This window comes from Oryzias latipes, chromosome 21 (genome assembly GCF_053564925.1).
Source record: "Oryzias latipes strain Hd-rR chromosome 21, Olatipes_Hd-rR_3.1".
In the NCBI taxonomy this organism is placed as follows: domain Eukaryota; kingdom Metazoa; phylum Chordata; class Actinopteri; order Beloniformes; family Adrianichthyidae; genus Oryzias; species Oryzias latipes.
This window is the reverse complement of record NC_136257.1, coordinates 24992297-25053244: the sequence shown is the minus strand read 5'-3', so window position 1 is coordinate 25053244 and position 60948 is coordinate 24992297. Positions and strand designations below refer to the sequence as shown.

Below are 60948 nucleotides of genomic sequence, written 5' to 3'. Positions count from 1 at the left end.
TGTCCTTTCATGTGGCCCGCGAGAGCATAAGAGCTTTTAAGTAATAATAAAAATTGGTGTGTATTTATTTATATCTAGGGGTAATCAGACTGGAAATATGGGAAATATACAGTAGAACTTAAACACTATCCATATGACCTAACCTGACAGAATCAAGTGTAAAAGGATTTATGCTATAGTTACAAGCAAACTTATGTTTTCTGTGCAACTGTAATTGTCACTTTAAAAAGTTATAATAAATAGACAAATGAGTAATTTAACATTAAGGAGTAGTTACATTTATTTTCATTACATTTAGTTACATGTATAAGTTATATCTGGCCCTTTGAGGACAGACACTATGTTGATGTGGCCCTCGGTGAAGATGAGTTTGACACCCCTGCACTAGACAGTGCTCTGAACCTTTTTGTGATCTTCACTGGTGTCCATGAATAACATGAAATCTTTCCACCTTTATCCACCTTTGTCATGGTAGGAATAACACATCAAAGTAAGGGTGGGGTCATCTTAGAAGTTCACCAACAGACATTTCTGGATTCAATACTGTTTGATAAAAACACAGATTTTCACTTGGAAGTAACCCCACATTAAGGATTCAATTCAAGTTTACATTTTTCACACAAAAATACTGCCAAAAGATTTGTTTTATTTTTCAAAAAGACTTTGATATTTATGTGCTTGTTTTTTTATTAGATCGTTTTGAACACTCCAATACAGGGGTTTGCAAGCATCAACATTTTAAGTCTCACTCCGATCATCTTTTAACCTATTTAAAAGCATTCCCAGTGTTTTTTTATGGCAAAATTATGATAAGCAAAATCTAAAAACTTGTAGTTTTTCAGAACATAGTTTCCGCAGAGCAGCAGCAGTTCATCAAAAACTTTTCTCTGAGTTGAGTGCAAAACTGTTGGCATGGACTCCCTTTATTTACACTCTCTCTAGCTTACAGCACACAACCACAACCTAGTATTACAGGTGCAACATAAATAGTGAACTATAGTACCCATACAGCTGCACAGTTTTAAGCCAGATCCTAGCTCAGATGCAGAAAAACAAAGGCACACATGGATCTGGTCATCTACACGTAGATGCATCAGAATGGAGCAGCGCTCAGGGAGCTTGTGGCTTGCCATTGTAGGTTCCAAGTCACAACTACAAACTTTTTCCATTGCATTATTTTGTCTGCTCTAATTAAAAACGATTTAAATAAAATAAAATTCTCAGAAATGCCATTTTAAGCTTATTTTTTATATGCTAGAACATTTTAAAACAAAAACATGATTTTTTTATTGGAGTGGGTTTTTAAAATTTTAAATAATTTTCAGGATTGTGTTACCATTGCAGCCTGCCTTCTTTCACAATTGTTTTTCTAAATGTATTTTGTTCCGCCAGAGTGATACTGATCAGTGGGCGCAGCAATCAACACATGAAGGCTTTTTTAAAGTTATGTCCATTGTGCAGTGAAAAAAAAAAAAAAACTAAAACATATGAATACAAATAAAAGCCCCACGTGATCTGGTTTAAAGAAGTGCAGCAATCAGTAGACATTCTCGGTGTGTTAACCTTTTTTGCCCACAAAAAATATTTTTCATTTAAGACTGATTTTTAAAACTATAATTTTATTCAGTTCATTCAGAAAGAAATCCAGACAAATAATTCAATTTATATTTATGTTCAGATTCTGAGCTCAAAAAAATGCCAAAAGTTTAGTTTTATTTTTTGCATAGATTGGATTTTTATGTGGTTGCTATTTAAGTGATAATTTAGGTCCATATAATTAAAATAGTTCTGCTAATTAATGTAAATGCATCCGTTTGTGTTCATTTGAAACTGTTATTTATCACTATAGTATTTAGTTATTTGTGTTGTTTGCATGTTGTCTATCGTTTATGCTGCGTGAGTTCAGTGTATTTTTTTAACCTATAGACAACGTGATGACAGCTGTCCGAGGACACGCCCCCTTTTCGGCTGCGTGTAAATCCTGCTCCCGACGGGGACGAGCTGTCTGTCCCAGGCTGCAGCAACAGGACACTTCGCCCTACAGCCGAGGTAAAGTCAGCTCTTGCTGTGTGAGTTAGTTCCCGTTTCATTCTTTCTCAGAGATTTCATTTATTCCATGGAGTCTTTTAAAAGTTGTTGTTTCGATGAACGAACGAACGAGCGAAAAACAGCGAGACTAGCTAGCGGCAACAAAAACTAAAGTTAGCTGCTAGTGTTACGACACTGCTGCAGGCTTCTCCTCTGAGGGTACATTTACATTTGAGGAACTTGTTTTGAAGGTATTCATTGTTTTAAGATTTTCAAAAACAATTGCAGTGATGAAAACATCCAGTTTTGTCGCTCAAAAGCACAGTTTGTTAGTGTTTGCTAAACTAAGTAAGTTAGCCAACTGCAAAGTTAAGTAAGTGGACATTCCTGCATTTTCTCTCTGTTTTGCAGCCGTCAAATGATTTTCTTCTTTAACTTGCTATGTCCTTTTTTTAGTTCTTTTTTTTAAATTCGAATACAAATTACTTTACATAAATAACACTGCTCTGTTTGCGTTAATTAATTAAAAGCCAGCTGCAGCACACAGTTCTGTACTCCAACAATCTCCCAAAAGGCAGGAATTTGTTGTCTGGAACTGGATGCAGAATCTGACCCTGTCAGGTGTAGATCAGATTGCTTAACATGGATGGAACTGAATGATGCGTTTACAGCTAATGTTTTTGTCAACAGGTGGAGAAGAGAACAGTGGAGTGAGCAGGAGAGGATCCCTGTTAGTGTTGCATTACAACTTGCTCTCCCTCATCAAAATGGGAGCTGTGGTCTCACGATGGAGGGTTTGTACTCGTACCATGACTTTTGCTTAGGGACAGCGATAAAGCACATGGTTTACAAAACAACTGTTGCTTTCAAGTTGGAAAATCTTGACCTGTAACTGCAATACCTTGGCTAAACTACAGATAAACAGCCTGATATTGACTAAATGCTTGAACAGATTTGTTTAAAGTCCCACTCCAATTTAAAAAAAAAAAATCAAGTTTTTGGTGTTTTTAACATGTGATAGCGGCATTTTCCTTGTTATGGAGGACACATATTAAAAAAGTTAAGCTTAAAATTGCATTTTTTGAGTATTTCTTTATTCTAATTATTGTGAACCAGTAGTAGACCTAGACCGTTGGAAAAAGCTTGTAGGTGTGACGTGAAGCTACTCCGGCAAGCCATAAACTGCCTGCTCTGCTCCATTCTGATGCATCCACTTATATACAAATTCGATCCATGTATGTCTTAGTTTTCCTCATCTGACTCCAAACTGTACGGCTGGATATCTCGCCATTTTTGTTGCACCAGTAATGCTAGTAAGGGGTGTGATGGTCTGTAAACTGTCGCAAGAGTGTGTAAACAGACGGATGATGGGGAAGGGGGCCAGCTTACTCCACGTCAATAATCCTGCACGCAACTCGGAGGCAAATTTCTAATGATCTATTGCCGCTGTGCAGAAAATGTCCAAAGAAATGCCACAGCTTTTTTTGTTGTTGTTTTTAAATTTTTTTGTCTGAAAATGACAATCATAAAACAAAAACAAAAAAAAAAAAACACTGGGAATGCTCTTACAATGGATCAAAAGATGATTGGAATGGGACTTTGTTTGCTGTTTTTTTTTTTCATTTTTATTTAAAGAAAAAAAAAGACCAACAGATTTAAGGGTATTTGGAAAAGAATCCTATGATAAGATGAACGATTAAAAATTTGGTCTCTTTGAATGTTTGTTTTACAGGCAAAACCATCAACCGTGGAGATTTTGGAAGGACTTGAAAAGGTATATTTATCCTATAAGACATATGGTTTAAAGGTGAAAGCCTAATACATATTATGTTTAGAAAGTGTTTTTTTTTTTAATGACAGTACAGTTAATATTGAACCTTTTTGCTTCAAATGCAATTGAATAGGTCACGCACAGCTAAATTGGCTCCCCTCTTGCTGAGTGTTCAGGGCTTTACTGCTCTTCTACAGTTAAGCTAGTGTTTGTCTATTTTCAGCATGTGTCCTTTCAGCAGCAACAGCAAGAGCTCTTCACATCCGGTCAAAGTGGCACTAAAATAATCAAATGATGCTTTCTATCTTTCATACCTATTCTGATATAATTTGGTATAAATGCATTTTATAGAAGGCATCAAACGTGTGAGAAACCGGTTTCATACAAGCCTGAGTTCATGCAGCGCTTAGATTGACACAGGCATATGTTACAGTGGCACCATAGTGACCAAAAGTTGGTTCAGTCTGTCCACAGTCTATTTTTAGATTGACAACTAAGCACTTTGAAGCAAGTGGTATTACATTTCCATTTTGTCAAGTCATCAAAGTGAACAGAGACTTTTAATGTTTAAAGGAAAACATTAATAAGTCGTCTTTGTCTGAGTGGAATAAGACTCATTAGTTTGTTCTAATTGATTCTTAAATTAGCGTAGAGTTATCTTTATTCCAGTGATCTCTACATTTTGTGTGAAAGCCGTAGGATGAGGTCATAGCCACAAAAAGAGGATTTGCATTATAAAATGAACAACCGTAATATTTTAGAAATCAGGAATGAATGCCTTTATTGTCACTGTTTGAAAAACAACAATTGTGATACTGTCCAGCTGTTTAAATAATAAAGGTCAGGGTTAAAATGAAACAAAATGTAAATATAAAATGTAAAAAAGAACTATAACATGTAAAGTCAAAATGTATACATGTTTTGCACTTTTCTTTTTTAATACCCCAAAGTCATAGTGGAACAGTCCATTAGGACTTTTAAAATCGGATTCTGACCTAAAGGGAACATGGTATGTTGCTATTTTTTAAACTTTGTCATGCATTCATTGTTTTTGCCTATAAAGTTATATCTATTTATATATTATGCATCTTATCACCTATTTCGCGGTGTACATTTTCGATGAAAGTGGTTCAAAATATGATTTATGTTTTGTTTAATGTACATTTTTTAAATTATATTTCTTCCCAGGACATACAGACTCTTGAAGAATACAGCGTGAAATATCAAAGACAGTTGAAGATATGGGCTGGCAGACTGCTCCTTTACTCATCTATACTCTACTTGATCACTTGCATGGTTGTGTATTTCTGGTACTTGCCGGAACAGCTGATGGGACGGCTCATCTTATCTCTTCCTTTTGTTATATTTCCATTTTTGTAAGTGTATAAAACGACTGCATTATTTTTCTAAACTGTAGCTGCAAAAAGGACTGTTGCATTTAACTTTTCTTTTTTTTAGGGTGTGGCTGCTTCGCAAGATGCTTGTATTTATATTTTCACGAAGAACTGAAAAAAATAGTAAGACCTTGTAGTCTTTTTTTCGCACATCGAAACGTAATATTTTTATGATCAATTCACCCTTATTTGTTCTTTTCTAGATGAAAAGCTAGAAGATGTAAAAGCACAGAAAAGGAAAATAGTAAGTAGGTCAACTTTAATTATACTTGCAGCATTGTCTTAATATATAATACTCTTCATCAACTTTTTTTTTTAACCGAAGAATATTCTATAGGTAAAAATATTACTTCTAAGTTCCATAAGAAACTCATTAATCACTCCAGGTTACTGAAAATACTCTATATATTAAGTGCTTTAAAACACGTTTTGCACTAAAGCACCTGTTACTGAGGATCTCTGCAAGCAGGATTTAATTGGTGCGGACGGTTTGCCCTACAAAAACTTTGCTAATGTCACTTTGTACATAAAACAAATAAATCATTAAATTATCTGTCATCATTTTTCAGGTTTTGATAACTTTTGATAATTAGGGCTGATGGATTTTCACACTTGCCATTATCATCGTAGAGAATAGTTATTATGTAAAAAATCTAGCCATGATTCTCTTCTAATGATGTATTTTTTTCAATTTTGACAATCTTGTCTCACTTAAGCATTTGACTTTGTCTTTTTTTAATTGATAATCTGGTATAACTTAATAAAAACAGGAGCAATTTTCTTGTATGATGAGTTGAAAACTCCTAAACATCTTTCAGCTTGAAGAAGTTATGGAGACTGAGACATACAAAAATGCCAAAATGATTCTGGAGAGATTTGATCCTGATTCAAAGAAAAAGATGGTGAGTTACTTGGTTTATTCATAACTCATCTTGTCTTGCGTCTGTCATATTATTAAATGCTTTCTTTTTTACGTTTTCTATTTAGGAACTTGAATGCTCTCCAGTTGGACCTCAGTTGACCCCGAAACCAGGTCAAGGTAGAAAACAAAGGCTTATTGTTCACAAAAAAAGTGACTATTTACAGTGGCGTGTTTTCCTTTGTTGCCGACCAATGTGCTTCTTTTTCTTTGTTAGAGCTCCGCCAGCGCAACGTAATCCCCAAACTCCCCCCAGTGGTTGTGAATTCTGCCAGTGGTGCTGCTGCCCGCCCTCCTCTTGCCTCTGGGCCCAACTATCCTGGACGATCTTCCCATTCTGCTCCAGGTGGACCCCCAGAGAGGAACCTGTCAGCTGTAGCTGCTCAGCAGAGTTTGATGAGGAAGCCTGTGACCCCAGGAACACCTGTTCCAGGAGTTGGTGGGTTACCTGCACACAGGGGGACCAGATCATAATGTGGTCGATTAAGGTGTGATTTACTCTTCCCTGGCTCTGTGTCCCTTGTTGCTCAAAGCTCCATGGTTTGTGTTGTCAGCAAGGTTGTAGGCTGTGGTACGTAACATGCAATTTGTAATAAACTAATTAGAGAATTAAAACATCTCTAAATTGTTCAGCCATTCCCAAACAAAGACATAATTATAGGAAAAATGTGGTTATGCTAGAAATTATGCCCTCATTTTCAACATTAAAAGCTAAATCTGTGATTCTTTGTATTGCAAAATAACGTTCAGCAGCTCTAACATAATTTAGACATTTCCAAGGTTATAATTTTATACTAAACCACCAGAACGCTTATTTTCTTAGTCTTACTTATCTCAGTTAGACCTGGGTTGAAAAATCCCCAAAATTTATTAAATTAATCTCCCCTTGGAAAACACAGAATTATCAAATCCACATTTTTTAAAGCAATTTTTAAAAAATTTTAGAGGGAAAACAGCTTTTTTGTTGTGCTATTCATGAAATTCATTGAATTTACAAAATCTTAATTGTGAACATGTGAATCAAACATGGAATCGGTTTAGTAGTTTGGTTTCTTTGAATGATTTGGGGTATTTACTAGAGAGAACATTGGTTTGAACTTTAGATAAAATAGCAAAAATAGTAAATGGCTTGTATAGCTCTTTTCTACCACAAACCCATTAACACACTCATGGCGGCTTCGCTGCCGAACACTGGTGCCAACCTTCCACCAGAGGCAAGATGGGATTCCTTGTCTTGCCCAAGGACACTTCGGCTCATGGGCAGGGTATCGAACCTGCAATATTTCGATCACAGGTAGACCACTGCACTACGGCCAATGTTGCCTGACCACAACTCCATCACCCCCACTGACCTCAATAAACAAATACATGTTAGAATTAATTTCTCACTTAGAAACTACAGGAGATTTTAGGAAAAAGAACTGCCATACTAAATTAGTTTATATAAACAGTTACCCCAAGCCAGGTGAAACAGTTTTACATCTGGTTGCTTGACAATGTGGGAAAGGTATGAAAACATCTGTTTAGTGTAAACTTTGGAAATAAAAAAAAATATATATATATATATATATATATATATAATATATATATATATATATATATATATATATATATATATATATATATATATATATATTATATATTTATTTTATTGTGTTGCTATGAAAGCTCAAGAATGCAAACGGTGAAGGAGATTCTTTTAGAGTGCAGCTGTTTTCTTGTAATTGCCTTGTGGGAGTACAACTTTGAACTATGCACAAAGAAAAATTACTTTTAAGTATGATTAATTACTCAGACCTGTGGGTAGGAGCAGCCGAATCTCGCTAAATGTCTTATATTGCTTAATGAAATCGACTTTGGCATCGGGAAGGCCTCACAAATGGCTTACATGACTTGATGTTATCACCTGCTTCTGTTGAAAATTGAAAGTGAAAAGCAATTTGATACAAAGAGTCACCACAGAGTTTCCATATGTTGGTAAATTATTAACCAGCAGGATACTGAAACTCTGCCAAGTCTCACAGAAATGACCAGTCATCTTCCTATGATTGCTCTTGATGTTAGATTATATTAATTACTGCTCCCCAACACAGCAGGGATTGAACATGGGCTTTCACAAGTAAGACCTCCTGTTAAGTCATTAAGAAAATGGCTCTTGATTATGTGAAACCAGTCATATTTAGGGCAACCATTTGACAGAGCGGCGCTGGCCTACAATGATGGCTGCCTGAATTTAACACGCCTCTTTTTGTCTTTAAAGGCAGGCACCCTCCAGGCCCACCCCTGGCCAGACCCGTGCTCCCCAGGGACAGAGGTTTGATGGACAGAGTCATTGAGTGTCTTGTTGGAGATGGGCCTCAGAACAGGTACACCAAAAAGAGCCCTTTTGTTTTCAGCTCTATCTTTATTTGTACAGTGGCCCTGAAGTGCAAATCACTCAACACAAAAACATATTAAAGATCACAATGACAATAAAAAAACAAATGATGAATTAAGAACCCAGAACATTTTAGGAATCTAAAAAAGTATATATCCAGAAACCGCAAATTAATAAAGAAAATTTTCAGAAATGAAAATGTAGGTACTATAGGACATTGCTGATTGGATTGTGGCGTTTGAGTTTTAAAGGGCCAATTGCATGCTATTCTTAAGCATTTTACAGTAAACAATCAGACGTTACTTGCCACACAAAAGAACAATTTTTTTTAAAATTTATTTTCACGAGCTATTTTCCTACCAGAAAGAAAGACGACCTAATCTCTGAGGCACCGCCTTTTGCTTCATGTGGGTGTCGCCCCTTTCATGACCTCAACCTAGAGCCTGCCTCTGCGGCGTGTCTCCATCCAGCCCACGAAAACAAATGTCCGAACTTTTGCAAGGATGGTGTGCATGTTGTGCATATGAAAGGAAAGCATTTTGCTAATCACCGCTGGCTCCGTGGAAAAAGTGAGGGTGTTAGCCTGGGGGCGGTGCTGGCAGCACAGACTCTTCCTGAAAGGGGCGGTTCCTCACATGTCTACATTACAATATGAGAAATCGCTTGTTTTCAGGGATTGGGAGGGGCTGGTGCTCAGAGCGCAGGTTTTTAGAGGAATACTCAGAAGTTTGTGAACAGATCAAAAATACTGCTTTGGAATTTTTTTCCGTAAAGAATGAACATTATAGTCCACACAAAGGCTCAAAAAACTGATTTTGCATGGTATAGGCCCTTTAAAGAAGAAGGAAAGCAGAAGGATGTATTGGATTAACTGTTAAGAGTTAATTGAGCAATCACCCAACTGTAGCAGTGACTGTGGTCAGAAGCTTAAAGAAAGCATTTCGCCATGCCAGATAACTTCTGGTTGAAAAGATGTACAAACATCATCTTATCATGGATGTCCCTTTATGCTGACCTTTTCCAGGTTTCTTATTTTGTTAAATTTTTTTAAATGACATTTTGATTTCTGGAATTCTGTTTTGAAAATGTAATGTTTTATTCTTGAATTCTTTTTAAATTATTGTGATCTTTTGTTTTTGCGTTGAGCGATTTGTTTATATGATTTGCACTTAAGTGCCACCATAATTTTGAGAGGCTTAATGCACGAATATTGCAGAAATGAAAATTTGAATTGTTAGGCAACCAACAACCTCCTAAAAGTCTGACCATTTTAATTGTGCATGCCATCATATCGGCTTTCAATAACCTTTTTTTTTTTCTTCATGTAATCCATCCAACAGTCATCTTCACTTTATTGTTTTTTTCCCTCTCAGATATGCTCTCATATGTCAGCAGTGTCGGTCACATAACGGGATGGCATTAAAAGAGGAATTTGAATACATCGGTAAGCCTTTAGGAATCCTGGCATTAATTGTCAGTCTCCATCAAACACACTGCTTTATTTGCCCTCTAGCAGTTGGCAGCATACTATATCATATGGCTGTTAAATGTCTGCCACGACCAAGTCCCGTAAGCAAAAACCAAGCAAGATTGAATATGCTAAGTGTTGCTACAGATCAGTCTGAAATGTTTATGCATCTAAGGCAGTTTTTTTTTCTTTGTTTATATTCATGTTTATTAATCCATGACTGTTTGTAAATGTGTTGGTAAGATTAAATAAATCAGGCGGCTGTCTTTATTTATTTTTTACTGTATCATTTCAGCTTTCCGATGTGCCTATTGTTTTTTCTTCAACCCTGCAAGGAAGATCCGTCCTCAAGGTCCCAGATTCCCCGAAGTCACGGAAGAGTCCAAGATTTCTTCGGAGGGACCAATCCCATCATCGACTGCTAATGTTGATGATCAATGTGTTTCAAGTAATACTTTTTCTAAAAATAAGTAATTTGCAATAATGTACTGCAGTTGAGATGCATATAATTTTACCTAATTCTAATGGTATGTAATCATGAATGTGTTTAAGAAAATAGTCTAATTTACAGGGAAACCCAAGCTCGATGATGTCCCAGGAACGGATAAAGAACCGACCACAGAGCTCAGCTCTATGTCAGACAGCCTGGATGCTCCAGAATCACTTGACCTTCCATCTGAGAAATCTGATGGAGAGCAGGATGTTTCCGCCATGGAAGTGGAATAAAGTTACAGAATGCAGATTTTTGAAGTTTTTTTTTGAACAGTTGCAATGATTAGTTTACTACTAAAAAGCTAACATGGCTTTTCGCCAAAAGATGGTCTTTTTTTTTTTGTAAAGTTGCTTTTAAAACCTTTAGCAATAGCTTGCAGCATCTTAGAAGCAACTCTGATAAACACTTACTCTAAATGCATTATTTAATATTTGTTTTATGTTTTTCTTTCTTTAACTGTTATTTCTGGGAATGATGGAAAATCTTTATTTATGTGATGTTATTTATAGCTATTTTTGTTAAGTGCTCTCATGACCGACTTTCTGCAGCAGCTCTAACGCGTTTACACAATCATGTTACAATAAAGGAACGCACAATACACTTTATTACTGAAAGAGGAAAGCATGTTTGTGAGCAAGGGTGACTCCAAGTGCCTTTTTACATTTTGACTGTTTCAAAGTGCTTATGAATTAAGTATTTGTATGAGTGGCATGATGTCTACCTGTTTCTCGTCCTAAATGATATTACAAATGCTTGAATAGCTTTTATGAAGAAATTCTATTAAAATTGAAAAATTTGTACAAACTCTGGAGATGACTCTTCTTTTTGTTCCAATGTATAAATGGATTAGCACATTTCTGAAGAAACATTCATGGCTCCCCAGAATCGTGTTTTTTTTTTTTTTTTTTTTTTTTTTCTAGCTCTGTTTTAAATTGTTGCCCATTCTCGCTCCAGCTGCTCTCACAGCCCCATATTTAAACAGCCTATTTTCATTAGCAAGCCAATTTTACCTTGTGATCATTTTATTTTAGCTCATTGATCATTTCAGACAGTGCAAGATAATGGTGCTGACACAGAGTCTCAGCAGTCTTGATTGCTTGACCCTCTTCATTTGCAGCAAGAAAGTCATTGTGTCTACAAAGTTGCTCTCTGCCAACACGCGACCCTTTTCCCCCCTTGAAGATGCTCAGCAAAGTATCGGTGAGGTCAACACCCCACATTTTCTTTGGGTTTTGATAATGTATGTTTACAGAGATGTGACCTCCTGGGCCTTGTAATGCATCAATGTGACACCAACAGTAACGCCTGATTCCACCGAGTGCCCTTTGAGGTTGACCTCTGACAAGAACCAAACGGGGAAAAAAATGGGACATCAATAGGACGATGTTTGGATGTCTTCGCACCACTGGGAGGTTCTTCGGTATACATGGATTCCACATACATGCATGATCGTAAGTAATACATCACGTAAGATCCAATTGTCAGAGTTCTTATTTTGTACACATCAGGTTTACAGAAATACTTGTAATCCTCAAAATCTCTGAATTGTATATAATGTGTTTTGAAAATGTAAAATGATTGTGTTATAAAGAGCTTGAATATTGTGTTAAATCACAGTAAATTTTGTTTATTCAACACTGTACACGAGTATCTCACCAAAAGGCCTCTTTATTGAAAAAAACAATTCAGGGTATCTGTAAAGTAAAACCCTTCCCAGGATATTTTTTGTTTTAATGTGGCAGATTAAATACTTCAAATGTATGAAATTTATGTGTTCCTTTTTCTTTTAAGTCAGCAAAAAACAATGTTAGACTTTGAAAAACCTTTAAACCATAAGAACCCAGATCCATTTTTTCTTACTTAATCATTTTGGTATTCGTTTCTGTGTGCATTCACTGTTGCAAACTCAGTTTTGAACAAAACTCCTGTTTGTAATCATTTCTGTTTACATTCTGATCAATCCATTAATGGCACTCTAATCCTCAAACAAAAATTTAGCAAAATCAGGATAACTACTATCATAAGTCCTGGAAATTGGTAAGGTGGCATAGTTGTTTTAATTTGTTCTAATGTTTGTTTTAAAAACTATAATCTGCATCTGAACTTTAGTCAAGTAAGTATTTTTTTTCCACCTATTTTAAGGACCATTTAAAGATTGGAATTGAACTATCATCATGTTAAAGACTAATTGATTTTGAGGATGAAAAATCTCACCCCAAGTCCCAGTGCCAGGGTAATTTTGAGCAGCCGATGAAACTGCCGTGGCGTTGTCCCAGGGTTCATAGTTCTCTTCACACTCATCTTTCACATGTGCATTGGAGGCAACTTGACTTAAATTTATACTGATCTTTTATTTATACCCAGAAAAAAATGGCAGATAAGAAACATAAGTGGTCTTGATATTGTGTTTTGTCATATCTAGCAGCCAAAAGATTGAAATCCTGCGAAACAATTTTCTGAAGAAATGAAAGAGCGTGCCCTCCTGAACCCTGGAGGAAAATAACCCCATGGTGCGAGGCGGAATATGAAACAGAGGCACAGAATAAGTAAAATAGACAAGTGCACCAGCCTTGTCACTTTTCCATTTGCTGCCCCCGAGTGAGAGCACTTCAAAATTCTCCTCATCTCACATAAGACCTTCATCGTTGTGCTCTATCTACTGTACTGAATACAAAAAAAGTACCATATCAGACAAAGATAACAAGGAGAGGAGCTGCAAAGATGTACTATGTTTCTGTCAGTCATTAGGTAAAATGCAACAGGGAGACCAGCACAACCATAAACATCCCGCACAAGCCACTAAGACTATGGTGAAATGAGTGTCACAGAAATGGTTTGCATGGTTGTGATATTGGACATCACTACAGACTCTTTGCAGCAGTATCATTACACAGTAATAAGAGCACAATCTCCTTTAGAAAAGCATTAAAATCAAATTAGATTATACAAGTACTTGGCTTGATGAGCAGTGAGGGCTGATGGTTCCCTCAATAGTTATCACTGTAAAACTCTTTAAATGCTTGGGCTTTTGTTGCCACTCGATAGAACTTCCCACAAAAGGCCATGAGCTGGTGAAAAAATGCGATTCTGTTAAATTGAACTTGGTGAAAATGTAGGCACCCCCCCTTTTAGGTCTCTTCTGTCTGCCATTCATTGCAAGTATGCTGAATACATAATGGTATCTATAAAACACTGTTGTGGTTTGAACCAGTGTGACATTCAGGGATCAGAGAGCATTGCCATTCTCTGTCCTGTCTGGAACTAATCAAACCACTGAGTGATGACATTTGCTCCAGCAACTCTGCTGGTGTTAGTCAAAGTATTTTGTGAAGTTCAGCTTACGGTATGAGGGAAAGAAATTAGATTCTTTCAGCTAACAGTTTATGTATCTAAACAAACAATAAAACCTGATTAACCTTAAATAAACAACAGATTTATAAAAGTATTTTTAAGAAATCAAACAACATCGTGAAAGGTGGCTAAAAGCAGCAAAGTACATCTGTTTCAATGAGTAGGTTTTTTAATAGTTTCTTAGTTTACTTGTTACCTGAAACCTTTGTCAACTTTCCCCCCAGACTATCAGAAGAGATTTTCTTCAGTATAAATAATTTGAAAATGTATGCATTTTCTTAAAGTCAAGAACAATAAACATCTGTATATTTGCTACAGTAACATTACCATCCTTTGATGCATAGACCCATTATTCCTAACATCCAACTTAAAATGAATTGCAGATTTGGGTAAAGCAGCACCTTTCACCATAGGTTACTTCATCCATCCATCCATCCTGCAAAGGCAGGACACAAACATTTTGTACTTTCAAGTTTTCCATTATTATTTTTTCATGTTTTTATTCATTCATTTATTATGTTTGTTTTTGTTAACCTTAGCATTTCATTTACAGTGCTTTGTACATTTTTTTATTGTGTGCATAATTGTGTTAAATTGTGTAAAAGCACTTTATAAATATATAAAATGACGATGAATGGTTAGTCAAAAAAAATTTAGTTTTTTGTTCATGTTTCAAACAAAATAGTTGTTCATTCTATAGCTAATGTCATGATTTGCTATGCGAGACAGACCCAGACGTTGGACCCCAGAAGGAAACAGAGGAGATTGAGATGGTGAGTAATGAGTTTATTTTCCTGGACGAAGATCCGAAGGTGAGTTTGTTGAAGAAGCTCTGGCGATGTGCTGATATTGGTTTGGTTAGCGGGAGCTATGGCTTGAAGGCGTGGCGTGGTTGGATGTCTTGGCGTGGCTGGGAATAATGGCTTGGCTGGAGCATGGCGTGGATCAGGCAGCTCTTGGGAAACTGAGACTCAGGTGAACACTCGTGGTCTGTGGTCCTGTGGGCGAGGCGGAGAAACAAGATTAGTGAGGAGCAAGAGCATAGAGACCTCACTAGTAGACCAGGCTAAGCACCATAAGGGGCAAAGAACTGGTGATGAATGCTGGAGCTGGATCTCCTTAAGAAAGCTTGTGGTAGATGAGGTGAGTGTCCACAGCTGGTCTCAATCAGAAGGCAGAGCAGAGAGGGGAAGGGGAGGAGAGACTGCCAGAGGCACCATGACAGTTCATGCATTGAAGTTAGATATCTTTGGTTTCACTTCAAAAAAGCCTGTTGACACTGCTTTTCTGGACCAATATTTAGTGACAAACAGTAACTTCTGAAAGTAATTTAAACCATTAATGTCTAAATTTGTTTTCAGTGGCAAGAAAAAATTGTAACTTTTGTTATTGCTTTCAAGCATGTGTAAAGTACGTTTGGAGCAGAAGTGGTTTGATACCTATTTGCATCAATAGCCGCCAGGGGTTTAATGGTATCTGTTTTTGTCAATGATTTTATTTTTTATTTATTTTTTGCTAAGTACTCCTACAATTACTTACAAACCATAAATATTTTGGGAAAACAGCTCTTTTTGTGTTTAATATCAGAAATTTCTCTCAAACTTTGGACAGAAATGACCAGAAGTGTAACTAGAAAGTCAGAGAATTGCTTCTAACCCATCAATCAAGATGACTGTCAAATTAATTAGTAGGAACATGTTACTTTTAAAGGAATTTAGGCTGTTTTTCTTATCACTGGTTTAAAGTCAGTTTTGCTACTGTTGGTAAGATTATTAGAGCATATTTCATTCCAACATTTGTGCCTACTTTGGTTTAAATTGGCAGATATTTGTAAAGGCAGCTCAATCAATGTACCCATTTATCACAGCTGTTTTATGGTTTAATTGGCTGTGAAACATAAATCATATTGTAACCGATACTTTTTATTTTAACATAAAAATACTGTATTACTTTGTTTAATGTCATGGACATTTGTGTTATATCATGTTTTAAAAATGAAAAATAAAACTTAAGTTAAAAAAAATATATACATATATGCTTTATTCAGTCATTTACTGGTGAGTCTTGCTAGCATAGATCAAGCCCCTTAACCCAGTAAACAACCTATTAATTTATTGTTGTGACTTCTTAGGCACAACAAGAAATAAAAAAAAAGTATAAATACATTTTCTTTTAAGAATCCTAAATACTGGGTGGCAGCAAAAATATCTACCCCCCCCCCCCCCCCCACTCATGCAGGACCTGGGTCACAAGAAATATGTCTTTCTGTGAGGATTTTGCATGTTTTCCCTATGAGAACCCCTGTGGGTAGTTTTTCTGGTTTCACTCTAAAATCATGCTTATGTCAATGGCAATTCTGAATTACCCTTTGTGAGTGTGCACGGGTGGTTGTCTATCTCTGTGTGGCCACGTGATGGACTTCCTCTTAACCTTGTGCTACCACATGGTAGTTTGCCATATTGCAGTTTTGTTATTTTTCTTAAATTTCTTTATCTATGCAGGATGTTCTTAAATCCATCAACTAGTAGCAAAAAACCCATCAATCTAAAACAGTTCTGACCTATGCTGAAAGCCAATTTAAACAAGAGGTACAATCAAAAATACCCAAGTATTTCAACTGCCGTGCACACTTTGAAAATCTCTTCTTTACATTCTGCGTGTTTGAGGACAGAAAGATTAGAAACTGCCAAAAAAGAGTACGGATAAGAGATGGAGTGGGACTCTATAAAAGCAAACTACTTCCACCACCTCATGTGAAAATCATACAAAGCATCCTGCAGGCAGCAGGTTCCTTTTATAGCTTCATCTATTACCACACTGTCATTGTTAATTGTCTTCTTTTTACCTCTGCAGGATTCTCCAAATTGGTCCTATCGAATGTGACAGGAGGAAGAGCATTAAGCATCTGACAAGATGATATCTAAGTTCAATTTCCTACCCCTCACCTGATTTATATCTGCAGCAGATCATTTTCCTTTCTGTCATAAAGACCTCTATAAATCAGTGGTGCTTATGGAAGCACTACAGAACAAGGTCTCTGGATTTGTATCCCCTGTGTTTGCTATTAGGAAGCTATTACAGCTACATTTTCTTCCTTCAAACAAAAATGATCAAATCTAATATGGGCAAGATTAGAGCGATAAAGAGAGGAAGTGCTGGAGGAGGTGTTCAGCACATTCCCCTATCTAAACAATATTCTCTAAACTCAATAAAAACAGGGCTTTTTGCTGGTGACACCATTATCCATCTGTTTGGACAAAATTGCTGCATCATAGTATAAATCTGCGATACAAGTGACATATCCTCTAAAATAAAAGGGAACATTAACTGCTCTATCTTCTAGAGGCCATGGGACTAGCTGGCTATATGCTCAGTCAAGTGTGATGGCAGTTATACTGTGTTTTACTAGACTGCAGACAATTATACTTTGCACCTCTCCTCTAAGAAGACAAACTGCCATGGCTTCAACTGAAATGATTTCAAATAGATTTTCCAAAATGTCTGTCGCCAGATTGCTTCCATACATTATTTTACTTAAATGGAAAGAAAAAAAAGAGGGAGCAAATCCACAAATCAATCACAACAGCCCACTTTAGCAGATGGAAAGACAAGAGCTTTGAGTGTGTGTGGGTGTGAGTGTAGTTGATGTGCAGAAAGGGACAGTTATAGGGCGTTCAGTCTCCTTTTTGCGTCTTGCTCATGCTGAAGGATGATACATTGTATGTTTTTAGCAGTGAACTGGGAGTCTTGTGGCTGCAGAATAAAGTATATATGTGAAAGTAAGGTTCTGTAATTAGTTAATTAAAGTGCCAATAATGTGTCATACAGGAAGAGAAAAGAATACACGTTTATTGGGAGACACATACTTTGACACAGAAATATGTATGGCTATGCAAAGGAATTGCGACATGGCAATATGTATAAAACCGAGACTTGGTTTCTTTTGTTTTAAGCTTTAAAGTTCCATCCAATAATCTTTTGATCTGTTTTAAAAATGTTCCCAGTGATCTTTTAAATAGGATTTTTATTCCAAAAAGGTAAAATCAAAAAACCCATCGTTGACTTGGACAAGGTTTTTGCATGGAGACAGGAGTTAATCAGAAATTCGCCTCTGAGTTGTGGGCGAGACTGTTTGCGCAGAGAAAGCTTGTGTTAGTTTCCTCTCATCCCTTTGTATACACTCTTTCCTGCTAGTTTACAGCTGCAGAAATACTCAGATACTCAGCTACATAAATACTCAGAACTGCAGTTTAATTTTCTTTGGTGTTAAAAACACCAAAAACACAATTTTCATTAGAGTGGGTCTTAATTACTAGTATTAACGTTGTACTTGAACTAGGCTCCTCCATATAAATGTATGTCATGTGATGGTCTGTCATTTTCTCCATGCACCATTACTGTTGTAGGTTTTCCCATATAAACAGAAATCTAATGTTTGTATATTTAATATATACATAGATGCTATGTGTGTCAAAATATAGTTTACATTTCTATACAAATGCGATTTTGTTTTAGTGTTCAGTACAGACCAAAGGTTTAGACACATCTTCTCATTCAAAGAGATTTCTTTATTTTCTTGACTATGAAAATTGTAGATTCACACTGAAGGCATCAAAACTATAAATTAACACATGTGGAACTGTATACATAACAAAAAAAAGTGTGAAACAACTGAAAATATGTCATATTCTAGGTTCTTCAAAGTAGCCACCGTTTGCTTTGATTACTGCTTTGCACACTCTTGGCATTCTCTTGATGAGCTTGTAGTGTGTTTGTGCAAAAAAGTAATCAGTTTTGCCTTTAAACATACAAAATCGATGGCCTTGGTGATGTGATCATAGAAAATTGACAAGGTCATGTCTTCCGCAACACTTTGATAGTCAAAATTCTCCTTTTTTTTTAACAATCCACACATTTTCCCTTCTCATATACTTTTCTCATTTGTCCATGTACCTGTCCACCACGGTCATGATCACGGTCTTGCCGGCGGAGAGAGGCAGGCCGGTCACAAAATCTAAGGTGATGTGGGACCAAGGACGACTCGGAACTGGCAGAGGATGCAGGAGCCCAGCAGGCGGTTGGTTACTGACCTTGTTCTGGGCACAGACAGTACAGGCAGCGACAAACTCCTGAGCGTCCCGCGCCAGACTGGGCCACCAGAACCGCCGCCACAGGAAGGTGATAGTCCTGCGAACACCGGGGTGGCAGGTCAGACATGTCGCATGGGCCCACTGAAGAACCTGACTCCTACAGGTCCTAGGAACAAAAAGTCTGTTGGGCGGACCCCCTCCCGGGTCCGGCTCCTGGACCTGGGCCTCCCTGATGTCCTTCTCCAGCCTCCAGGTGAGGGCACCCAGGACACGAGACACAGGAATTACCGTCGTGGGTGTCTGGTCCCCCATGACCGGATCGTGTTGCCGAGAGAGCGCATCTGGCTTGGTGTTCTTGGAGCCAGGGCGGTACGAGACGACAAAATCGAAACGATTAAAGAATAAAGACCACCTTGCCTGTCTTGGGTTCAGCCGTTTAGCGGTCCGGATATATGACAGGTTGTTGTGGTCAGTCCAAACCACAAACGGCTGAACCGCCCCCTCTAACCAGTGCCTCCATTCCTCCAGAGCTAGTTTTATAGCCAGGAGTTCCTTATCCCCCACGTCATACCTGGTCTCAGCTGGTGTAAGCCTTCTGGAAAAAAAAGCGCAGGGATGAAGCTTATTACCTTCACCAGACCATTGAGACAGCACCGCTCCCACCCCCGTATCAGAAGCATCAACTTCTACCACAAACTGATTGGAAGGATCAGGTTGAGCCAAGGCAGGAGCAGTGGTGAACAACCGCTTGAGCTTCTTAAACGCAGAGTCAGCCGCCTCTGTCCAACAAAAGGGCGTGGAGGTGGAGGTTAGACCTGTGAGGGGCGCAGCAACGGAGCTGTAGTTACGGATGAAACGCCGCAGAAAATTGGCAAACCCCAGAAAACGCTGGAGCTGTTTTCTGTTGTTAGGGGCAGGCCAATTAACCACTGCACTCACCTTGGCCGGATCAGGCCGCAACTCCCCCCCTGCGATAACAAACCCCAAAAAGGAAACACAAGGAGAATGAAACACACATTTCTCCGCTTTAACAAATAATCTGTTCTCCAACAACCACTGGAGGACCAGACGAACATGCCGCCTATGTTCGCTGGGATCCCTGGAAAAAATAAGGATATCATCCAAGTAGACAAAAACAAAATGCTGGAGGAAATCCCGGAGTACATCATTGATTAACCCCTGAAAAACCGCAGGAGCATTAGCCAAGCCAAAAGGCATGACCAAGTACTCGTAATGTCCGAGCGGCGTGTTGAACGCCGTCTTCCACTCGTCCCCAGCCTTGATGCGCACCAGATGATAAGCGGTCCGCAGGTCCAGCTTGGTAAAGATTCTAGCTTCCTGCAATGACTCAAACGCAGAGTTCATTAGGGGAAGAGGATACCGGTTCTTTACAGTGATGGCGTTCAAACCCCGATAGTCTATACATGGCCGTAAGGAACCATCCTTCTTCCCCACAAAAAAGAAGCCAGCCCCCAAAGGAGACGAGGAGGGTCTAATGAGGCCGGCCCTCAGTGAATCAGCAACGTACTGTTCCATAGCCTCTCTCCGACCTAGACAGATTATACAGGTGGCTCTTAGGTAATGGAGCTCCGGGCTGCAAGTTAATGGAACAGTCATAAGGTCTGTGGGGTGGCAGAGAAAGAGCCTGAGACTTTGAAAAGACCTCCCCCAAGTCATGGTACTCCGGTGGCGCCATGGAGAGGTCTGGTAAGGGCGGCTGCCCAACTGAGGCTGCGGGGCCAGGCTCTGGATGTCGAGCTGAGCGCAAACAGGTCTCATGGCAATGGTTACTCCAACTAGTAATACTACTAGCGGACCAATCAATGACCGGATTATGTTTCAATAACCAGGGGAACCCCAACACCACCGGGTTCTGCGGAGATGAAAACAGAAAAAAACGGGTGTACTCATGATGGTTACCAGATAAAATGAGGTGGACGGGGTCAGTCACCTTGGAAATGGTTGCAATGACCTAGCCGTTAAGCGAAACAACCTGTAATGGACGGGGAAGCAACCTGGTTACAAACCCAGCCTGTGTGGCCAGCTCGGCATCCATGAGATTCTGCTCAGAACCTGAGTCTAACAAAGCCCTGATGGGTACCCCCCCTTTCTGAAAAACTAGGTGCCCCTCCAAAAAGCAAGCATTGGAAATAGGTCTAGTGGGCGTTTCTCCGTCGCTCGTCAGTGTGCCCACTCTTAGTGACGAGCGGTGGCTTTTGGGCAGTCCCGGCAGAAATGACCCCGCTTCCCGCAGTAAAGGCACTCACCAGCCGTCATCCGTCGTCTGCGTTCGGAGGTGGTGAGAGACCCTCGACCCAATAACATCGGTTCCTCAGTAGAAGGAGCTGGGGTGTCTGTGGAAACAGGATAGTCATGAGGAGATTGTGGCGCTACTCCTCCTGCTGGGGAGAATGAGCCCACGCGTCGCTCTCGCCGGCGATCCTGCAGCCGGTTATCAATTCGGATTGCCAGCGCGATGAGGGCATCTAGGGATGACGGCAAATCCAGCGGCGCCAGCTGGTCCTTCAGCTCATCTGACAGGCCCTCCAGGAAGGCATCTGTAAGCGCTGCGGGGTTCCATGCGCTCTCTGAGGCGAGAGTCCGGAAGTCGATTGCGTAATCCGCCACTCGGCGTCCTCCCTGACGCAGCCGCATCAGCGCTCGAGCAGCCTCCCGGCCTGGTCTCATATGCTGGAAGACCTGTGTAAAGGCTTCTAGGAAAACCGGGAGGGAATCAAAGGTGGCGGCCCCACGTTGCCATTCTGCCGTAGCCCACGCTCCGGCCCTGTCCGTAAGGTGGGAGATGATGAACGCCACCTTGGCGCGATCCGTAGGGTACGTGGCTGCCTGGAGCTCAAAATGCAGTTCGCATTGCGTAATGAATGCCCGACAGTCCCCCGAAGCACCGGAAAACCTCTCAGGTCGGGCCAGCGGAACCGCAGGAGTGAGGAGCGCCGGAGCCAAAGGTATGGACGCCGAGGAAGACGGCTGAGGCGGATGGGATGGCGAAGACGATCGGATCTCTCCTGCCAGCTGATCAAGCCGATCCCCGATCGCAGACCATTGTTGCTCTTGACGGGCGGACATCTCCAGCATACCCCTCCGAAGGAAGTTTAGCTGTTCATCTTGCTGGCGGATGACCCACTCCTGGGCGTTGGAATCAGAAAGCGGACCCTCTGCTCCCGCTGCATCCATGATTGACGGGATCGTTATGTCAGGCTCGACGCGTGGATGCAAAAGCAGGAACACAGAGGTACGTTGAATCAAGGTTTCTCTATCTTTCCTTTAATCTCGAAGTACAAAGAATGCAAAACGATCCCGTGACAGACACTGGGTGGAGGAACTTAAATACACAGCAATGATGAACAACAGGTGTGCGAACAGGTGCAATTCATAAACAGAAGTAAAGGTGGAGGCAACACAAACGGGAGAAACCGGAAGTAACCAAAATAAAGGCCCAAAGAACCCGGAAACCCCACAACCAATCTAGAAAGCGAAACAAACTAACCCACCCTGGCCCCTGAACCTCACAGTAAACCTCCTCTCCCAGTTTCTCTTGCACCTCACAAGGTCCGACCCACTGACAGTCCAACTTAGGGTGCCAGTTATTTTTCTCCTTTAAGCCAAACAGCCAGACACCGGGTCCCACCTTGAAGTCTTTTACATTGTCTTTCATGTTGTAGTTCTTTTTCTATTTTATTACCACTCTCTGCTGCTGGTTTCCAGCAATGGTATGGTCTGAAGCTTTCTGATGTATTGTTGTCCTGGTGGAGCCACTGACAAGTCAGGTTTTATACGAGCAAGACAGGTGTAAATAAGAGGGAGTCAAAGCCTTCCTAAATCAGCTGAATAGATGCTCACAGTCCAGCATTCGAACAAAGTTACACACCTTCCTCTGCAGGTGAAAGAGATGAGGATAAATACAGGGAAAAACCTAAAAAAAAAATCCATGTATAATAGGAGGCAAGCATAAAGATTCTCTTTAAGTCTCCTAGGATGGTGGGTCGTGGTCAGTCCTTTACGACTGATGCCTTCACCTCCAATCCTGTGCCTCAGAAACTCCAGTTTTTTTCTCATGAACAGCACTTGTCTGGGTGAAAGATAAGACTTGCTTGTGCTATTCTCTGAAAGGACCTTTTGTCAGTGATTGCTGTGCTGCTTCAAAAGAGCCCCCGTGCACCAGAATCTCATTCAAGCAGACCAGACACTTTTAATAGAGGATGTGGCCACCCTGTGACAGTGGTAGCACTTCTCCGTCTCCATCAGACACTCAACATGGTCTGCGTGCTGCACAAGCCAAAGCTGACAACAGGGTACTGCAAGAATCCTCCTCTAGTGGAGAAAGCAGTCTTTGGTCTGGCTTCAATGCTAAGTAGCACCTGTCAGTACCCACTGGCGGGAGTTTTCCTTGTTAGACCCAACGAGAAAAATCAAGATGAACCAGAATCCAAGTCAAGGGACTCATCTTTGTGGAGCAGTGGAAATGAGTCGTTCTTGTTACTGTTCAATTACCAGTATCCCACACAGAACCACATTTTCTAAATTTCTTCTACATTCAATGATACCTTCATACAGCTTCTACTAAGTTGCACTGTCAGAAGCCATCTGATGTGCCAGGGGGAGATAACAAAGGCATATATTGATGGGAGATGCATCAACTGTGTCACTCTTGTGTTAGACCAGGTGTGTAAGGCAAAAAAGTCCACTGACAAGCCACTTACCCAAATACTTATCATTTGTTGTCCCAGCATTAGATTTAAATCTCAAGTCATGGTTTGGAGCTTAAAGGTAGTGGTTTCCAGCGGCATTAAATGGTGGAACCACATCACTCCTGAACAGTGGGGCAGCACTACATAAGATGCCCTCTTTAGGGTAATGGGAACATGGCAGAAGTCGCCAGAATTAGTACAGCCAATTTGGTCCGATCTGATCAGTTCTATAAGCTTATTGACTTATGCTGGCTTCTCAGGCCGTGGTTTGTTCCTCTTGCCCCACAGTGCTTGCAAAAGGGTTGTAACTGCTGGTCTGTTTTTTTATAGAAGCTCCAAACAATTCTCTCTCCAACCCTGTCTCCATAGCCTCATGTAAGTTACAAGGGCTCAATTTCAGAGGTCAAAACAAGGGGTGGTTCAGTTGTCAGTCTCTGTCAATTTGCCAGCTCTGAGCGCAAAGCACAAAAAGATTGGTTACATTGTCCAAAACGTCCCTGCAAAGCCCCAACGAAAACCCTCTGGTCACCCAGTTCATTTGGGCAAGCCAACAGCAGACACTGTAAGACTTCATCTGTGAGGTGCAGAGCCAGAAGTGTTTTAATATTCTAAGATCAGCCTGCTGCCGATGCCAATAGCTGAAATCGGAAATAAAAGGCTTCCAAGTCAGCCTCACCGAAGTATTTTGGTGTTTACAGTATTCCCCCTTATTCGCGGGGGTTAGGGACTAGAGACACTTGCGAAAACGCAGAATTTGCAAATACAGAGAAGCAACCACCCACCCCACACCCCGTTGGCTAAAGAATCCATCAGCCAACATGCTAATTCTTGTGACAGTAGCTAGCCTTCTTGCTGCTGACACTGGAGTTTAAGTCAAATTCTGTTTAGATTCACTGAGAAAAGCATATTTGTACAATCACTCTTTGATATTTAATATTTAAAAGAAATAGGATTGAACACAGAAAGAAGACAGATCAAAACAGCTCTAAAACATATGATTTTCTTTTACGTTGTTACGATTGTTACATGTTCTTGCAAATGGGACGACCAAGGCAGTGTTCAGACAGCATTTAAAATGGAAATGATCTCAGTAGAAAGCAGGTTGAGCAATCCATATGGAGTTAATTCAGTCTCAATAATCAGAAATGCACACAACCGGTTTTACAAATGCACACGCTCCGATTCACAAATGTCATTTTATGCAAACGTGAAAAATAAATTCGGAAATACACACCCTGTGTTTCACAAACACACAGATTGTGTTTCACAAATGCACACTAAATGTTTTACAAATGCACAATAAGTGTTTCTCACAAATGTGCACACTGTGTTTCACAAAAAACATTTTAGAAATTCACAATAAATGTATCAGAAATGCACAGTAAGTGTTTCACAAACATGATTTTTAGGTACACATGTGATGTGAACTCACAGATCATTCGAATTGCAGACTGTGCATTCAAAATTCCGTTCTCGTTTGTGAATCTCCCCGTGTGTGTGAGAGATTTTTCTACGGTGAATATTGAGACTCATCTGACGGAGCGGGTCAACTAATCTCACCATTGGCTAGTGAATCTGTCAATCAAACTCATCGGCAAAGCAGGCGGGTTCGCTTTTAGCCAATCGAATGGCCCCTTACACTTTCTTTACGCTTTCTGCGGGTGGCAAAAGCCCCGCCCATGTTTGATTCTGTACCAGTCGGTCGTTAGCGTGTTAGCCTTAGCATGGCTTGTCGGTTTATTGCCTTCGGTTGTCAAAAATTACTGGCTTGTGCAACTTTTCAGTGGACCTGGAAGCAAGGCAACATTGGTTGAATGCAGTTGACATTGAATCCATCGAACTCTGTACTGGTCATGAGATTTAAAATGAATGTTTCACTCGGGATTGTTTGTACGTTACTTATTCTCTTAGCTTTCATGCTAGCGTCATTTCAACACTCAGACACGGTTTTGATCATATGAAGGTGGAGGAGAAAAATCTTCAACTTCCACAGGTGTTGTGGAGAAACTGGCATCACTTTGCTCCGTACCACGCAGTGGGACTACATTACCTTAAGTTCATCTCACTGTCAATCACAGATACCCAATACACATCCCCTGCTCAGCCCGAAGTCACTTTGCTTGACCTTAATTTTATTTTTTTAATAACTCAAATGTCAGTGATTTTATATTGTAACCATATACATATACACCTCTTGGCCAGGTCACCCTTGCAAAAAAGATCCTCATCTCTCTGGGTTTTATAGCTGGTTAAATACTACACAACAAAAGATGGTCATAGAACAACAAAGTGCAAACATTCACCCTTTATTGCAGAGTAAAATTCAGTGAAAACATGGACAGATTAAAACATCAAAATTTAAGCAAATGTGGGATCTCTACTGATTTGAATTTTATTTAAACTGGAACTAATTTTCATAACTTCCTTACATACAATGAAGTCCCTTGAACAATACAGCAGTATTGATTTGAACTCTGTCTTGCTCTCCTCAGTCTCTCTTCTTCTGTATGAAATTATGTCGCCTAAATTAAGTTCTAAACACACTGGACAGTAAAGATGTAGGTCCACTCCCAAACGGTGTGAATTCCACAATGGATTGATGTCGTCTTGCAGTTCCAACATTTGTGGACCCAAAAGAGGACTGTCCCATACCAGGACATTGATCCCAGGATGAGGTTCAGTCATGGATCCACTCTCCTCCCATTCAATCTCTGGAGCCAGCATACCCTGACAAAAAAAAAAAAAAAAAAGATACTGTTTATGAACAGCACTGTTTTTTTGTGTTTTAGATTATGTAGGAACAGTGACCGACTAATAATAACTTATACTGTTGCTTGCAGACAGACCTCATATCTCCATAACTGTTTATAATTTGCAAATAAGTGAACCTTAACAAAGTAGTGACATTAGTACATCTGATGGCTCATAATGCCATGCATTGTGATGCATTTTGAACTTGCAGATGTGCTATTCTTCCTACAAACAAACAATTTAGGGAAATTGTTTGCACCACACAACAATAATCCTTTTCATTCATTTTCGATGAAAATTCACTGTAGTCATTATGATTTCATGATACTCTTCTTGATACTTTCCACTTTAGTCAAACTGCACACAAATCAGTTGTCCAGTACAGTGAGATTAAATAAAGCATTTACCCGGGGATCAGAAACAGGGTTCTGGGTCAAGCCCAACTGCCACAGCTGATTTGGTGTCATGCTTTGCTCCGTCCTGATTGGATGGGTGTCCCACGCGTCACTAAAGACATCCAAACTGGCCTGAATGCGTGGTAGAAAAATGTAATGGCAGCAGAATACGTGATGTGACTGATATTGAGCAAGTCTTGGTCCTCAGGAGAGTGCAGGATGTTGTAATATAAACCAGTAACACTCACGAAGACATCACACCAGAGGAGCTCAATCCTGTATTTGGAAAAAAGCAAAACGAAATATTATATTGTCAGATTTATTTTTAATACATCATTCACTTTTATGTATCAGGGCTCCAGACTTACTTTTTTCACTAGGAGCATAGTGGCCCCTAACTGAAAATTTTAGGGGCACAACCAGAAAATTTAGGGGCGCATACCGTAAATCAACATTCTAACCAAATCTACTAATTTCCACTGTATTACAAATAAATACTTTAATAATAGATGCAGAAATTACAATGTGCTGTTTCTAATTCAGTGTCATATTTTATTCTGCACTTTTGAAGATGCAACATGAAGGTAAACTGACAGCACCATCGCTGTCACGACAGTACAACTAAGTAAAAATAGGATAAAAAATACCATACATTTAGAATAAAAAAAGTTTTTAGTAACAAGTGATTACCGTAGTAACCTTTCGTAATTTCACAGTTTCAAACAATACTTAAATGTATGTAAATATTAGAGGATGGAAATTCATGTTGGTGACACCAAATAGGTTTAGCCAAGATGCACAATAAGCGTGTTTGAGATCACCCAGATGGACGCAACACTGCACAGATCACCTGGTGTGTGACGTATATTTTTGTTTTTGCTCCAACATCACCTGTCAATCAAAACAAAAATATCACGAGAAAGGGGTGAGAGCAAGACACCAATCAGAGCGAACGCAGCTGGAAATTTAGTATTGAACTGACTAAAAGCTGCCCTACAGACTACAAAACAATGCATTATGGGACATGCGTCCTGATGGGTTTTTTGTAGTTCACTGATCAATTAAAATAATTTAAAATACCAACTGATTAAAAAAAGGCTACATCCATTACAAAACATTAAAATAATTATAAAAGATGTAATATCACAGCTCATACTTAGGGGGAGAGGCATATTAAAACGAAATTGAATGTTAAGGACAACTCCTAATTCCTGGTCTCTTTCAGTCTCGCTGCAGCTTCGATTTCATGCGAGTTTGAGACCCCTGCTGTACACTCTGTCACTGGTACACTAGCTGCAGGTCGGAAGAACGAATCAATAGTTCGCTTGCTCATAGCTCAGACGCACATATCAGGTTGTGATGATATTTGTCTCCGTTTCCTTCCCACGGATGTTTACGCGCGCTCGATTATCTCTAGGCCCCGCCCCTCCACATATTTTAGCCACTTGCAGTGACTTTCCCTATTCTTCTCAGACGCATTGGCCGCCTCAGGCATCACTCAATGAAACGCGAGTGTGTGCTCGCGTGTGCTCCAGTCTCATGAGTATTCGCGCGAGTGTGTGCGTCTGCCTGCGTGCGTGTGCGCTCGCGTCTCATTGATGATTTCATCTCTCATTTCATCGATCATTGACGTGCTCCTTTCATGTTTAATGTATAAAAAATACGGAGGGTGGAGGAGGCAAATTTACTGGTAGCACATGTGCGACTGGGTGTAAAATTCAGTCGCACACTCTCAAATTTTGGTCGCAAAATGCGACCAAATGGACGCAGTCTGGAGCCCTGTGTATATATTAAAGCTTCTAAAACTAGGTTCAACTCACCGTTGATTGTGTGTACACTTTTCCCACAATGAAGCCGTTTGTGTCAGTTGTACGTACTGTGAGCATTAACTCGGCTATGCCCACATTTCTCCTCCGTGATCTCCTCTCACCCTGACAATAACATGAAAATCATGTCTCAAACACATAATTACAAATGCATCGCCAATACGGTACACATCAGTTTAAAATGTAATGTTCTTATGTATGATGCCAATAAGTAGAATTTCTAGGTTAAAAAAATTGCAGGAGTGGGTTGTGTTAGGGGGGGGGGGGGGGGGGATAAAATGTTATTCATGAGGGGAAAGAGTTTTAGAGTTGCCTTTGTTTATGGAGAGGAGTCTAAAAAAAGTAATTTTATTTTTGTACAAATAACCAAGTACTTATACTGCCTGATATGTGAATAAAATATTTCTTTATGAATGACATGAATACCTCAGAGGAAAGCCATAAACGTTCACAGCGTCACTGAAGAAGGCCAAGTGGGTGTCTGCACAGTTGTTCTTTGCTATCTTCAGGTACAGGATACATGGAATACAAGTACAAATACTTTCAACTGACAGATGTTTACGGCGGCAAAAATGCTAAATTCCCAATTGACAGGTAAAACAGTAATACAATAGGATGATAAAATATGAAATAGAATAGAATAGAAGGGTATTTAATAATCCCTGAGGAAAATTTTTTAAAATGGCCATCTTAAAAAAACACGTAAACACACATGCATTACAAATAGAAATATCACAAAATAAAAAGATTGATAAAAAAAGGTAAATAATTGGAAAATCAGTGGGTAAAATTAAAAGAAATTACTTGTAAGATGCCCTGCCAGAGAGTTGTATTGCCTGATGGCACGAGGAACAAAAGATTGTCACGCTGTCACCCTTCAGTAATTCCTAGAGAATAAATAAAAACACAACAAACATGGATTAGATCATTTAGCTGTCTTATCTTAAATTACATAATTTTCAAATATATGAAAGGGGAATTTTTTTAAAACACTCTTGCTATGATTACTTGAGCTTGTAGTAAAGAACACCTTTAAAAAAATCAGAGACAAGACACTGATCACAGGAAGCCTGTGTGTAATACTTACAGTAACTTCTACTCAAATCACTGTTGACAGCTGATTTCTCCCATCCGCCCTTTCTGTGACTACTTATCGACTACAAAACAGCCTAAAAACATAATGTTTGGGATTCTTGTCATTACGTCATTGGAAGTAAAGAGATACGGGGATTTTAGTGGCTGTCACTCTGACACAATCTCACAGGGCTGGTCAGCACAATACGGGTTCTAACGTTAGAAACTTAATGAGGCTTCTTTCATTCAACAGTGGATTCACGTCTGTTATATTTAAAAAATGCCGTTTTCATGAATGTCATATGAATTAACTTTGTTGCACATATCCACCCCGTCTTAAAGTCTGGGTTGTGAAAATGCTGTGTCTAACTTTAACCCGGATCGCGTTTACATAAAGGCAGCACACGGAACAACTAGCTAGTTAGCATAGCATAGCATCAGTGTTTAAACAAATCGCCGTCTCCAAATCAATACTTTTTATTAAACTTTCTTTGCTGCTGTAAATCCGGCATGCTTTTCCCCTTAGTTCCTTATGAATCATGTTAAGAACCTACAGATCATTGGCTATAGACGCTAGCTTGAACCGACACCGGCTTGAACTTCACTCACACTCACACAGACACAACTTGCACAGGCTAAGCAAAACAAAGCTGAGCTAATTTGCGGTGGGGGTACTCTGCAAACGACTCGGCTGCAGTGTTCATAAAGCATTCACACGTCACTTGGCAAAGGAGAACGCTTCAACTTGGTATTCAATAACATTACAGGACGTACAACGAGGGAATGATCAAATAAATGCATTACTTACGGGCTGAGACTGATCCCGTTCAGAAGACCTCTCCGCCATGTTTGCCGCCCGCGTCCTTTCAACTGCTGTGCTGAACAGCTCCCTCCCTCGTCACTTTGAAAGTGAGGAGTGTAAGGGGCCATTCGATTGGTTAAAAGCAAACCCGCCTGCTTTGCCGATGAGTTTGATTGACAGATTCACTAGCCAATGGTGAGATTAGTCGACCCGCTCCGTCAGATGAGTCTCAATATTCACCGTAGAAAAATCTCTCACACACACGGGGAGATTCACAAACGAGAACGGGATTTTGAATGCACAGTCTGCAGTTCGAATGATCTGTGAGTTCACATCACATGTGTACCTAAAAATCATGTTTGTGAAGCACTTACTGTGCATTTCTGATACATTTATTGTGAATTTCTAAAATGTTTTTGTGAAATACAGTGTGCACATTTGTGAGAAACACTTATTGTGCATTTGTAAAACATTTAGTGTGCATGTGTGAAACACAATCTGTGTGTTTGTGAAACACAGGGTGTGTATTTCCGAATTTATTTTTCACGTTTGCATAAAATGACATTTGTGAATCGGAGCGTGTGCATTTGTAAAACCGGTTGTGTGCATTTCTGATTATTGAGACTGAATTAACTCCATAAATCCAGGGCATCTTAGTGGTGGACATTAGCCTGTAGGTTTCACTGTACTGTGAATGTGCACACGATTCCAGGGATATTCCCTGTTGCCAGGCATAATTAATGGCTTTACAGTCTTTGAGGCCATAATGCTCATCAGTTATTAATTAGAAATTCGTTTTACTGAATAAATAACACTCAAGATTGATGACCAAATTTGTAATTAGGTTCTTGGAGCAATGCTCAGTTAAAAAAGGCTGCTACACCTCATTCGTAAACCTGTCCTGCCACTGGATTTAGGCAGTAGAAGCACAAGAGTTAATTACCATAGGTTATTCTAGGTTGTCTGTTTTAACAACTCATGATCCTACATAGTCGTATATTCTAGGAAACAAAACCACCAATGTCTGAAGCATCAATTTGAAAACAAGTCTGTGTCACTGATAAATGGTATAACATACCAGGTTATTACTAGCCTATGGTTGCTATATTACAAAAGCATGGTGGTTCCTTCCAGCCATCATATGCTGTTTTTAAATGACATGAGAGAACTGTGAAAACCCAAGCCATCTATGACTCACTATTGATTTTACACATAAGACTCAACCACTGTTGATAGGGTTTTTGATATATTTTCTCGCTACCGCCAGTCCCTTTGGAGTTTTGTGGAAAATAAGCCAGTCAATATACACCTATTAGGATTTCTTGATCTGAGCCCATAAACCGAAGGTCAGTCGTGGTTCTCGCACTCATTGCTTTTTAATAGAGGAGACCAGAAACCTAAAAAGGCTTTGAGGATGACCCATTAACACTTAATGCTTTTTTTCTTACATTCAGCTTTAAGGCTATTCTAAGTTGCACAGATGAAGACCCTCAACAAAAACAATGATTAGAGAACTCGATGGGAAAAGCATTACTCTAATGCTTTTCATCTGTCATCAAGGGGTAGAATGAGCAATGGAAATACTCTACACCTCCCCCTTTTTTTCTAATACTAGAATCTGGGCTATTAGCAATTTATAATGGAGATCAAGAAGTAGTCATTGGAGAATGAAGACAACTGTCTGGACCCACTCCTAATTGGCTTTATGTTCTCTTTCTGATATATGACTCACAACTACTATAGAGTCCTGTGGATTTTATTACCCTAATAGGACTCAGTAGCTGGATTTACTAACAGATAGTGGGTCAGAAAGGACATAAAAAGCAAAAATGTTAATTAATATCAATAATGGCCAATTATTTGTTTGACAGAGAGATCCAAGCTAGTTCTGTGCTCTAATGACTCTGGGCTAACTTGAAGGGAAGCACTGGTGAATTAGCATAACTGTGCATGTGCACTCCATGGAAGTACCCAGCAAACATCTGTTATGTTAGAAATTCAAATACAATTCCTATTAGTAACCCTAGCTGTGGTTGCATAATCAGTCATTCTTCTCTGGCCATTTTGGAAGCGCTAACAATGCCCTTGTGACTGGTGCAACTCCTCCCTTTGGGATTTCCAATCAAATTTAGCCCCATGTGGACCGGGCCCAACAACAGACGAGGCAGTGCGCACTTGTGAGGGGAGCTTTGTGCTTTGACAGGAGCTCAATCTATCCACCCATAACACATGACTAAAGAAAAGAAAACTGTTCTTTATTTGAATATATCAGTCACAAGTTACAGAATTAACATTGAAACTCGGTTCAGTGCCCTTTGTGTGCTCTTTTTTCCCTTTATGCAAATCATAATTGGAATTTGAAGTGTTAGAAAGTTTTGTTCATGCCATTTATTTAGCATTATTGTAATGCTAAATAAATGCATTGCATGCAGGGATAAAACAGAGATTTGTTAATTCGATATGTGTGCACTTTCTTTTGGATCTTGAAAACAGAAAATATTCTGCTTAGGAAAAGCTTTAATATTTCTTAAAGAAAAGCTTTTCTTTCGTGTGGGAATAACTGCATATATTTAAGTGGGCATCCAGGGTTTGTGGCTATAATGATTTCTTTGCAATCAATGGTGTCTGTTTCATACAATAAATGCTTTCAGAGGCAAACAAAATCAAATACTCATTCCTAATATTGGTTTTACAGTGAATATGAATATAAACCTAAATTCAGTTATGTTATGGACATTATTGAGCTGATTATTGAGTATAGTTGGTCTGCTGGGGCGAGGATAATTTTCAATACTGCTGTATTAAGGAAATAAAAAGAGAACGAGGACTCCTTTTTTTATTGCTTTATTTTTCTGTTGGTCAAATCAACAATTCAACCTATGTAGTAATTTGTCTTTGAGAAAATTAAAAGCATGGGAGTTTTGTATTTTTGCCATTTATAAAAACTTTTAAAACTCGGAGAAGCAATTTTGATCATCTTTGAGTAAATACTATTAAATCAGAACTTCAGGTAATTTCTAAATGAGCTTCTTTTTTTTTCAGTTTCAGTTTAGTTTTTTATTTAAAACACAAAACAAATGAAAAATCAACACAGTGGTTTAAAAGACATAAAACAATACAGTGTGCTTGAAAAGGAGTGGGTTGAAGAGAAATCTTGTCTGCTCCCACCCCTTTTTACAAAACCTGATGATGTGCGTATTCAAAACGCGTATTGCTATTTACAGATAGGGACAAAACATTCACGGTACAATTCTGCATGGCAACTGTGATAAAGTGACATTTTTTGTTTAATTTATTGTTTCTGGCCTTATACAGTACTATTAGTGACTTCTTGTAGGTTTTTTTGAATACATGTAAACTTTGGTTTGCTTTAAACCTTCATCTAATCCATTCCATATAAATCCACACCACAATTAGATAGACACATTTTCTTTTTTGTTGTTCGAATGCACTGCTTTTTGAAATTCAGGTTTTTTCTTAGATTGTAACTCCCGTCACTGCCTTTGAACATTTGCTGTAAGTTTATTGGAAGTAAGTTGGATCTGGCTTTGTACATAATGAGAGCTGTTTTCAGTTTCACTAGATCCCATATTTTCAATAAACCTGACTTTAAAAATAGAGCGTTTGTATGTGACCCATAGGCCACTCCATGAACAATTCTAACAGCTTTTCTTTGTAAGATATAAAATTATATATATAAAATTTTGGAATTTAAGATTAATTCAGTTTATTTTATTTTTTGGTCATTATTAGTGTTGCCTTGTGGCACAGTTATTCTAAAGTGCTTGTAATTAAGGTTCATTGTGGTGTGTTATACACACTCTAAAAAACTGTAGTATTTGATTGATTAAAATATCTTTCCATTAAAAAAATTGGTTTAAATCTCATTTAGATCTGCACCTGCATTTTCTGACATGGTAAACAACATAAACTGTTCACAAAGGTGTTTGACAAGTTGCAGTCACTTGAGCATCTACTGCCAGCAGAGTTTAGAAAAAGAAATGAAAATAAAAAAATATAAATAACAGCAAATACACCAACACAACATTGATGCTCCTACAGTACAAGTGTACCGTATTTTTCAAAATTTGATCTTGGTCAGGTAAAAGGCAACACTATTACATTTGTGATATCCTAAAAATACTAAAGAAAACAAAAGGAATGAACAAGAGTGAACATTTTTAATCTTAAAATACCCTTTTTACATGAGGGTTTCACACCTATCTTCTTTCATCATTAAATCATGAAAGAAGAAATGATTTCAATGTGTGTCCCGCACAAAAAAATTTCTATCTAACCTTGGATCTCTGGCATGCCTTGTATTTTTGCTCTGCCTAATGTCAGAGCATTAATATTTAAGGTAATATTACTCCTTACTACCTGCATTATCGTGCGAGACTGCTGTCATGACTTACAACTGAGTGTGACCTTCTCTGTTATAATCTGAGCATGCAGTTCCCTCCAGTGTAATGTCATGTTTGATCAGAGGAGCTACCAGTGTCCTGAACCGAGCAGTGCACAGCAGGAGGTGGAGCGAGTCAAATGGACAACCAGAGGTTCCCCTTAAGGGCAAAATTTATGATGCTTTGCATATTCTTTTCACGCAGCAGTTGCCCTTGAGAAATAACTTTATGTATTGTTAATTATTTATTCTTGGAGCATATTTATAATTCTCCTGTGGTTATTTTCTTTATTATTTTTGTTAGGAATTTGCTACATGTTTAAAGTAAAATCTGAGTACCAATTTATTATCTGTTTTTTTAATGAACAACATATGCTTGGTGCACGGCACTGCATCCAACAGCTTTGGGTACAGCATCCATGACTGGGTGACTCCATAGTTTTCTATATGAAATGGCTTCAGCTTTACGCTCCTCTCCATTCCGCGGCCTCCGGTGTATAAATTTAGCTGATGGTGTTCGTTTCTCTTTCTTAATTCATTGCAGCCGGATTCCTCTTTGATGCAGTTCTGTTGTCCCCCAAACAATTGAAGTGGAGACAATAGAAGCATAATGATAGATCCGTGTACCCACCATCTGTAAGAGCAGCTGCTCCCTTGCATCTGTACAATATGCTGGAGCGGGGAGCCTCAGTAATCTGCATAATAAGGAGAGGGCTTATCTCAGTCTAGTTAATAATCACAAGCAATCGATGCACTTCATTCCCCAACTCTGGACCGGTGACTAAAAGCAGCAATGTTTTGGTATGTTTGCAGTATCCTCCAGATGAGCAGGGGTCACTGAGTAATGCCAGGCTGTTGATTTTGCCTGCAGCTACAGATTCAGTCTGCACCCGGTTTCATCTTTTCATGAATAGTATAATTACTGCAGGACATTCTGAGTTGACATGCTGCTTATGTCATGCAGTGAAGGACTTCACATTAGATATTAGTGTCACATAGTACACTATTGTTTTAAAAAACTTCCTATTTTAATAAAACCCTACAGTCAAAAGCAATAGCCTGCTGTTTTAATATAGTTTCTGTATATTCATAATCCCAAAAAAATCTCAGTATTTTTCCTTTTTCTGCATAAAATCTATAGAACCCAAAATAAATTGTTTGGCCTTTTCAGTCTTAAACAGCCTTTTTATTTTCTCACATTTATTGCAATGAAGCCCTTACAGTGACGTGTTGCTATAATGTTATTGGGAGTTTCAATGCAACCAGTATATCTGCTAAGTGAGCTTTTTGTGTTGTTCTTTTGAGGTGCAGAGAGCAATTTAATAGTTCAATGAAGGCCTCTTGGTTTGCATTACCAAAGATAATAAATACTTTTGGTAATAGTTCCCGAGCAGACGCAGAATTGATTGGTTGGAAGCATGCAATATTATTGATCAAAAAGTCCCCTTTTGGTTTTCCCGTGTTAAGTATGCTCATTAATTTAGGATTTTAAATACTGTGCTGTGAGAGGAACACTAAAAATGCCAATTTTAGTTTTATTTCTATGTCTACTGGTGGAAAAGATTTTCTTTCACTGAATGAAACTGTTATATGCTCATACTTTTGGAGTAATTATCAAAATTTGCATATTAAATAGTTTTTTAGTCTCAAATAATACATGCTTGTGTGATATGCATTAAAAATTACCACATTTTTGCTGTGGTTTCCAAGCCTCCTAATTAAGCATGCATGATGTTTCTCTCCCAGCTGCTCAGCTGCTGTGATGCATAGGCAGGTGTATTGAACCCCCCAGTGAGGCGCGAGAATGAGAGCGGTACATGTACCAATGCAGGTGTGACATGTTAGGAGGAGCCCAGGTGCTTATTGAGTTATCAGAGGCAGCCTCGGCACGTTTGATTTATCATCTGCGGTTTAGTAATATCATATCTGAGAAGCAATATCTCAGATAAGAAAATAAAGTGCTCAGAAAATGACCTGCTAGTTGTTATAAGTTACATCTAGTGCTGCGGCGGATGCAGCGTGACACCTGCTGACACATCATGTGAAAAATTGACAGTGTTTATTGGACCTCTATATTGACTGTGTCCAGTAAATCAGGGAGGCAGTGTGTTAGCCAGAGCAAAGACTCACCTTGAACTCCCCTTTATCAATTGTCACTGAATTATGGCTAATTTTTTTAGCATAATGGCTGAAATGGTTCAGTTACAGCAAGGCAGGACACCACAGACATGATTAAATACCAGTTAGAATACGTTTAAGCATCTCGTAAAGCTCTTTCAGGAACATTGATTCTTCAAATGCATGTTTTCTCTTTAAATGAGCGTAGTGCTTAACTTTGCATTCTTGAGTCTTTTGCTCTGAATGAGCCAGCCCGTCTCCATCAACACATAAAAGGTACCCAGATTTATGGAGAGGTTTTTATCCTCGCCTCAGACACTATCTGATAAACAAGCGCTTTTTGCTTGAGGCTAAATAATACTCTTTGAGGTCCTGATTTACAATGCTGTGAAGGATCCACTTGTGGTTCAGCTCCGAGGCACGCACCTCTGTGATTGGTCATCCGTGAGTTCAGATTTTGGGCTTAGATGTAGAACTCATGAGCTTAAGGAGCTCTGAATGGGAACATGCGTAAATGATGGCAGGTTTTCATTAGTTGTTAATAGATGAAGAGAAATGAACTTTTCAGAGGTGTATAAAGCTTTTTGATTTTATTTCTGCATTCCCTCTGATTGAGGCTAAAACTGCAGCTGGAAGTCAATCTAATACCCCTCGCTTTTTAAAAGGGAACTCATTGGGGTATTGGTCTACAACGTGGACTCCTAAGAGACTTGATTAAAAGGAAATCCCTCAATGTTTTAGTTTCACTTTCCCCATAATAAATCAGCTGCACACAGAAAATGCCCAAATTCATCTTGCATTGCTGTAGTTGACACAGGAAATAAAGGAACTTCATTGGGGCTCTGAAGTTTTCCTCTTATCGTTGCTCTGCTTGAATTTCTTTGATATTTTCTCTATCAGTCCTCTATGATTTTTTTAGGCAGCTTTTCTCAAAAATGGTACTTTGTTTTTAAGGAACAATGAAAATTTTACCCAAAAAAGAAACAGTTTCATAAATAATCCCCTAAACGCAGGGGATGGAAATATCTATGGGGATTGTAACACCACATTGTTGTAAAGTTGATTCAAAAATACATTCTTTTACTATTTAGTTTAACTTAAAGGTAAAAAAAAAAGTTTTTTTTATGAAATTCAAGAAAAATTTACATTAAGTATTTATCAAATAAATACACAGGCTAATTAAATCATAATTAAAATGAATAGAAAACTGCTTCCCTTCTTGTATTTTTTCTTCATCTTTTTATCATCAAATTCCAATTTTTCTGTTTGAACTCTTGGTTTTTTAAATCCTTTTTTGTATCAATGGTCCTTTTTTCCTCCACAGATTTAACACATAATAAAGCATTATAAAACACTCAAAAAACACTGCTTCCACACAAGCATGCCCAGTTTAAGCAAGTTACAACCCAAAAGTTTATATATTTTATCTTGATTATCTTTGCAAAAATCTCAATCAAAATACATCTGCTTTTGTAACATTTATTCGATGTTTATGGGGTTGCAAGAAGGTCATGATTTTGTTAGGTCTTATTTTAAACTCATTAATTGGACTAAAGGCTTTTTCATCACATCTGCTCAGAAATTAAGGGGAGATTTAAAGCCCCTGATGTCTTTTAATTGCTGTTTTATGTTGTGCAGCTTCCCTCACCACTTTCTGATAAATGAGCAGTAAAAGCAACAATGGACTGAGGACGATTCAGAAGAGCTGAGGTGGAAACTGATCCGTTTTACACAAAAGGTTGACGTCAGGAATAAATCATTTGGTTTGTGTCAGTTACAAATAGGCTTATCTTCCTCTCCATCCTCTCCAGCAGTAGAGTGTTCTGTAGAATTACATGGTTGAATCTGGTGTGACCACTTTCATGTATTAACAAAATTAAGTACACAGTTTGGGCAGCGGTAACAGCATGCTTTGGAAAAGAAAAGTTTCCGCCCATTTCCAGGGAGGAGGAGCTTAATTCAAAACAAACTGCTGTCCCTGATATCAGCTGGTTAATCCCGTCCTTTTAGTGGCTTTATTGGCTCATTCAAGAGGGTCTGTTGACATTCCCCCTGCTTTATCAAAGGGCGACTGCATCTCAAGTGAAATCTGGAGTGTTCTTTACACAGCCTGGGAGCCCCATGTGGCTCCTGCCTCCCAGCGGGCCTGTGATTTTCCTGCTTTAAGTGTCTACTGTCAACACTAATTTGTCCCACTTCTCCTCCGCCCCCCCCCAGAGAGGGACGCTCTCCTAAAGTTTTAATAAAAGATCAGCTACAACTCCCTGTTTTCTGGGGGTGAGACAAGAGGCTTTAAGAGCCACAGAGGCAATAAGATGCCAGGTAATGATTACAAGGTTTGAACGGAAGCATTTACCAATCCCACACACTGTTTTACACAGCAAGGGTAAGACAGCGTGCTGCAGCTAAAGGCAGAAACTTTCACTGCAACAATCACAAATGTGCTATTGTTCAATTGTATTTTATTTTGTCGTGTTATTAAAAGACACGTGTATATTCACTTATTATCACTAATATTCTTGTCTGTGAAGAAAAGATAGTTTTAAGTTATGTTTTCATATCTATATCTATATCAATAAAGATATAGATAGTTGTATAAATATTTACATAGTTGTATAAATATTTATATAGTTGTATAAATATTTATACAACTGATTTGCAATAAATAGTTACAAAAAAAATTTGGTTCAAACATTTTTTATTTAAATAAGCGCAGCTATGGAGGACTTTTTTCCGCAGTTTACGGTGATCTGAACTTAAAATGTGCTTTTACCCCATAAATCCCTTTGTATGTTTTCATTAATTAGAGCAACATGGTTTGCGGCGCCTTCCGTCCGTGCAGCCAGGGTTCGACTCCGGGCTGCTCCCTGTTCCCTTCTCCACCTCCGTGCCGGTTCCAAGCCCGGTTTGAGAAGGTTGCGTCAGGAAGGGCATCCGGCGTAAAAACATTGCCAAGTTTACCATGCGACTTGTTCGCTGTGGCGACCCCTGATGGGAGAAGCCGAAAGAGGAAGAAGAGCAACATGATTGCAAATAATGGCTTCTGACATGTTTTGCTGGAAAACCATTTCAGAGCTAATTAAGTAAATTTCTCCATTTTTTTTTATCTACGTTTGATGTCCAAAAGAAAAATCGATGAAAAAAGTAATTTCTGACCTGCCATTTAACCCAATTCTCATCTGCCTGAATGATAGATCTCAAGGAACGCAGTCAAGAGACTTTCTTTTCAATTATGCCTGACTTGTTTACTTCGTGTTTTGTACACTAGACTAGACTTTAACATACAAATCTCATATGGGCTCTGCTCTTATAAAGCAAGCTTAATGCAATTTTACATCTAAGGTAGGCAAGAACCATGGAGGAAATTGGTCTATATCTGAGTCGAAGCTCAATTTTCGCTGCATTTTTTTGTCGAGCATCGTATAGTAGTGTTATGGTAATGTAATATGCATAATTCATACACCTAGAGCCCCCTCCTCATATTTGATTCCGCTGTCCTGCCTGTTCATCTGAAGCTGAATTAATTCTACATTGTCCATTAGGTGGCCATAAGACAGGGCAATACAGTCACTCGTTGTGGTTGAACTGAAGTTCCCCTGAGGAAAATGGAATTCGTCATTTTTCCATTTGTGAATACGGGCAGTACGAGAATTGTTTTGCAAAACAGCACATTTCTCATTGTTGGTGTGGACTGATGTGCTTTATACAGAGGCTGAGATAATAATCCTGCATAGTAATTGAAAATGTCATTCTCACAAACAGACATTTTTCAAGGGAATGTTTTGTTTTCTTTGCACTAACTATTTTTTAGCTTTTGCTTTTCTCTGGCATATTAGTGGGTGTGAGAACACAAAGGGAGCTTTAGATGTGGCTTGTTATCCTTTCCAGGGTGCAGTTTCGGAGCCCCACACTGCTGCAGTTGTGACCTTCATAAGGCTCCGTCTCCCTGCTGGGAACGCTCACACACACATACAGCAAAACTCTAAGGACATCCGCTCCTCTGTCAGCACTCATTGGGTCATGATGGGGCTAAGCATCCCTGTTAAAGCATGCTCATCTAGCCTGGATTCATGCGTAGAAAGCACAGAGATGGATACTGACCAAGAGGTCTTGGGCCTGTGGTTTTTGTTTTTGCAAGGGCACCATGTTTACAGCTGCAGGGGAAGGTGTATACAGCCGTACGATGCAGTTAATTAATGGTATTTTTTTTGCATGCTCTATCTGTGTCATCTTTTCCTCAGGACACCATTTTTGTGATGTTTCAGGCAGAGCTTAGAGAATTATAAATCCATTTTTTGGACATGCTGTGGTCAGTTTAATGATCATTATGCGACTCAGATGAAAAAACAAGGGAATAAGGTGAATCAATGATCGATTTTACAATGTGACTTGATTCATGGGTTCGGCTGTGATAAATGGCCGTCTTACCCTTAGGGTAACTGTTGTGAAATAAATTTGTATGTTGTGAGAGAGCACTTATAAGATTGTACTTTTTTCCTTTAAAAGCTCATTGCAATCTTTCCTGCAATCCCCTTCTCCAAGAAAAATACAGTGTTGTCCATTGATACGTTTTTTAGAAATGCAATAAAATATTGAGGTAAATTGTTATTGAACTACACCAGAAGCCATATCTAAAAACTGCAAAAAATCTGCTAATACTTTTTTCCCTCTATTTCATTTCATTAGGTAAATTAGATACAGAAGTACATACCGTGCCCAGCTTGCGTACCAGCTTAGTAACAAGTTGGACATACACAATATCAAGTAAGGGATCTGTCTTTGATTCAGGCTGATGGTAGCTTCACCTAAAGGTACTGAAGCAAAGAAATAATGGCATACTACACTGCTTGTGAAGAGCAATAGAAGAACGGAGGGGGGTTCACATTAAAAGTGTCTCTCTAGGTAGCTGACATGACGCGACTAGTCAGACGTAAATAATGACAGACGGAAACTATCATGAGGTCTGTGAAGCATCCTTGTGCTGCCATCATTTTCTGTCTAACCTTGCATTGCCAGCGGCTCACCAACTCTGGAAATCATTTAGAAGACAGACTAACGATGCCGCCGCACCAAGCACCAGTCACACAGATTTGCGTTTAGATCAATGGTTTTTATTAAAGTCTAAGGGGATTTTCCTCAAATAAAAAGTTGTACCTGGATTTGATGTCATTTTGTAAATAATAACTCCCGTAATACTTAACAAAACTGCCAATATGACGTGTCTATTTACACGATTAGAAGACATTTTCATTTCTGTTTAAGGCAGAGGTGCATGAATTTGGCTTTTTTTATGCTGTTGCATTCATCCCTGCCAAACTACACCTGATGAGGAAAATAGGGATCATTTTTTCTCTTTAAGTTGATGTGTCACTTTCTGAGTCAGGGCAAAATGATGATACAAGAGGACTAAAAGTTAATATCAATTCTGTAAATAACCCTGAGTCTCTGTAGTTTAGCCTTTTAATTAAATTCACAAGACAAACCATCACCTCACTACCTGTAAATTCAAATCATTGTTGTGAAGGACAAAATTAAGAAGAATGGATTTAATTCTGAATTGTGGTTCCAAGAATTTCTTATTGTTTTTGTGTTACATTTAAAGATATGAGCAAACTAATTTCACTCCAGCAGAAAGCTTTTCTCCACACTGATACACAAATCCTCAACATGTGCTAAATGACATTTCAGAAACTGTTACATGGCTATAACACCTTCATACTGTTTTTGTGCTTCTGATTAGGCCATTTATTTGTAGTTTCAGTCCGTGAGCACACAACCATGATTCATGCCTCGCATATATATGAGATATGTTGTGTTTAAGTGATGTATATAATTTGAATATCTGCATACACTCATTTATTGCCCCCGCTAACCGCTTCCCTACAGGAGGACAATAACTATGCAAACCAGAAACCCATTCTGCTATATAATTAAAGTCATCTTTGGGGACACGTTTTGCTCTGCAAATTTGAAACTTAAAAATGACATCGGGCTGTATTTATGAGTCCCACTCAACAAATTTATTAGTCTCAGTTCTCGCAAAGTCACAGCAAAGCAACTTGGGTTCTATAATTGGCATCTTGTGGTTTTGCTTTCCTGAGGAGAAAGTGAATTTCATATGCTTTTATAATAAATAGCATATTTAAGCACCCAGGAAATCACTGCAAGACATCCATCCTACATCGTTTCATTTATTCTAGTGTGTTTAATTAAAGCTGGGAAACCGTTTGCAATGCATCTGAGCAGTGTCTAATGCCTAAGACTGGTTATTAGATATTAAATTGATGCATAATTCAGGCAATTAAGAAAGTAATCACACAAAGTGATGTAATGGAAGTTAATTATTACTGCACAAGCAAACAGTTCATCAATGCTAGTTAACGCTGCGACTGCATGCCTAATATGCTCACCAAGCACGGAAATTCCTCTCCCTCAATGTTTTGATGCGCTGATTAAACATTGTAGAGGAAGATTATTGAAGACAGGTTGCGGGGAACTCTCACCTTTTCTGCTGCAGGGAGGAATTACTGCTATCTGTCTGTCCATCTATCTATCTGCAGAGTGGAACCTTGTGTGCTGCTTGTTTTCCCCATGAAGAGAAAAGCTCAGTGAAGACACAGAACCTTTGCTCTTTGGGTTCAAAGATCCGGAATAGCGTAAAACCAACAATTGGGCAGCCAGACACTTGCTTTCCCTTCTGAAGACATCCGATAAAACAAGACCTTCCAGCCTCTGGTTGTTTTCCTGAGTAAACATGCGTGTCACAGTTGACCTTTCCCAGGGTCAGGCTGCTTTTATATTGGCTGACATGTTTCCAACTTAATAGAACTGTTTAGTGCCAATCCCCTGGGCCCCTATATTTATTAAGCCGCAATGAGTTGCATCTGTCTGGCTGAATCAAGTGGAGCAATCAGATGAGGTCAGACGCATAGTAACACAGAAATATAGACAAGCAGCTACACACCAACATGTGCTTAATATGGGCAACATGCAGATGTGTGCAGCTTGCAGCACGCATGTGCACCAACTCATGTAGAGACAATTACGAGCTGACCTCACAAGGCGCTTATTTCATGCTCTTAAATTACCTCGGTTAATTTCATCCCCTTGTGGAACAGAATATTTGTGTAATACATATGAGGGATTGTTAGAGGCTGAGCAGCATGTGGCCCTGTGTGACACTCTTTTGTGTTGTTTTCTAAGCAGTTTCTGGGGTCCATTGATTTATCTTTGTTCACCCATTGTACAACATCCCATAATGCTGGTCATTTTCTTAGACTGATTCTAAACCCCTGTCTGGTAATCAGGGATAATTGTCAATTATCACAAGGAGCCATCAGATCAATTACTGCAAAATCAATGCAGCCACTTGGCTTGCTGTTGTCTTCTAGCAGAAGGGTCTTCCACCTGGAATGATAAAGAAGCTTGTAAATTTAAAGATGCACATAAAACCTGTAAAACGAAATAGTTTTGTGATGCTGGAAAATCACTGGAAGTTAGTGTTCTAAAGTCCTTTTTTGAGATATCAAAGCATCAGATATATTGTTGCAATTGTTTTCCCCCCACCTAATGGAGACAAAACTATTGTTTTCTCTTAAACTGAGAGCTGTGTATTACATCTTTTCCTTTTTTATGAGCCAGCTTCTATTTCTGCTTGGTAAGATGGCTTTTGTGATGAAAGTTAATGTTGGGGAATCTTGATGTCCTTATTTTCTCTCTGAGGCAAGATCCCACTTTCACCTCGTGAAGGAAAGACGCCGTCCGCTGAATGGCTTCTTCCGTGTATGGAAACAAATGTGCTGCTGTAATGGAATAGCCCGGTCAGCAGCCTAATGTATTATCTACTTCTCACCGTATTTATTTACACTCAACTACTCCACAAATTGTCTTGTCATCGTAATGGGTGAGGATTAATTTGTTGCCAAGCGGGCAGGTGAATGAAAGAAAGTGACTTTTTCCAAACTTTGCGGCTCAAGGAGTTAGTTAACTGAGTTAACCCACCAAACCCCAGTCGTGAGATGCTAATGTAAGAATCTTTGATGCTAATGTAAGACTAGTTGTTCCAAATAAAACCTCATCAACAAAAATGCAATGTTTGAAACTGCTATTAACATATAAAGCTGGTGTAATGCCAGCTGAGTCTTTTCTTTTAGTCGTAAGCTGTCTAATTCAAGGACAAACCATATGATGCACCAGAGTCGAAGGACATGCTATATAAAGACAAATGGGAAGGTCATCATTAAATCTATTGTATTATCTGTAATGTTTAAATATAGACTATATACTTCTACCTATTAGATATTGGATTTTCCGTGGTTGCTCCAATCATCTTGTCCATTTCGATATTTGTCATTTGTGCCGTAATCATTTTCAGAGAATCTTGTGAGATTGTCATTTATCCCGTGTCCAAACTGCTCATATTTCATCCTCACCTGAAAGAGGTTGCCATTGAATATAATCACACACACACACCTACTGCATCAGACCAAGAGAAAACAGAGTGTGCACTTTGTGCACAGCTATTTATATCAATAAGTCCCGTGCTGAGAGGCACAAAATGAGCGTTTAAGCTGCAAGGCCCAGAGAGCTCAGTAGCAGGTGGGCAGGCTGTGGTGCCTGGGCTGAGGGGGTATTCACTCTTTTACAGGTGTTGCCCATCTCACCGTGGTTCTGGAAAGGTTTAGCTTTGGGAGGGAGTGGGACAGCTGCAGTTGCAGGCGATGGGGAGACAGAAAGGAGCCTCCTCTCGCTGTTGGGGCCTCCGCAGGTCAGTGCCTCCACCCAAAGGGACGGCAGAGCGAAACGCCATCAATTCACAAACAAAGGAGCCACTTCACCCACCACAAAGGAAACATATGTGATGGAGCAGACTCCCAAGCCACAGCTCACTTTAACATGTCAGCCTCTCCTAATTAGCTTTGTTAACTCCCTCTGCTGTCTGCCTAACTGAGGCCTCTGCTGATCATGTGCCTGCTTTGTGTTTACAAGGGTAACTGCTGCCGAAGAAGGAGACACTAAAATATCTAAACGTACTAAAATGTGATACTTGAGGCCACGAACCAAAAGACCAGTGCATTAAAAATGGATAATTTGGACACAATATTGATGCATTGATTAGTCAGCAACCAAGCAAAGCCCTGTAGGCTTTGGTAAAGTTTTACTAAAGAGCTTAACACGGCCTTTTCTTGGTTCTATGCATCCATTCAGCTGAGATGGTTTTAAAGAAAACAGCTGCTCGTCAGTCTTTATCTAGATCCTTTGGAGTCATTACTGGTCTGCTTTCAGATTGTGGTCTGCCATGGGTTGCATGTTGCAGTCCACACTGAGCCTCATGTGACCCCTGCTGCTTACCCGCTGGCAGTGCAATTTAACCAGGCTGCTAACATGCAGCATGACACCCTAAAAAGAAGAATCCTACTGGCCTCTGTTGAGGGGTGGGGGGTTTAGTGTTTGGGTGGTGGTGCATTTGTGTCATGAACCTCCATGACCTCCCTGCATGGAGACAAAATCAAACTGGTCTGTTGAGTGAAGACACACGAGCTGGATTTATGTGTTTTTTCTTGATACTGTTTATAGTCAATACACCTTTGCATATTTGCGAGGAAAAGGAGTAAATTCGAAGATTCCTCAACTTCCTGAAATGGAGGGGCGTCTCGTTCATGCAGTGATTCATGCTGTGAATGAATCTCATTATCATAAGTCAACCTCAGAATTTGGCCATATCTGTGAGTCTCTGGACCGAACACTGGGTGGGTTTGACAGCTGAAATATTCATTTTTTTCCAGTTTACAAATGTGTTTAATAGATTAGTTTGTTTGGGTTTTTTGGACAAAAAAGTAGAAAAGTTTATACGTTTTTTTCTGTTTTTTGTTTGTGGATTTCTCTGCACTAATACCTAACTAGGGATTATTATGTTCAATCTCTGGCCCTGCTGGCTGCCATGCAGTCCAGCATTTGAGAAGCACTCGCACGGAGCTGTGTGGCTGCTGCTGACTAAGTGTCATGATCCCAAGATCTCAGCTTTTTCTCTGACAGGAAGGTTTGAAATTTCTGGGTTAAAAGTTCTCTGAGATTATATCTCAAAAGGCTTCTGCCATGATGCCTCATGACAGGTATTGCTTTGAGTGGATGAGAGATTTCTGCTTAATGTCCTTCTTGCAGACATCAGTTAAAGAAGAGAAATAAATAGACAAATTAGTTTCATTTAAATCCTTTCTAGTTTTAAAAATTCTATTAATTGTGATGTATTCCCTTTTTAAAATAGATTAAGTTTCTTATCCTTTTTAATAAAATAATGCTAATTTTCATTGCAGTTTAGTGTTAAGATACATTTTGTATTGTTTATTGTTTTCTTCAGCAATAACAACTAAATCCAAATGCCTTTTACCTGCTATCAATACAGAATTATCTTTATATCATTTGAATACATGTTTATGCCCATTTGTCAGAGAGATTTTTATACTTTCAACGAAGCACACAGTAGCTCTGCTTCAGCAAAATTACATGAAATAACTTATTAAAATTATTCAGTCATTCAAAAGTCAATTTAAACTTTCACTTTGAAGTTTGCAGTCTTTTAAGGAGTGACAATACAAATGTTTAGCAAGCAAATGTGTATCAAAATATGGCATTATTCTCTGATATATGAAGCATATACTTTGACATGCCTCAGCAACCAAATATATTCTACACACTCACTGCCAACCATGACAGCAGGCTGTCTTTGTTCTTTTTCTCCTCTTTCTTGAGCATTTAGAATAGAAATCACAAGTACCATTGTGAAAGAATACTAAGGTAACAGTCTGGAGATGTCTGGCCAAAGGGGATTTGTCCCTCTTGGTACAAGGTAGAAGATAGTGTGCCCTGCTATTTTGCATTTCCGAATTGCTTAGCTGCCCAAGCGTGCCTTATGTGGGCCGGGCTCCTGAAGTGTGTCATAGTGCTCTATGACCGCTGTACTGTATGGAAGGCTCGCTGTTGGACTTTACCCAACAAATATGGATTATGTTAAAGTAGGCTGTGGATTGATGAGAATATGCTAATAAGTCCCAGATGGGTGTGTGAGAAGCGGACGGCAGGGACATGCAGACAGTATATGGCACAGCCAGTGTTTGGCAGGTCCATCATTCTGTCATTAAAGGCCACATTATTACTTACAACAAGGCTTGCATGACAATTGCTGGAATAAATGCGGTCCCTCTGAGAGTAGCATGTTGTGTCCTTCAATTTCTATTTGCTCTTTGCATTTTTTTTGTTTCCTTTATCTTTGCAAATGTGCTCACAGCTGCTGATGCTGTGCATCTTGCTGCTGTGTGAGGGGGTTTGTGCTTATCTTGTTCAAGCATCAATAAGACAAGCTGTTAGTAGCTGAGGCCATTCATTAATATAATGAGATGGCTTTGCTTTAATTGATAACCGATTGGTGCTGATGGGACATTATGCACTTGTGGATACAGTATTTCAATACATTTTTCCTAAGTTGAATTGAAGCACCTGCATATTTGTTTTAAAGAGGCAGGTTTCCATTGGAGCTATTATTCCGCTGTGCAGTGGGCTTCCAATGAGCGGTCCCCTTTGCATTATTATTGAACTAAAGCTTTAGGTTTGCAGCTGCACAAACAGAGGCATAATTGTGGCTCTTTTGTACTAAAACGGTTGTTGTCCAAAATCAAACTGTAACAAAAAATTTTAAATCAACAAAGCATTGACCAAAAAAGACTTTGGTTTTATTTGTCACAATGAACATAAAATCTCAGAGTCACTTTAATAGAAAAAATAACAGTTTTTGCATTTTGATAAGTGTTAGGTTAATGATAACCAGAAAAATCGTCAAAATCAAAAAAAAAGTTGTATTTTGAAGTTATTTGTAATTGTGATTTTGTTGAAAACCGTTTTATTGATTTTAAATTGATTAATTTTCATGTTTTTTATATTCCTTTATTTTTCCAGAGAGTTCTGCCTGTGTGAAGGCAATGACAGCCGACATCACATCCAAGCACATCAAGGATTATCATCACAAAAATGACAGAATTAAAGATGTCAAGGATGGCTTTGAACCATTCTCTGGAGATGTAGCTGGGTGGGTAGAGTGTGAGGGGCTGTGTGGGGGTGTTGACATTTGTTATACACTTCTACATGTTGTATTTGCTGGGGGCATTGTTAGCACACACAGCCTCCAGCTCAGGATTTAGGCAGGCCCCCAGCAGATGCACACTGTCGTACACACTCACACACACATGCGTGGTCTCTTTGCAACCCATCCTCACCCCTAGTAGAAGAAGAATAGATGCCCTGGGGCAATTCAGCTAGTGTGGATCAGTTCAGATGAGGCACATTAAGTGGCTAGTGATAAATTTGGCATGACAATTGCAAACACCATCGCTTTTGTCTGTAATTAATTCCAGTGGTGCCTGAGGCCTTCCCGGTGTTACTACTGGTGTGGGCCAGCAGTGCTTTCCTAACAAGAGCCCATTACAGCCAGAATTATAACCAAGATAACAGTTCTCTTAAAAGTCATGTACAATGCCGAAGCAGACATACTAACACTTACCTTTTTTTTTTAAAAGCACAAAAACAGGATGATTAAATTATGTTTTTTTAAGATCGTCCTTAAAATAGCTGTAAAAATGTTCTGCCATTTCTCTACTTGAAAACAGCAAGTTAACAAATACAGCCATTCTAAAGATTTCCAAAGATAAGATGAGTCTCATAAAAAATTATGTTCGGTTCAGAAATTACCTTTTCTAAGTACTGTTTTAGGAATTTAGTAGAGTCATATATTACATACGGCAGCTCCAATGATAAATTGGCAAAAAGCTGTGGAAATTATGAGCTCACAGATTGCACTTTTAATGTTTGGTCCAATGGGTCCCACAACTCTGTTATTTTCATTCAGAGGTAATGTTGAGGCATTAATTAACGGCTTGTACTTCTGAGTAGTTTTATTACAGCTAATGTTCCTCATTAGGTGAAATAAAGTTACTCAAGGACATAAAAGAATCCCTCGGCAGCTCCATTAATCTTGATTTCACCTGCGAGAGTACTTGGATATCCTCCGTAAGTTGCTCTTAAATGCGATGTCTCTGGTTCTGGCTCTGACATCCTCTTGTGTTTACCATCTCCTCAGTTGCTTCCAGCAGGGGCAAGTTGAACACACCACCAATCTGTGTCATTACTCTGTCATTGCATCAAATCACATGATTAGCTTCATGGGGCAGTGGAGGAGGCCTGGTCAGTGCGGCTGGCTGTTTCAGTCCCTGGGTAATGGTCCGGTGGTACTGTGATGGAAGGTTGTGCACTGTCCCCCATGCAGGGCCAAGGATGCACCATCATTCAGCCTGCTGGAGATGGCCTCAGGGTGAATTGTCTTTTTTACTGTTCAGCCCTTTCACTAATGTCAGAGTGTGCTATTGCATTTTCCTTCCGGAAAATATTGTTTACTGGTAACAGTTTTTTACTCGGACATGGGATCATAAATACAGGCTGAATTGTCTGGAAATAGGCTATAATGTGAAATGCTTCTTGGTTCTGCCACGTGTGTGTGTCGAGAAGCTAAAGCCCTCACAGCGGACGTTAAAATAAATAACCAAGCCATTAAACAGAATAAGGAGTAACCTAACAGAGCTAGAAGCCCATGTAGACGGCCAATCCGACAGTTTGTCAATGCAGCCTTTTATAATGCAAAGGCTTATAATTATCTCACGCTCGCTCATTCCACACTGACATATCGCTTTCCTAAATGTCAGTAGCAACAACCAGTGCACTCCTCTTTCCCCAACTCTGGAGAGCCTTCTCTGCACCCTGCACACAGCCATGATGATGGTGGTGCTTTAGCCCTGAACGTGCAGCCCTCCACCAGGGAATAGCAGTTCAGGCATCACCGATTGTTGACCTGGCTATTGTTGTTTGTGATACTTACTGGTAAACTTTTGCAATCAATACAACATCAGCCAGCAGAGCCCCTGGGAGCGAAAACCTGAAACAGCACACTTAATCTTGAAGCCAGCCCCTGCTCCCTGCTCTGCCGCTAAACTGGGTAGTTGGCCTACTTGATGCGGCATTATTGCCGCAGAGGTCAGATGTGAACTGTCTTGCAGAGTCTGATGAATGGCTGTTTTTGATAAAGTGCCTCTCCAATCCAACGAGAGACATTTAATAATGATGGACCATAACTGCACACAAAAAAATCCTTGTAGAAGAAAGGAAAAAAATCCCTGCTGCCTGCCTTTTCCCATCTCAGACAGTGAACAGCTAGCCATACTTGAAGCTCTTGTGGGATTCCTTAAAAAAAAAAAAAAATAGCATTATGGGTAGTAGAATCGCTGCTCTGTGTATTTTGAACACAACTTCCATAAAGTGACGACTGCGTTGCATGTCCTTTATAAAAATGGACCAAAGGCAGAAGTTTTCTTTTTTTTAGTACAATTTATTTTAACACCTCAAATATAGGTGTGGAATGTATTGGAAAGCCTTCACAAAGGTTTCAATGCTAAATAGTGAAATTATATCCATAATGAGACAATTTTGCATTGAGTCAACAGCAGAAATCTGCTTTCGGTTTTCATCTCTGGAGTCGCGGCAAAAAATAATTCAATGCCTTTTCAACTGCAGATGATCATTTAAGTAGCACAGTGGTCAAGGTAACAACTAGCAATTTTGCAAGCTGCCACTGGGATGAGCAATCAAATCAGCATGTATTAGGCTTTAAGTGCCTCCAAATAAAATGCTCGCCTTTTAACTGAATGCAGTTATAAAAGTATGCGCTGGAATGAAATGCCATTCTCCAGAAAACAAAGCCCAGAGCACTGTGACAGTTTTGACATAGACAATGCCTTCAGTGACAAGAATAACAAATTAATTGGAAGCGTAACACATCCACTCTAAAGGTGAGGTAAACACACCTGACTGTATATTTTTCACCATCAGTGAAATCTCAATTGAATCTAAAAATAAACCCCAAGACATTGAACAGTTTAATGGATTTTGACGTCTCAGCATTATGCTGTCACTCCTGTATAAATGAATCATAACTTTGCTCTGCACCAAGGAATTACCATGCATTTTGAGAAAATGCATTGTGCACCAAGCTGTGAATTATGATGTGAGATCAAAATAAATGTGTAATGACTTTGGAGATGCCCAGAGTAATTTATTGGGTGGAGATAGCTCCATATTGAAAAAGGGAGCCTAAGTGGGATACAGAAGCTCTGCGCGCTGACACTGCCCTAAATGGGTGCGAATCCTGAAATGTCAGCGTTAGATAGGCAAAGAATCAGGCCTGTTTACTGAAGCTTGGTAAATGAGGGCTTCATTTGAGATGCAGCAGTATTCAATTATATGGTTATTTATTGATCAGAAACAATATATGTCTGTCTGCTGCATGTAAAGATGAATTCAGGGAGATAAAAAGAAAGTGTCAGTGAAATTGGCCATTGAAGGATTGCATTTGATCTCACTGGGAATTCAAGAATGGAGACAGAATACCCCAGCGCTAAGACAACGGACAAGAAGTGTATTTGCAATTAAAGTTTGCAAGGAAGAACTGCCAAAGGGAATTTAAACTAAGAAAGAAAAAAGGGATAACAGCTGAAAAATGTACCAATGGGAAAAAACAAGTTCTGAAAAAAGAAAAAAAGTGTATCTGCTGCAGCCAATGTTTTATTAATGCTGCTGTAAATAGCAAACACATTCTTTTAAACAGACAAAGAAAATTGAGTTTGTTAGTTTTCTTCTGACCATTATTGTTTATTTCAATATAAAATATATTATCTAGTAATACAGTTACCATTTTTTAGGGTATTTTGATTGAAAAAATACATTTCACCCATTATTTCTTATTTTTGGAAAATATTTCTAGTTTGCATCAGTGATTTTATTACCAAAATGGCCATGGGTACTTATTTATTTATTTTCCCCAACAGGTCAACGGTCATCATTAATATGGGAATTAAAACACTAAAATCAGAAAAATAATACATTTTCATATAAATGTACAGAATAAATATGATAGAACAGAGATTTGTGTTATTTCAAATGCTCATAAACCTCTGATGTATGTTTAATAAGATTTTTTAAATGCAGGATTCAAAAGCAAGAAAGTCATGGTGAAGACAGGAAGTGATAAAAGCTTTAGCCAAAATAAATTGAAAGCAAAATTATAAGCCTGAAATTTCACTGATTTGATTAGAAATTTTTTAAAAAGCAACTTTTTATGGCTATTTTCCTAACAACAATTTTATAGAAAAATAATTAACAATCAGTCTTTTACTTACCCTTCTGCATAAAGTCTTATACGATTTTGATTTAGTTTACAATTACATCATATGCGTTAACAACAAGAAAACACACACAAAAAAAAAGTATGATTTATGTTTATCCTGTGTTGGTCATCTTTGTCTGTCACACTGGGATATCCCAGAGCTTTTTGTTGAATAAAGTGTAAAACTTTACCTCTTATAGCCCTCTGTTCACTCATTTACAGGGCTCAGCTGAAGTGTGCTGGGGTGTGTGATGCACCGGCGCACTCACTTTACATTCCCACTGTAAACACTGTCTATTATATTATTCACAACAGTTTCCTCCAGAGAGATGGCTCACGGTGAGGCCCCTCTGAATATGGAACACCAGGCATTGTGCTTACCTGCTGCCCCACATCAGCGTGGCCTGCAGTGGCCCTTAGATGCTTCTCGTTCAGATCTCTTTAGCTGGGCTGGAGGGTAATCCCTGGGCAGCCAAGGCTTCTCTGTTGTCTCCTGGTTGTTTTCTGTGTAGTTCATAAATTATAGATGGGCCATGTCGAGGGCCATCATGCTGCCTGATCCCTGTCTGTGCTGACAGCTGTATGATGCGCACTGAGTGCAGCAGATTGGGAGCTCAGAGTTTCATCAATAAATATCACTCTGACCCTCACACTTGGCCTCGTGTCAGCGGTCAAGGTAATGGCTTTTTATTATCGTGAAGGGCAGCCCAGCGTGGGGTAGTCTTAAGGTTGCTCGTCCATCTCAGGTCTGGAGGCGCAGAAGACAGACAGAGAGGGAGAGAGAAGAAGACTAGTTGGTCCAAAGTTTAAATGGACTCGCCTGTTATCATGTGAAGCCTGAGGATGAATGTGGATGCGTTGGGCGTTTGACAGTGAACAGCAGGGAGCTTTTGTGAGCTGCTCTTGAGGAAATAGTGATTTTCATGGACATATTATTGGATTAAATTAACCTTATTAACCAGCTGTGATGAATCCGATTGAGCTTGTTGCTTCACACAGTTGCTTCCACAGAAGATGTGCGTGTGAGTGTGTATCAGAGAAAGAGTGTGTAAACAGTGTGCAGCTGTTTCTATTTTGGTGCGATTGTGTTTGGCTGTGGAGGCTATCTGTCTGCATCAGTATGTGTGTGTTAGCTGATGGTTAGCTCTAACTGCCTGCTTTATAGATGACAGGGCTTGAAATGCCATGATAGGTACTGAAAGCTCAGGCAGCTGTACACGCTGCATGATGTCTTCAGAATACAGCTTTTTAGACGAAACAATATAGAACAGAACATCATTTTGTCTAAAGTTCATTCATCAAAAAAGCTGCATATTTTGAAAAGGGTAAAAGCACCACACAACCCTGTCAAGGAAGCACAAAGGCTAGATGCTATAGATTACTTTAATCCCCTGCCAGATATAAAAAGGATAATTACGTATTTGTGGTGGAGGCTGTGTGGTAAAAAAAATCAATACTGACTTTTTTTTGTATGACACTTCATTAGTATGAAAAAATCTTGGAGCTGAGAAGAACTGCACTGCAATTAAATGGTTCTGCTACCTTAGACTTTGTAATGGCTCTATATTATTATCCAGTTTATTTGAAATAGTGGTTGCTCTAGTTGAGTAATTGGAAACCATTGATTATGTACTTTTATGTCTACACTCTTGCACATCATTATGGAGAGAAGCAATAGTTAGTTAGCCTCTCTAATGAAGCACTAATTGCACTAAGTAGGTTAAGATGTTAGTCAAACGGCATTCAGCTGAGATCATAACACAAAGTCTTGCAATTACTTTCAGCAGCAGATGCTGCCTTGAACAGAAAATCTTTTAGTTTGTTTTCTTTTTGTCTGTCGCTGTGGCGTAAATAGAAATTGTATTTGTATCACTCCATCGGCAGCAGATGAAATTGATTGGAAAGAAAGAGGGTGATGGGGGTGAGGGGTGGGCAAGGAGGAAAATCTAAGGTGATGGAATATAAAGTGGCCACTTTGCTGCTGCTTTGAAAAGAAGGACCATTTGTAATGTAGGTTTCCTCCTGATAATGTCAGCGGTGTATCTCTGGCTGGTAATTGTACAGGCGTGTCTGTTAACTCATGCCAGTGTGTTAACATTTATCCAAGGATGAGGGACCCCTGCACTTAGTTAGCCCCTGACATAACTGTAAGGTGCCTATGTAAGGTAATGTAATAGTGTATGAAAGCTTGGATTAAATAGTTGATGGTTTAAAGACCCACTCTGATAATCTTTTAATCTATTTTTAAAGGATTTCCAGTGGTCTTTTTATTCTGATTGTGCCGTTTTAGCCAAAATGTAAAAAAAAAAAATTTGGACATAGATTCTGCAGAGCAGCAGGAGTAAATCAGAAATTCGCCTCAAAGTTGTGGGTGGGACCGTTGGGGCAGAATAACCCCACCCCCTTTCCCCCTCCACATTATTGAGAACTCTCTGTTTACACGCTTTCTTTTTCTAGATAACATCTCCACACACACTGAACTAACATTACTGGTGAATCAAAAATGGTGACCAATATTTGAGCCAAAAGCCAGCTCAGCTAAAGATCTAACAATCTGTAAGTGGATTAATCAGAATGGAGCAGAGGAGTGAGTGTGTGGCCCACCCAGAGTATTTTCTATGTAACAAAAGCAATCTTTTTCAAATTGTATTTTTGCAATTTAAATAAAGAAATGCTCAAGAATGTGATTTTAAGTTTAATTTTCTTAATATATGTCATCAGAAAAATGATACAAGAACATCTTAAGAACACAGGAAAAAACAGGAGTTTTATTGGAGTGGGTCTTTACACAAACTCAAACCCAAAAGCCACTTATTTATCGCGAAGGTTATGTTTTCAAAATTACAACGGAGTTTTAGGGCCACCAAAAAATAAATAAAAGTAAAATTACGAGATTTAAAGTCGTAGATTTGCGAGAAAAAAACTGGTAAATTTACGAGAAAAAAAACTGGTAAATTTACGAGATTAAAGTGAAAGTGAGCATACAGAGCAGCATCAAGTGAACGCATTCATTGATTGGTGGCTTGCAGGATCTCTGCAGCCCGTTGATGAAGACATCGGTATCCCCGCAGCTGTCCACTTCAATCCTTTCTTCCTCCATGAAACCAAGATCTCTGAGTCTGTGTTACACATCCCTCTGAGGAGGAGCACTTTTTGGCATTGCCAACGTTCTAATGCTTACACAACAGACCATTTTCATTCATCTTTGTTGTTTTATGTTGAAACGGGACTGTCATGGTGCCTCTGTCAGCTTTCCTCCCCCTCCCCTCTCTACTTGGCTCCTGATGATTCCCAGCTGTGTCCACTCACCTCATCACCGACCAGACCTACTTAAGGAGATCCAGAACCAGCATTCATTGCCAGTTCGTTGCCCCTGATGGTGCATAACCTGGTCTCTCCTCTAGTTTAGTCCAAGTGTTCCTGTTCACGTCTAACTTTTGTATTACCTCGCCTTCAGGACATTCTGACCACAAGTGGACACCTGAGCCACAGAACCTCTCGGAACACCAAGAACCTCCAGCCTCGCCTCGAGCCATAACTAACCTCCAGCCTCGCCACGAGCCAACTCCGACCAGCAGCCTCACCTCAAGCCATAACTACCTCAAGCTACTTCCAGCAACTTCACCCGCTGCTCTCCAGCCTCCAGCCACATCAAGATCTCAAGCAACTCTGAATATCATTAAAACTTGACTTACTTACTTACTCACCTTGTGTTTTTCTTCCGGGTTCCAGCTCCTGGGTCTGCCTCGCCTAGCTTGCCATGACAGGGACGTTTCATCTGGAGGAGGTGGCGTATGTAACTGTTTACACATTGGTGTTCTGCGCATGACAGGTTCATGACGTAAGGTGACAAATGAACTTCTGGGTTTTTGAATGAAAAGGAAAATAAGGTAGCGGTCCTCTACACCCAAACTTGTCTCTGAGTCACTAACAATAATCTGATTTTGAGTTGTCGAAAGGATCAGAATCTTTGCTTTTAAACCTATTCGGAAATAAAGCTTCACAAAATGCTTCACATCTCTCATCTTCAAGCACGGCTCAGATAAACGGAAAACTTTTGTGTTTTTCCTCGTTAATTTATGACTTAAAATCTTGTAAATTTACGACTTAAAATCTTGTAAATTTACAACTTAAAAGTTTTTATCTCGTTCATTTATGAGAAAAAACTTGTACATTTACAAGATTTTTTCTCATAAATTTACGACTGCTCCTCTTTGGTGCTTAGTCTGGTTGCTCATGTTTTCCTGCTCATGAAGTTTTGCCTCTTGCTAATTTTGCCCTTACGCCTCGCTTACAGGAAAAATTCACCATGAGTGTTCACCTGGGTTTCACTTCCAGAGCTATCCATACTCTTCAACTACGCCACGACACCTGTTCACGCCAAGACCTCCAGCCAAGCTACTCAAAACCCTCCAGCCAAGGCACCATTCCAAGCCAAGATTCCCCGCTCCTCATCTTACCACTTATCCTCTGAACTCTGCCACCATATTCGTCATTGGATCATTATTCCAATGTACGCTTACAACCAGATCTTATGCAGAACAAGGGAAAGGTACTTCTCTGAAATCATTGGAAGTTGCAGCAGCAACTCTCGTGTCCTGTTCACAACAGTAAACAGATTAACTAACCCTCCAACCCAGCTACCAATAGAACTGGTTTGCACACCTAAATGTAATGAGTTTGCTGTATTTTTTAATGACAAGGTTCAGGGCATTAAAAAAGCCATCAACTCCACAACACATATAACTATCGAACGGCCACCTACTCACTCTAAGCTGACTCACTTTGTACCTGTCACTGACCAAACTGTCCAAGAGACCATCACCCGTCTGAGCTCGTTTACATGCTGCCTTGATGTGTTACCCACTAGATTTCTAAAGTCTGTCCTGAACAGTGTGTTGCCATCAATTACTCAAATAGTTAACATGTCTCTTCAGTCTGGAATATTTCCAGAGGCCTTAAAAACTGCAGTCATTAAACCTCTCCTGAAGAAAAGCGGTCTTGATCCCACTGTACTGAATAATTACAGACCTATCTCTAATCTGCCATTTTTAGGAAAAGTCCTTGAAAAAGTTGTCTACCAACAGCTCACTGATTTTCTCTTATTAAACAATTCATTTGATGTTTTCCAGTCAGGTTTTAGACCCCATCATAGCACAGAAACTGCTCTTATCAAGGTAACCAACGACATCCGCCTGAACACTGATGATGGCAAAGTCACTGTCTTAATCCTGCTAGACCTGAGAGCAGCCTTTGATACTGTTGATCATGGGATCCTTTTGCACAGACTCCAAGACTGGGTTGGCATCTCTGGATCTGCCCTAAGTTGGCTCAAGTCTTATCTGGAAGACAGGAGATACTTTGTTGAAATTGGGAGTTGTGTCTCAGACTACATGGCCTTGACTTGTGGTGTGCCCCAGGGATCGATCCTGGGACCCCTTCTGTTCAACCTCTACATGCTGCCACTAGGGCAGTTAATACGCAGTAATAACATATCTTATCACAACTATGCAGATGATACTAAGATCTATGTGTCACTGACAACAGGTGAATATGGGCCGGTGGATTCACTCAGCCACTGCCTCCAACAGATCAGTGCGTGGATGCAGAACAACTTTCTCCAGCTAAACTCAAACAAGACCCAAGTTATTATTTTTGGCCCACAGAAACAAAGAGAAAGTGTCAGCAGCTACCTTCATTCTCTGTCTCTAAAACCCTCAAATCAAGTCAGAAATCTAGGGGTAATCATGGACTCTGACCTGAAGTTTAACAGCCATATCAAGTCAGTAACATCAGCGGCATTTTACCATCTGAAAAACATTGCCAAAATCAAAAACATAGTGTCAAAGCCAGACCCGGAGATACTTATTCATGCATTTGTCTCCAGTAGGTTAGACTACTGTAACGGCCTGCTCACCGGCCTCTCCAAACGAGCTGTAAAACAGCTTCAGTACATCCAGAATGCTGCTGCTCGAGTCCTGACCAGAACCAGGAAGTATGATCACATTAGTCCTGTGCTCAGGTCTCTGCACTGGCTCCCTGTACCTGAAAGAATAGACTTCAAAGCAGCTCTGCTTGTGTACAAGTCTCTCCATGGCCACGCACCAAAGTACATCTCTGACATGTTAGTGCCATATGAACCATCTCGTACTCTGAGGACCACAGGGGCCGGCCTCCTGTTGATTCCCAGAGTCAGAACTAAACAAGGGGAATCAGCGTTTCAATATTCTGCAGCTAAAATCTGGAACAGCCTCCCTGAAGTCGTAAGACAGGCCTCTTCTGTGTTCATGTTCAAATCTAGACTTAAAACATTTCTGTTTAGCCGTGTATATGACTGAAAGGTCCTATCTGCACTTTTCTTTCCTTTCCTTCCTTTATTTTTAAATCAATTTTCAATTATTATTATTATTTTTATTTTTTTTATTTTCTTTTAAAGTAAATTTTACGTTGATTATTTCTATGATGTATTGTGATTTTAATGCATTTTTCTGTTTTGTGAAGCACCTTGAATTACTTTGTGTACGAATTGTGCTATACAAATAAACTTGCCTTGCCTTGCCTTGCCTTATTCAAGAAAATAAATCATCTAACTTACCTTTTCACTCTCCTGTGTTTCCTTCCGGGTTCCAGCATCTGGGTCTGTCTCAGTTATGAAATCATGAAAGAATGTTCATTAAACCCAGCCCCATGTGTCATAATCTGTCCTACCATCATTTAAAGGTCTAATCCTTCAGTAGATGGTTTTTTCCTAATTATTCGGAAATAATTTGCATCTTGTTTCAATCAAAGTATTCATTTGAATTTTTAAAATTAAAAATATTTATTTTTTATAAATCACCCTAGCTAATTTATCTTTTTAAAAATTATATTTACTGTAATTTAGTCTGAAATACTTGCATTAGTTTGGTCAAAGCTGTCGCTGTTTCTCCACAGACGGGTGTATTTGGTCAAGGGGTCCACACAGACTGTCACCATCATGGTCTTCTGTAGAGGGAGGGATGCTGACAGCACACTCGTGGCAATCAGTCAGCTCGCCACCCACCACTATGTGCCATCTCAGATGTGGAGAGCAGGGTCTGTGCTGGTTACAGCTTAAACCCTGCAGCAGCAGCAGGACTTGCTGCCTTTGATCTTTTTTCTTTCAAAGGGCTCAAATGCTCCCGCTATTGTATGCTTGAGAGGCGCTACAGCCTTCATCACTCAGGAGGAAAAAATGTAAAAAGTGATGTCCGCTTGTTAGAGATCGAGAATGATTCAAATTAGAAGCAAGAGTCTTAAGAGGAATGGACAGTTAAAGTGGTTTTGATTGGTTTATTAACAACCATCTGTTGAGCAGGTATAAACTGGTGAATTAAATGTGGTGTGGAGACCTCTATCAGGACCTCTTATTAAGAGAAGCTTGTTCTTGGTGGAAACTTAAGAAATCTCCTGGCTTTATATGGCTGTCTGGGGAGAGGGTCAAACCCTGTAAGCTGTCATTGCACATGAAAGGATTAATGTCATCTTATAAAAGAGGGGGGGCAAAGCCGTCTTATAGTTATTTATTCGGTTTCATCCACATTCTGCTGGCTCTGTAAAAGAAAAAGGCTAATGTCAGGTCTAATTTGTAGCCCTTTAAATTCCAGACAGAGATTCTTTACATATCTCTGGAGCTCATAGCTTCTCTTGGCGCAGCCCCTCTACTTTTCTTCTTCTGGGATTCCGCTTAAACCTAACCAATTT

The 60948-nt window shown here is 39.4% G+C and overlaps 1 protein-coding gene and 1 long non-coding RNA gene across 4 annotated transcripts; one reads left to right on the top strand and one right to left on the bottom strand.

Moving 5' to 3' along the window:
• Positions 1–1908: 1908 nt before the first annotated feature.
• On the top strand, positions 1909–11254 carry lnpa (limb and neural patterns a). 2 transcript variants are annotated; one of them, XM_011489796.4, is made up of 13 exons: positions 1909–2049; positions 2719–2822; positions 3761–3802; positions 4988–5175; positions 5258–5316; positions 5397–5437; positions 6012–6095; positions 6181–6232; positions 6330–6551; positions 8373–8478; positions 9863–9933; positions 10253–10405; positions 10529–11254. In XM_011489796.4, exons 1-13 carry the CDS (start codon positions 1935–1937, stop codon positions 10681–10683), a joined length of 1392 nt encoding a protein of 463 aa, XP_011488098.2. In that variant the 5' UTR covers positions 1909–1934; the 3' UTR covers positions 10684–11254. The 2 variants fall into 2 exon arrangements, with proteins under 2 accessions (XP_011488098.2, XP_020568781.1); XM_020713122.3 differs by having other exon boundaries at positions 1920–2067.
• A 14636-nt stretch (positions 11255–25890) lies between these two features.
• On the bottom strand, positions 25891–30569 carry LOC144988660 (uncharacterized). 2 transcript variants are annotated; one of them, XR_013652622.1, is made up of 7 exons: positions 30455–30569; positions 29377–29459; positions 28999–29075; positions 28567–28677; positions 26995–27022; positions 26759–26878; positions 25891–26327 (listed from the first exon to the last, which is right to left on the bottom strand). It is a non-coding gene; the product is annotated as an uncharacterized LOC144988660 (long non-coding RNA). The 2 variants fall into 2 exon arrangements; XR_013652621.1 differs by lacking the exons at positions 25891–26327; positions 26759–26878 and having other exon boundaries at positions 26879–27022.
• Between the last annotated feature and the right edge of the window lie 30379 nt (positions 30570–60948).

Excerpts from the sequence above, each read along its gene's own strand:
- lnpa (XM_020713122.3), top strand. The coding sequence starts at position 1,935 with ATGACAGCTGTCCGAGGACACGCCCCCTTTTCGGCTGCGTGTAAATCC. Across the intron at positions 6,233-6,329 it reads GACCCCGAAACCAGGTCAAG|AGCTCCGCCAGCGCAACGTA; the intron begins GTAGAAAACAAA and ends TTTCTTTGTTAG. Across the intron at positions 8,479-9,862 it reads GGAGATGGGCCTCAGAACAG|ATATGCTCTCATATGTCAGC; the intron begins GTACACCAAAAA and ends TTTCCCTCTCAG.